The sequence below is a fragment of the Perognathus longimembris genome, chromosome 3 (genome assembly GCF_023159225.1).
Source record: "Perognathus longimembris pacificus isolate PPM17 chromosome 3, ASM2315922v1, whole genome shotgun sequence".
NCBI classification, from domain to species: domain Eukaryota; kingdom Metazoa; phylum Chordata; class Mammalia; order Rodentia; family Heteromyidae; genus Perognathus; species Perognathus longimembris.
Genome location: NC_063163.1, coordinates 45,415,792 through 45,487,880, shown reverse-complemented (window position 1 = coordinate 45,487,880; position 72,089 = coordinate 45,415,792). Strand labels below are relative to the sequence as shown.

Here is a 72,089-nt window from a genome sequence, read left to right as displayed (position 1 = left end):
ATTTAAACAGGTATGTGGAGCTGGCGGCTATCATATTGCAGAGCACAGTTTTAAAAATAAAAGCGAGAAAAATGAGGGAGGAGGTAACATGTTTGATAAGAAATGTACTCACTGCCTTACGTATGAAACTGTAACTCCACAGTACATCAGTTTGACAATAAATAAATTTAAAAAGCAAAAACAAAAGAACAACCTTTCAAAATCCTTACCTGGCCCTCTGAACTATCATGAATTGACCCTTACAGCCACTGTGCTCTTGGTCTTCTACCTATTCTTCCAGCAGGGCAGGCCCCTTCTGCCCTCAAGAGTTTACAGATTGTTTCTAGGAATGTTCTTTGTATTTGTATTCAGCATTTCTCATTCCCTTCCCCCCTCACCTGACCAATGCCTGATCAATGCCCACTCTACTTTAGATCTCTTTCTCTCACTAGCGTATTTGTTGAGTTCCAGCTCTGAGTCAGGCACTGTGCTAGGCACTGAGGAATGACTGCAAAGACAGAATATTGTAGACAGTCCCACAGTACTGTGGAGTTTGTAATTTAGTTGGGATTACAGTCTTTATAAAAGCAAATAAATATTTCAGTAGGCATGTTTTTTATTCCTTAAAATTTTTAAAAATTATCTTTAGCTGTACAAAGGAGTTTCAGTTCAACACATCAATTTTCAACATATCATTTTATGAGTACAGTACATCTTGATCAATATCACCTCTTATGGTGGACGTCTTCAAATAAGGCACAGAGCTAGACCAGAGGATGGTGGTAGGTGAGGAGATATGACATTCTCAGAGGATCTGACATTTTCAGTGAGGGAAAGGACACTCATATAACACTCAAAAAGCAAAAACTAAGCTAGCAAAGGTGGCTCACTCTTGTAATCATAGCTGAGATCTGAGGATTTTGATTTGAAGTTTGCCTGGGCAGGAAAAGTCCGTAGATTCTTACCTCCAATTATCTCCAACTAACCACCAAAAAGCTGAAAGTGGAGCTGCGGCTCAAGTGGTAGAGCACCATTCTTGTGTAAAAATGCTAAGGGAGAGTGCCTAAGCCCTGAAGGCTTGAACTGGCATATATACAAAAAAAAAAGTACTGGCATAAAAAAAAGTGAAGGAAAGATTTGTCATTTGGTTACATGAAGTATTTATGACACAATATGACTCAATATGTGTTAAACCACAGACTAGATCTGTTGTGCCAAGTCGCAAGACCACCCCCAAGAAGACCACCGAGATTCAGACACTCCGAAATGCAAAAGCAAGGCAAGGCTTTATTTAATGAGCTGCCAACTCGGGCCTCGTCCTACCCACCGAAACAGCGGAGGTTAGGAGGAAGCCTCGAGCTATGATTACACAGGGCTTATAAAGGCAAAGAACAAGGTTACAACAATCAGCTGTGCAAGCAAGATTAGAACACAGGTACAAATCTGATTGGCTCAGGGTTCGATTCTAAAATGGGGTTCACGTGGTGGGGCCAGACTTCAAAGTCTGGCACCTCATTTCCCCCTTTTACTTTTTGGTACCTTGGGAGCCAATCATGGCTCCATTCTGTCCATTTCAATGGCTTGCATGTCTAGGGGATGACATAGAGGTAAGGCATGGGCCAGTAGGGCCCAATGTAGTAACCAAAGGGCTTGTCACAATTTCTTACAAGAATAGTCTCTGTACCTCTGTTTTGCATGTCTCTAGTTTATCCTGCCTCATCTTCCCAAAAACAACTCTGGTCCCTTGATTTTAAAGGGGGGCTGATGGGTGAAGATCATCCATCTTCTGTAACTTCTTCAGGCTGACTCAGGGGCGTAGACCTTACCTAGCCAGGAACCTATAACCTTAGTCTCAGTCTAACTTTCTTTTCTTGAGGCGAAGGCAAAGCAGCTGAGTTGGGTGCTTGGAGACCTCCCATGTTCCATCACGGTAGTTGTCATCCAGGGCAAAGGGGTCAGCTGGCCTGGCGTGGAAGCAATGAACCCAAGTGGCGATGCCATCTAGGGTCCCTTCCACCATGTTTCTTAGGATTTCAGTCCCCTGGTCTGAATAAATGGGGGGTAGGGACAGAAGCAGAATCATATAATGCCTTAAGTTGGGGTCACATTCTTGTACACGAGCTGCAAATAATGGAGTTTACACAAAAATTCAGCATTATCCAAATCAGCAAGCAATTCAGTCTGAAGGCTAGGGATAATGGTCGGAGGGTACCCGTACATTATTTCAAAAGGAGTAAAGCCAAGCCAATAGGGAGAATTTCTTACTCTAAGCAGAGCAAAAGGAAGAAGTGACACCCAGTCTGCGCCAGTCTCTAAGGCCAATTTAGTTAAGGTCTCTTTTAGAGTCCGATTCATTCTCTCTACCTGTCCTGAACTCTGGGGTCTATAAGCACAATGCAATTTCCAATCCGTCCCCAGTGCTAACCTCTCATTTGACAAACTTCCAATGAGCTAAAGTCAAGTCCAGGGGAGTGGAAGGAACGTTCCCCATCATCCGTTTGTCAGTCAGGCACAGTGCAAGAAAGAAACACACAAAAATGAGCTATCTCCTTAACCTCCCTCCAGTGAGCTAGGATCAAGTCTAGGGGGCTAGATGGAGGTCCTCAAGATAATACAAAAGGAGGAAAACACACAGGCCTAAGAAAAGCTACGAGTTGGAGATCTCCCAAGCTGGCCCACAACCTCCTACAAGGGTGCAGAAGGAATGGACCCGAGTTGGCCCACAACCTCCTGCAAGAAGGAGTGGACCCGAGTTGGCCCACAACCTCCTGCAAGGGTGCAGAAGGAGTGGACCCGAGTTGGCCCACAACCTCCTGCAAGGGTGCAGAAGGAGTGGACCCGAGTACAAGGTGGGCGGGTTGAGTCTCGTTTAGGAGGCCCTCCTGGTCAGTTCCGGCCAAAAACCAAACTGACTCGCGCCCTACAAGTATAAGCAAAAGCAAAACAGACAGACAAATTACAGGACAAGACAAATGAACAGCGCTGTTTTCTTACCTTCGGAGTCTGGGATCTCGGGGTCTCTGGGGCCATCCCGGACGAGCCCCCAAATGTTGTGCCAAGTCGCAAGACCACCCCCAAGAAGACCACCGAGATTCAGACACTCCGAAATGCAAAAGCAAGGCAAGGCTTTATTTAACAAGCTGCCAACTCGGGCCTCGTCCTACCCACCGAAACAGCGGAGGTTAGGAGGAAGCCTCGAGCTATGATTACACAGGGCTTATAAAGGCAAAGAACAAGGTTACAACAATCAGCTGTGCAAGCAAGATTAGAACACAGGTACAAATCTGATTGGCTCAGGGTTCGATTCTAAAATGGGGTTCACGTGGTGGGGCCAGACTTCAAAGTCTGGCACCTCAATCAAGATATTTGTAAAGTCTACAACAGTGAGGAAGGAGAGAGAACACTGAGGCCCATGTGTCACAGATGTAGCAAAAGTATCACCCTGTGATTACACATTTACTCATGAGACAGGAATCCTGGGTATCTTGCCTATATTTTGGTATAGCCCAGTACCTGTTACTTAAATCTTGGTAAATTCTTTATAGTGGATGCACACATACATTTTTTGGAGTCTAAAAGCAATAGAAGAATTGCTGTATAAGTATACATGGAAACATATTATCAATTAATGTCTACTTAAATAGATTGAAGGATTCTAACCAATAAAGTACAACCCATGGTGTTCATGTAGCAACTTTCAACCATCAAGTGTTTGTTGCTTATCCTCACAATTTCAGAATGTCTTGGAAAAGCAATCATTTCTTTGCTCTCATCCCCATTGCCCAAGTCCCTATTAGTTATTCAACCCAGCCAGATCGAAGCCGTTCCTCCCATGTGTGCTCCAGATCCCCTCTTGGCAATGAGAAATCAGGTACATGCCAATTCAAGATTGCATTGCAAAAAAAAAAAAAGAAAAAAAGATTGCATTGCAGGTTCAGTCACCAAGCTCCCATCCACACTAGTCCAGCCAAATAACATAGGTACAATATAAAATTAAAAAGACATATCATCTTATTAGAAAGCAAGACAGGCATCTTTATGGACTATAAATAGAGAACACAAAACAATTGGGGCTGACACTGCAGAACTATGTAGCACCTGGCTCAGAAACAGCTGGAAGCTCCATTCTAGATAGGTTTTGGGACTCTTACAGGAGAGCAAATTCCAGAGAGGTCCACAAACTCTGATGTTATTTAGGCAAAGAATATGAACACTCAAAAAGGATACATAATGTATATGGGATATATATGCATATTCCTTAATATAGATGCATATGATACATGTCATATACATGTACCATATGGTATGTATATATAATATACATATAACATGTCATGTAATAGCATTATATAGTATATTTATTTAAAATATTAAAACTGTTTAGCAAGAGTATGTGCCTCACTTTAGAGTAGTCATTACCCTTCAGGAGAGTGAATAGGCAACGATATGAAGCCATATCATCTATGTCCACCGTATCTTAATTTTTGTATGTATATGTACTGCCAGTCCTGGGGCTTGAACTCAGGATCTGGGTGCTGACACTTAGCTTTTTGTTCAAAGATGGCAATAAATATCATTTGAGCTACAGCTCTAGCTCCGTTTATGACTTTGTGCTGGTTAACTGAAGGTAAGAGTCTCACGAATTTTTCTTCCCAGGCACTTCTAACAGTGATCCTCAGATCTCAGCTGCTTAAGTAGCTTGTATTATATGCATGGGCCACAGGCATCTGGCTCAGAAAAATTTTCTTGTAAAAAGTTTGACAATTGTTCTTTTAAATATAAATGCCTTAAACTGAAATTCTTAAAAATTAAGGACTATGGTTGAGAATATCACTCAGTGGTACTGTCATCCTTAGCACATGTGAGACTTTGTGTTTGATCTTCAGAAAAATAAGTAAATAAATCAGATCTCAGCCTCCTAAGAAGTTCAAGTTACTGAAATGAGCCACTGGTGCCTGGCAATATCTTAATTCTTTAAAAACAAAATACATAAAACAAATGTCACAACATTCTTCTGTTATTCTCTGTAGATTTGAACATTTGCCTCTTTATAATCTTTATGGCAGATGGCCATTTATCTTAAAACTGAGTCCAGATAGAAAACAAAACACCATGTCCTTAACTAGTAAAAAAAGATAGGCTGGCAAATACATTTTTACAAAACAGTTGTATGGTGTGGACACCGTTTTCAGCAAAGAAAGCCCTCGTTTTTGTTTTTCCCTGAGAGATGAGATAAAGGGAACAGACTTGAGCTGCAGCCAGAGAACTTCAGATTAGAGGTTCAAAATAACTTCCTATCTCTGCAAGACACTCAATACTGCCTGGGGATTTTGAGATCAAGAACTTTGCTGAAACAGCTTAGGTCCTATCCAACTTGGAAGTAGAAGCTATTATCAATGTCATGGATATCCTTTGATATTTGACATTCTGTCTGCTCTGTCTTCAGGTCTGAAGTCTCAGCTGTTCTCAGAATCTAGGACAAGGCAAGAAGGACTCCGTGGAATAGAATGGGAGGGCCTGGTGCTCAGTCTTCAAGAACGTATTCTGATGTGAGAAACAGGTAGTACCCAGCAGGACCACCAGCAGCAAAAGTTTGGGGATGGCAGGGATGCAGGGGGGAACCACCCTCCAGTTATCACTATCCATCAGCCTATAATCAACTGAAGGCAAGCTCTCATATCCCATGTCCTGCAAGGTGTTCTGTGGAATGAATATAAGAAAAGAACATCATTGATTTTTTTTATAAAGTTTGCAATCAAATCTATAGGGATACACACATATGAAGCTATTGGAAAGACCTAACAGAGCAATTGGAGACATAGTAGTAATAGCTCTACTAAAGGTAAGAAAATAGTAGTAGGGGCTAGGCCCAGAGCAACTGAGGGATCTATGAGGAGCCTCGAGGATAAGATGTCTTGAACAGTCAGGGAAGAGTGCAGAAGGCATTTCAGATGTGGGCTACTTGTGGGTGAAACTCCAAGGGAGGGAGTGATATTCATGAATATCAGAGTACAGTGGAGGCTCTGGCTTTAGTGCAGATGCTTTAAGAGAGCTCAAGAGGTGATGAAGTGTAACAGTTGAATAATTAGTGGGGTGTGGTTACAGAATGCTTTGAAAGCTAGCCAGAGATGTCTGGACTTGAAAGTGGAAGGTAAAAGGAGCCAGTGTGTGTCCCTGGGTATGGCAGAAATATATTGAAAATCACTTTTCAAAGCTTAGTCTTGCAGAAATTTTCATAATTGAGTACAGATTTTTCATAAGAATTTGTTATATGATAAAAGGTCAGCCTGATTTTCCTACTCTTTCATTTTTTTTGTAGATCAAATTCTCTTGGGAAATAACCCATTCTAAGAATTGAGCACATCCATTTTGATCTAGCACTGACAAAAAAGGGACAATATGGAGTATATTGCTCATTATTTAGAGCCTCCTTCTGGTCCATTCCCTGTGGAGTAGTGGTTGGGTTTTAGCAAAATCTCCAACATCAGATTACAACTTAAACTGAGTAGTTTCACCAGTACAGACCCAAAATCTCTGATTCCAACCAATAGAAATAATGAGACATTTATCTACACAACTGGATTCCAGAGGTAGAGTAGCACTGGCTTCATCCTAAATTTAGTTTTCCTCCTGCTTACATGTGGTTGCCCATGGTTGGAGGTGGAGGGAAAAGAGGGAATCCATGTTTTATGGTTTATACAACATATATATCTATATAGATATATATGCATAGTCTCAGATCATGTGCATACCTGTGTCCAAATCTCAGAGGATGGGAATTGGCTTTGGCTTGAACTATCTCTCATTGGTCTGATGAGGTCAGAGGACTCAGAGATGTGTGGAATAGAAGTAGGTTTCTGAACAGCATTTTGATTCTGGTAGGTACTAATGGATATTTTTCAGACAATGGACACCTTCCATGACTCTGATCTGGCATGAGGGCTGAAAAACAGGTATCTATTAGCTGAAGAAGATGTTTATCTGAGGACAATAGAGGACTGGACCATTGACGGTAACCAAGCTGGTGGTTGTCATCGGCAAGGAAGAAATAAAGCTATCCCTATTTGCAGATGACATGATCTTATATCTGAAGGACACAAAAAACTCAGTCCCCAAACTCCTACACCTGATAAACCATTTTGGCAAAGTAGCAGGATACAAAATTAATCCACAAAAGTCAGCAGCTTTTCTGTACACCAGCAATGTACAAGCAGAAAAGGAAATTATGGAAACAATTCCATTTACAGTAGCCAAAAAAAGAATAAAGTACCTAGGGATCAACTTAACCAAGGACGTGACGGACCTGTTTAATGAAAACTATAAAAATCTAATAAGGGGGGGCTGGGGATATGGCCTAGTGGCAAGAGTGCCTGCCTCGGATACACGAGGCCCTAGGTTCGATTCCCCAGCACCACATATACAGAAAACGGCCAGAAGCGGCGCTGTGGCTCAAGTGGCACAGTGCTAGCCTTGAGCGAGAAGAAGCCAGGGACAGTGCTCAGGCCCTGAGTCCAAGGCCCAGGACTGGCCAAAAAACAAAAAACAAAACAAAAAAAAAAATCTAATAAGGGAAATCAAAGAAGACACAAGGAGATGGAAAGACCTCCCATGCTCATGGGTAGGCAGAATCAATATAGTGAAAATGGCCATATTGCCCAAATTGTTATACAAATTCAATGCAATCCCCATCAAAATCCCAGTCACATTCTTCACTGAAATAGAGAAAGCAATCCATAAATTCATATGGAATAGCAAAAGACCTAGAATAGCCAAAGCAATTCTAGGCAAAAAAAGCAGGGCAGGAGGTATCACAATACCAGATTTCAAGCTCTACTACAGGGCCATCATAACAAAACATCCTGGAATTGGTATAAAAACAGACCGGAAGACCAATGGATTAGAATTGAAGACCCAGAAATAAAACCACACTCTTACAGTCAGCTGATATTCAACAAAGGAGCTAAAGACATACAATGGAATAAACAGAGCCTCTTCAACTACTGGTGGGAGAACTGGACAGCCATATGCAGAAAACTCAAAGTAGACCCAAGCTTATCACCATGCACCAAGATCAACTCAAAATGGATCAAGGACCTCAATATCAGACCGCAATCCTTGAAACTACTGAAGGACAGAGTAGGAAAGATGCTAGAACTTACAGGCACAGGAAGGAACTTCCTGAATATAGTCCCAGGGGCACAACAAATAGGGGAAAGACTCGACAAATGGGACTACTACAAATTAAAAAGCTTCTGCACAGCTAAGGACATAGCCACCAAAATAGAAAGACAGCCAACGCTATGGGAAAGGATATTACCAGCACAGCAACAGACAAAGGCCTAATATCTGTCATCTACAGAGAACTCAAAAAACTAAGCCCCTCCAAGCCCAATAAACCAATTAGGAAATGGGCAAAGGAGCTAAAGAGAGACTTCACAAGAGAAGAAATAAAAATGGCAAAGAAACATATGAGGAAATGCTCAACATCCCTGGTAGTAAAGAAAATGCAAATAAAAACAACCCTGAGATACCACCTCAACCCAGTTAGAATGGCCTATACTCTGAACTCAGGAAACAACAAATGCTGGAGGGGGTGCGGGGAAAGAGGAACCCTCCTCCATTGTTGGTGGGAGTGCAAATTAGTACAACCACTTTGGAGAACAGTATGGAGGTTTCTCAAAAAGCTCAATATAGACCTACCCTATGACCCAGCCATACCACTCCTAGGCATCTATCCTAAACAGCAAGTCCCAAGATATCAAAAAGACATTTGTACTTCCATGTTTATCGCTGCACAATTCACAATAGCCAAAATATGGAAACAACCCAGATGCCCCTCCACAAATGAATGGATCCAAAAAATATGGTACCTATACACAATGGAATACTACATAGTGATTAGGAATGGTGAAATATTGTTATTCACAGGGAAATGGTCAGAACTTGAACAAATAATGTTGAGTAAGACAAGCCTAGAACACAGAAAACAAAGGGGCATGATCTCCCTGATATATGACTGTTAAGAAAGGGAGACGGAGAGACAGTAGAGACCAAGTCTGTGAAACCAAAAACTGCTTATCAAATAGTATTTCCCACAGGATTGAGGGAGCGACCCAACAGTATGTAACTAAAACCAAACACCTACTCAACATATAAAGGTCAAAAATTGACCTCTCAGTGGAATACAATAGCTCAAAAGCTATGTATGTACGTTCATATAAGTCTACTGTCGACATGTTGTCTAATATCGACATTACATTTAAAGCCCTAGGCGAATTTTCTTGGGCCTGGCCACGTGGCTACTGTATATGTTCTTGATACATTGTATATTGCATATATGTCTACCTGACCTAGAGAAGGGAAAGAAAAACAGGGCGTAAGATATCACAAGAAATGTACACACTGCCCTACTATGTAACTGTACCCTTTTTGCACAACACCTTGTCAAAAAATTTGTGTTCAATTAATAAATAAATTAAAATTTAAAAAAAGATGGTGGTTGTAATACTTTGGATTTCTCATTCACTGCTTTAGTTTTTACTGAAATTTGTATTCCAAGCAGCTAGAAGAAAGTCATCTAAGAAAAGTTCTGAAATACACATGGTGTTGGAGACTTACAGCAAATGTACAGATGATGAATACCTTCAGGCTGGCATTTGGGATGAATGAAAACTCAAGAAATGCTTTTTGACAGATCTATGGAGATTTAGGCAAAAGTGTTTTGTTTTGTTTTTCTCTTTGATTTGTTGCAGCATAATACTTCAATTCATAAATCTAACCAATTTTTTGATAGGTGGGTTTGAACTGCAGAAATTCTAGTTCAACCTTTGTACCTGCTGTGGAATGATTTTCATATTAATTCCATGTACATATGGCTCCTTTCTTTGAGAATACAACCTGCTTGACCCAAGTAGTGGTTGTGCCACCTGTGGAAACCCAGCCTTTGTCAAAGCACTTGCTTTGCATGTCAACAGCAAGCATGGCTGCGGCCTAACTGAATTTCTCTGCACTTGAGTGTGGTTTTCTGATGAAGCAAATGAAACCATGTCTTCATGTCATTATGAGCTTAACATGAAAACTAACATTTTGTTTAGCTGTGTATTTGAGTCATATTGAACAACCCTATTTGTACTCCAAAAGTGGGGACCAGGGGTGGAGGTGGGTGGGGCTTATATTTATATTAGATGCCTATAAGGTACTTTTAAAGCAAATCCAAACGTTTGGGTCTAATTTGATTTGTGTAAGATTACTGTTGGGGAAGAGGATAGCTATCTGAAACTTTTGTTAACAATCTGTTTTATGGACTTAAGGGAAGTCCTCTAAAAACTGGCTGTTCACTTTCTCTTGTCAAATTCTTTGAAGATATTGGGTAGGTGTCAGTATGAAAAGGAAACTAGAACCCAAGTAAAATCAGAAGTGCACACCTAACTGCAAGTGTTGAGCTTTTCTTAGAAACATCTGTCACCTTGCCTGGTACTGGTGGCTCACACCTGTAATCCCAGCCTTGCACAGGAGATCAGTGAGACTGGTATCTCCAATTAATCAGCAAAAATCTGGAAGTGGTAGAGTGGCTCAAGTGGCAGAGCACACTAGCTTTGAGTGGGAAAAGTAAAGGGACAGCACTCAGAACCTGAGCTCAAGTCCTAGTATTAGCAAACAAACAAACAAACAAACAAAACAAAAACCTGTCACATAACATCAAGTGTTCAGATTTATAGCCTCACATAATTGTCCTTCTCCTGTCTTTGGTGTGTGCATCATGTTTTGTTATTGCTCTCATAAATTGTTCTTTCTGAACATCACTGATTGTGTTACATGAACCATACAAGGGAGGCAGTGGTGCTCATCTAGCAAGCCAGGGAGCCCAGGCAGAGCTGGGAGTCTACTGCTCTCTAGAATGTGAAAAGTCGACAGGTCTCAGCCATCTTAATGCAGTAAATGCACCGAACTTATAGTAGTCAATAGGTCAAACTCACTGGTGGGTTCCTCAGAGGAGGAGGAGGAGGAAGTGGAGGTGGGGAGGGAGGAAGAGGAGGAGGAAGAAAAAGATGAATAGGAAAAGGAGGAGGAGGAGAATAAGAAGGAGGCAGGTACGGGGGCTTCAACACAGCTTCATGCTCACACTTTTCACTCTACTATTTGAGCCACACCTCACTATTCCTGGCTTTTTTCTGGTTAATTGGAAATGAGTCTCTCAGATTGTCTGCCAAGGCTGACTTTGAACTACAATCCTCAGATCTCAACCTCCTTAGATGCCAGGATCACAGACCTAGCAAAATTATTTTTTATTGTACATTTTACAGCTATCATCATCATTTCTCAGGTGTCAGTGACCAAGAATTTCATAGGCTAGGCTTCGCTGCTATGACCAAGAAGATTTCAGGAGATTCTTGAGTTATTCTTTTCTTATTAGTCACAGATCACATCCTTTTTTATTAGATTTGAGATTTTATTTCTCTCATTACTTCACTTCATAGCTTTTTAAAGTGTTACTCCTTTATTCTGTTTTCATTTTGTTTCTAGGCTATGCATTTCAAAACCACAGTCTTTCTGTTTCCTGGCTCTGTTTTTCCCTCTTTTATTTGTGTTCCTTCTGTCTTCCTCGATTTCCTTTCCCCTTACTTGCTTTCCATTCTCTTAGATTGTAGTGATTTTTTCAGATGGCATTTCAACTATATTTTAACTCCAATCCAAGGCCCAGGAGACAAAGAAGCACCTCTTCCTCTGCCCCTTGCTTCCTGTCCAGAGAACAGAACCTGTTTCAGTGGCGAGTGAAGAAGCAGCAACAGATGCTAGGATTGTAGGCAACTCTTTTGAAAACTATTTTTTTAGCCTTCGTCACATAAGTGGGGTGTGGGATTTAGGTTGAATCCCTTCTTTAATTTAGAAAATAAATCTTAAAATTTCCCATGCTTTCAGCCATGAGTAACTGACATAAGGAAAGAGGTTTAAAAGAAAACTAATGGAAAAGTTTGTGGATCACCTTGCCTGGTTCATTCTTTGCTCACCCCCCAGCTGTCACCACAACCTCTTGCTTCTTCATGCTGTCATTTGAACGATGATGAAATTGTACCAGCTCACACTTCCTCTTGATTTAAAACAAGATCTCTTTTTACACAAAATGAGAAAAAATATTGCACTGTCACGAATGCTGAGACTCCAATACAAACGCCCTGCAGTTACATTTCCCCTAGGTTGACCTCAACCTCAAGATCCTTTTGCCTCAGCCTTCTCAGTGCTGGGATTACAGATGTACACTACAATATCCAGATTCTATTACCTTTTTAATATTTCTGATGAAAACTGCATGAGATCATGTCGAATAAAGTAGAAAGATCTGACCCCTTTTCTCATATTTACTTAGACTGTGGAGGCCTCATTTGCTTACAGACAGCCTTTGTGAGGTGCTATCGACACTCCTACACAGAGCTTATATTGGGTGCAACATCTGTTTTAGGAACAATTTTCTGCCTTAGTATATAGGGTGCTTTGTGTAGTCTTTGCCCATCTCAGTAGTGTAAATACTCCCACCAACAGGGTACTAGCATAGTATATCCAATGGATAGTACAAGACAAATAATTACACTTGGGCATGATAAATCCAACACCACTCTAAACATTCGCACAGTGAAAGCAAAGGAGGATATTCTTAGGGCTCAATAGCTATGTGCATATGATCATATGATACTTACTGAAATGTACTCAAAGAAATGGAAACAAGAGGGTTTCTTTATTGTACTATTTGCATTTTTCCTTTATTCCCTTTTGTCACAGTTTTTGATCGCTGTACCTTTGGTCTTGTATATAAGTTTATCTCATTTGGAGAGGAGAAGGGGAAGCACAGAAACAGTGGAACAAAGGGTGAACCAATTCAGCAGTGATACTCATTAGACAGTATATTGGAAATGAAGTGTACAACTTGGGAAGGAGGGGAAATGGGATAAAATGAGGGAGGGGGTGATACTGTTAAAATTGTACTCATTACTGACTTACGTAACTTAATGCCTCTGTACATCACTGTACAATAAAATTTTTAAAATAAAATAAATATTTTAAAATTTTTCTCTTTTTTTTTCCTCTTTGTCCTTTTCAAGTTTACGATTGATCCTCCTGCAAATGCTAGGATTTCAACCCTGTACCACTATGCCCATAGTTGTGCATAATATTGCATCATCTAATTTATGACAAATCACAGTTTTCTGTTTAGCTATTCACATGTGGATTTAAGTGATCAGTGCTTCTATGCAATTACAAAAGTGTGGTGATGAATTATTATGAATGTATTCATAATTCACACAGTGAGAGGTTTTCTATGTTCTGTACATAGAAGTAGAACCACTTCAGCTATAGGTTATATGTGCCACTAACCTTACTTAGTACTAAATTAATTTCCCAAGTGAACACAATTTGCTCTTTAACTAAGGAGTTATTGTTGTCAGAAGACAATGAAGAATAATTCCTAGAATTGTTTTTAAAATTTATTATGGCCTAGCAAAGTAAACAGTCTTTACACAGAGTCAATAAGAATGTCACCAAGTTTTTCTTAATATCTTCAGGCAAAGTTGAGAGCATATCTTCCCCTGAACCAGAGTGTCTTGTTCTTCCATGGTTTTATTATGGAATTTATTAAGTTTATTGAAGTCATTCAACTGTGATTCTTTAGGAACAGATTTTTTTTTATTCTTCTCTGTATTCCCAGCTCCTAGCACCATGTAGAAACATCAGTGGTGACTGAATGGCATTGAAAGTATGTGTAGCTTTAAAGTGATCTTAATCTAATCAGTTCTCCAACCAAAGAATTCCTCCTTACAGCAGCATATTGAGACTTTCTCTCCTTGGCCACATACAGGTACAGGGCTATGATGCCTTGTTTTGATGCCCCTTATAAGCCCTATCATCTAGGTCTGGAAAGGCATGTATAATAGGGTCATATTTTATAATAACACACAGGCAAAATATGCCAATTCCATGAATAGCCTAGGCCTAGGTCAATTCATTTTGTGCATGACTTGTAATTTCTTTGGAAAGTCTAATTACCAATCCTTTGTTGGAGCTTGACCAACAATGGTCCACCAGCTGAAGTCAGTTTGTTGCTTATTTTTGTAAATAAAGTTTATGCTTATCTGCTTATCTTTCTATTGTCTATGGCTGCTTTCTCTCTACTACAACGTGGTTGAATAGTTGCCACAGAGACTGTATAGTTTGAAAAGGTTAAATTACATATAATCTACTCTTTTGAGAATGTTTTCTGACCTCTGCTTTTGCTGCAAAAACTAAAATAGTGTTAGTAAACCTGATTTTGTGTCTTATGTTAAGCATATGGGACAGTTCCTTGGTTTAAGCTCTTACTATGATTCCTAAATGATAACTAATATGAAATGTGTTTTTTCTATTTTTCATAGTCCTAGTTGATTCAGTAGAAATGAGTGCTATATGTCACTTGGGATGGACTGTTCTTGGGTTAGCTCTTCACCAGTGGTTTTCCTCTGTCACAAACGTGACCCTGTCAAGATCACAGATGAAAACAAATTTTGAACTTACATTAGTAACTTCTGTTAAATATTACTGGACTGCTTACTAAGAGAGCATCACCAGTGGAAAAAAGTTATGCAGAGAGAAGAGTATAATCCCTTATTAGCTGAAGGCTCCAAGCACAGAGGATCCCAGATTCTTGGTTTTCCATATGGAGCTCTGATTTTTCTGAAAGAAACTAATGGAGTCAGGCAGCTCCCTGCTGGCTGTGCATCTGTATAGAACTCAGAAGCATTGTTTATTTCAGCAGAGATCTGGAATAAATTATCCTTAATAATTTGGCTCCTGAAATGACTATGGCAAATGTTAGACTGTGGTGAACTTACATATTGTGTGAGCACTAAGTTCTTTTCAGAAGTCTGCTAGAATGTAGATCCATGGGACTCTTAGCTTTATCCCTACATCCTGCAACAATCCCCAGAACATAGTAGGTATACAGTGGTTGGAAAGCTTACGTAAATTTATGTGTATCTTTTTTTTTTTTTAAAGATATGGAGGGCTTGAGGGAAATTTTGAGCCCCTCAAAAAGTTTAAGCTCTGTCACATTTGGTTTGGATGTTAAACATACAGGCTTTGAAGCATTCCTTGGCCATTTAAAAAGAGAGATGTTATGTTGTATATTTGCGAGTGCACATAAGGTAACTTAATGATCGATATACAACCTATAGCCTGAGGAAATTGCATAAAAACAGAGACAATAAGGTTTTACTTTTGTATACGATGCAGAGTTGTACGAGCATGCTATTCTTTCTCTAACAATGAGAACAGGCCAGAAACACCACAAAAATCATACTATTTTATTTTACTTTTATTTATCCATGTTGCACTCATAAAACCACCCAGGAGACACAAAGAAAAAAAGAGATTATATGAATAACATTTCAGAAAGGATCAAGTCTTCTTAGAAGACAAGTGCCCCACAGTGGCTTTTATGCCTAGGGACACACTGGAAAGATCACAGAAAGGAAAGAGAGAACCAAGTCTATCTTTAGACTAATCTGGAGTGGTTATGTGTGGCCTGGTGTAATAGGCTAGAATCACAAGATGTCATAGCGATCGTCTGTACCTACTAGTCACTATTAAGCACAGTGGAGGAATATACTGCATATTTGGACTAAGAAGAGCCCCTCAATGTACATTGTTACCTTCCCAAAGCACAAGCCATAGATTAGGAGAAAATACATGAAAAACATGTATCTGGTAAAGGATTTGTGTCTATAGCTAGGCACTAGCAGTTCATATCTGTAATCCTAGCTACTGAAAAGTTTCAAATCCAAATGATTGTGGTTCAAAGCCAAACAAGACAGAAAAATCCAGTGAAAAACCTGGTTGGAGGCTTGGCTCAAGTGATACAGTGCTAGCTAGGAAAGCAAACCAAGCAAGCCCAAGGCCCTAAATTCAAACCCTGTTACTGAACAACAAAAAAAGGACTTGTACTCAAAATATGTACAAAGATCTTTTCAAAGTTCAACAGTAAAAGTAACAATTTAATTAAAAACAAGACAAAATTCTGAATAATTTCTGAAAGAGCATACTCAGAGCTAGGTGCCCCCATGGCTCATGCTTGTAATCCTAGCTACAAAGAAAGCTGAAATCTGAAGATAGCAGTTCAGAACCAGCCCAAGCAGGAAAGTCTGTGACGCTTTTATCTATCTATCTATCTATCTATCTATCTATCTATCTATCTATCTATAAAAAACAAGAAAATAAATGCAGATGTGGAGCTGTGGTTCAAATAGTAGAACACTAGCCTTGAACTAAAAAGCTAAGTGATAAGGCCCAGTCCCTGAGTTCAAGCCCCAGTACTGTCACAAGAAAAAAAAAAAGGCATAGACAGATAACAAGTAAGTTTAGACGGGCTGGGGATATGGCCTAGTGGCAAGAGTGCTTGTCTCATATATATGAAGCCCTGGGTTCAATTTCCTACCACCACATATGCAGAAAACGGCCAGAAGTGGTGCTGTGGCTCACGTGGTAGAGTGCTAGCCTTGAGCAAAAAGAAGCCAGGGACAGTGCTCAGGCCTTGAGTCCAAGTCCCAGGACTGGCAAAAAAAAAAATAATAATAATAAAGATAAAAAAATAAGTTTAGGATAGACACTCAACACTATTATCAGGAAAATTCAAGTTCAAATTTCCATGAGAAAATACTCAAAACAACTTAAAATATCTAAAATTAAAACTTTGATTGTTAGGTTTTTAAAGTCGGTAGCTGAACAGACCTTACAAAAATCGGGTCTCAGGGAAGAATAAGAAGTACATATATTTCTCATATGCTGCTGCTGGGAATGTAAGATGGTTTAACCTCAGGATAAATTTTTGATCATTTGTTAGAGAGGTAAACACACAGTTACACTATAAAAACATTACTTAAGTCATTCTACTCTGTGATTGTTAATCTTATGTGTCATCTTGATTAAATCAGGAGTTGCTGGACATATTGTAAAACATTGTTTTGGGTATGTCTACAAGGGTGTTTCAGGATAAAGTTCACATTCAAATTGTGATAGACTGAGTAAAGTAACTGACCCTCCTCAGAGTGATGCACACTATTCAATGACTTAGGAGTTTCAGTGAAGTTAAACATTGACTGAAAAAGAATTCTCTTCCTCTGACAGCTTTAAATTGGGACAACAGCTCTATCTAGTTTGAGGACATGAATTCAGACTACAATTTACACCATTGGCTCTCCAAGGTCTCTTAGCTTTGTGGACATGTCAACTTCTATAATCACATGAGCCAATTCCTTACAATCCAATCCATCCATCCTATTGTTTCTGTTCCTCTCAAGAGCCTGGACTATGAGTGTATATTCATAGGTGCTTACCCCCCAAAATGAAAATGTATGTCTACATAAATATTTGTACACAAATGGTGCACAGATCAGTTTATAACAGTAACAAATTAGAAATAACTCAAATGTTTCAACAGGTAAATGCACAATATAGTATATCCATATAATTAAATACCTTCCACAATGAAATGAAGGAAACTATTTATATATACAACCATATGGATGAATCTCAAAGCAATCATGATGCACAAGAGGAGTTAGCTACTGTAAATTCATTTGTATAAACTTACATACCATAATTTCCATTTGTATAAAGGTCTAGGAAAAGCAGATTAAGCTGAAGTAACAGAAACCGATTAGTGGAAGGAACACTGGGACTGCAAGGTGCATAAATTATCTTTTTGGGGTGATGGCAATGTTCTATGTCTGAATCAGGGTGGTGGTTTAATAGGAATATGAATCCATCAAACATTACATTGTGCATTTTAAGTGGATGCAGAATTTTGCATGTAGGTTGTATGTCAATGAAAAAATGAATATGAGGCTGGGAATATGGCCTAGTGGTAGAGTGCTTGGCCTGGTACACATGAAGCCCTGGGTTCGATTCCTCAGCACCAGGTACATAGAAAAAGCCAGAAGGGTCGCTATGGCTCAATTGGTAGAGTGCTAGCCTTGAGCCAAAGGAAGCCAGGAACAGTGCTCAGGCCCTGAGTTCAAGCCTGGCAAAAAAAAAAGTGAATATGCCTTTCTACATATGCAAATACATAGAAAATGGTGTGGTCAGTCACTTATTTTCAGGGAAATAAAATGAGAACTTAACTGTTTTGATTTTTATAGCTCCAGATTTGTCAAGTATGCTATAAATGATATTAACATATTTATTAAAATCAGATTAACAAATTTATTAAAAATTAAAATTGAAACAGCAACAATCCAGTTTATAACTAAGATTGGAGACATTGACATTGATTCTTTGCTTGGTCAAACTTTAACAAGGCTCCCAAATCTTCTCATCTGAGCACTTTTTAAAAAGTTTAGTTTAAGCAAAACAAAAACAAAAAAACAACAACAAAACTTACAAAGTCAGTTTGGTGAGAACTTTCACTTCTGATACCAGTCAAGACTTCAATATCAGATAGAGTTCCTTGTCCATCATCTCCCAAAAGATGTCTGCTCTGACCATCCAGCTTGTGTTCAGCAAAAATTCTATAGTCCTGTTTTGTCAGAATTCTCTGCTGGTAATGTTTCCACTTGATAGCTTTCTATCTACTGGCCCCTACTCTGCTTCTTGGCTACAAGTTCCCATTTCCCCATGTTATATTTTGAGCTTAGTCTAATCTCTCTCCCTGCCAGCAAGACTCAGTGCAATGGTCTGTCCCCTTACATGATGGCCTCCCCTCACACATTATGACTCCAAAAGTATTACTGATTTTTTTAAAGAAAGTACAGAAACCCTGCAGTACAATTACAAATTTTTCTATAATGTTATCACTCAAAAAGGACCTTCTTAACATTTTAGTTCAACTTAAACTAGGATCATGTGTGGATATGCTTGACTGCCCACAGCCACATAAAAATGAGGTCATTCTGTTGTAATTGTTTTGTATCCTGCTTTTTATAAAATTGAATATTGTATCATGAGCATTTCCAAATATCTATACTTATGTTTAAAAATGATTTTTATGGGAGCAAAGCATTACACTATATAGAAACATCATAATCTACCTAACCAATTCCTTATGGTTGGGTCTGTAGGTTCTTTTCTGCCATTTTTAGATTAAAATAATGTCCTAATAAATATATTTACATATGAATCTTTTCTGTGCATGCTTATTTATTATCTGAAATAGATTCCTATATGTGAAATTTCTGAATGTAAAGTATTACAAATGTTCTCATTTTCCATGATTCTGATAGTTCTCCTTTTCTACTTAACACAGCACCATGTAAAGAAAAGGTTGCCTGCATTTAAGGGCTACTAATGTGTTTGACCACAAAACTTCCAGGGCTTCCAAAAACTGTGCTCATTTACATTTCCACTAGCAATCTATGTTATGTCCAAGCCAAACCTGGATAATGTCACTTGTAAAACATTTGAGAGACAAAAATCATAGTGTTTAACTTTTAATTGCCTTTCCTTTTATTATAATGACTTAACTTCTGTCATATGCTTGTTGGCCATTGGTATTTATCCCTTAGTGAACTGTAAACTGCTTTAAATTTTGAAGCAAAATGCTGTGCATAGGCGAAATGGAATTTTAATATGAGCCTTATTTCTCTATGGCAATCCCACTGCTCTCCATAAAACTTTCAGATCTTTACAATTACCACGCTGTAATTCTGAAGAATGAATCCTGGGTAATATCAGTAAGGAGAGAAGCATGAGTTCACATGTCCAGTAAACAAAAGCTGCCAGAATAGAAATAAATAATAATAACCGATATCTTCCTTTAGTGTAACTCAAAGCTTTCAAACCCACAAAGTTTCAACTGTACAAAAAATCTAGTAAAAATATTATAAATGTTTTATTGTCTCTAAGTAGTACAAAAAGGTTTCAATTCAACATGAGTACAATGCATCTTGATTAATGTCACCTCTACCCTAATTCTTCCCACATCTATCCTATCCCTCACAATCACTCAAGTTCCATTTTTACATAAGTACATGGAGTCTTATCACTACTTTTTAATGAAAAGAAGCTATAGTTTGTTGGAAATAGAAATACTTCAGGTTAGTAAATGTATTGATAGTAGATAAGTTTCCACTGTCAATTTAACAAAGTCCGATTTGTAATGATGAACTTGAAGAAAGAGAATAATATGAATGGTTTGAAACACATCTATTAAAATACAGGACAGCTGAAGGACTACTCTCTGGGTTAGGCAAGGGATTAGGCTCTCAGTAATGAACTTACCAACTACAGTAAATAATAACTAATAAATATGCCACCTATTGCTTAAAATTCTTGTTTTCATTTTTTAAAATTGAGATGTGGTTTACAGACATCATTCACAGGACTCTAGTTTTCAGTCTGAGCCTTGGCAGTTATTTATTCCTGTGTCATTACCACTCAAAAGAAAACATAGAACACTTTCATCAGTCTATAAAGTTCCCATGTGCCCTTTTCCAATTAATTACCCATCCCTGAAACCTGGAGGCAGCTATTCTCTGACTTCAATCAGTATAAATTATCTGTGGATAAATGTGATGTTTTGTGAAGAGCATTTTGCTCAAAATAAAAACTTTAAGGTCCATCCATGTTGATGTGTGTATGATCCATTTTTATCAAAGATAATTTCACTGTATGTATATTCTGCAATTTGTTTATCTGTCTTCCTGCTGAAGTATCTGAGGTTATTTTCCACTGAAGTCCATTACAAACAAGGCTGTTATGAGTATTGTTGTTCAAGTCTTTTTGTGGACCTAAGTATTAATTTTTTACATAAATTCCTGAGAATGGCAATGCTGACTTATGGGGACAGTGTCTACTAGCATTATGAGAAATTGCCAGACTATTCTTCAAACTGGTTATACCATTTTATACTTGCTCTGGCAATGCATGTGGCTTCTAGACTCTTCTAATCCCTAGCAATATGTATCTGTCTTTTAAAAAACGTTCACCATTGTAATGAAGACAGAGTCGTGTTTCTGTATATGTGTGTGTTTTACTGAAGATATAAAGTTTAATGAGTTTTGACAATTTTATAAAAACAAGTAATCACCATGTAAAATGACATACAGAACTTTTCTATTGTCTCAGAAATTTCCCTTGTGCCTCTTTTCCGCTGTTTTCTCCTTTTCTGACTTAGATCATCATGGAATTTTGCCTTTTCTAACAAATAAAACCGTACAGTATGTTACTTATATATTTCTGTATAATCAATTGCTACACAGTTAGTGGCTTAAAACTACAACCATTGATCATGTATAGTTTCTATAGACAGGAGTCTGGCAAAGCATGGGTGAATTATCTGTTCAGGGTCTTGCAAGACCAAAGTAAAGGTGTTAGCTGATCTGAAATCCTGATTGGGAATCAGAGACTTTTTCTCTGAACTGGTTGTAAACATTATCTCTTTCCTTCTAGAATTTTCCATTTGTAACCTCCTGTCTTCAAGTTAGTCTGTTCTTCCCAAGTTTTAAATTCTTTAGGCTTTCCATTCCATTTCCACTTTTGATAGTTCATATGATTATCTGGGTTTACAAAAGAATCCTGAAAATTCTATGTCTTAAAGTTAATTGGTAAGAAACATTAATTACATCTGCAAAGTTCTTTTTCCTACATGTATAGCATATTCACAGGCATTATATGACTGAGGAAATAAGACCAGATTTGAAATCTATAGTAAGTATGCTTTGTTTTTCTAGTGTGATCAGATTAATATCTATAAGATTCAGTCAGATTTTTGAAGGAGAAAAATAATTATCTGTAATTTTTAAGTTTTTCTCCTTCAGAAGTACACCATTTTGTGAAAATATCCTACTATGTTTATTTACTCTTCTAGTAGATAGATGTGTGTTTTCTAGTTTGGGGATACTGTACATAAGAATGCTATGATTATTTATTTATAAGTCCTCTTTCTCTCTCTCTCTCTCTGTATATATATACATGTATATACATACATATATATATTTTTTTTCCCTTGGGTTTGTCCCTAGGAATGTAATTACTTAGTCAGAAGGGACATGTATGTTTGATTTTATTACAAACATTTTTCCAAGTTGCTTGTTTGTACCATTGTTTTTGTATTCCCACCAGCAATGTAGGAGATTCAGCAATTTCAGTCAGTACGCACACACTCCTTTTAGTCATTCTAGTGGGTGTGAATTTATATCATGTTGTGTTTTTAATTTTCATTTTCCAAATGACTAGTATGGCATTCAGCCACTTTTCTTGTGGTTGTCAGGTGTTCACAATGTCTTTTTTTCCTTTTGGTGAACTTTTCAGGGTTCTTTTTTCCCCCATTAAAAAAAATGAATTTTTAAATGATCAACTTGTAACTAGCAGGCTACAAGTGATTTGCCACCTTAAAACTCTGCATCTATGATTGTTGTCTGTAGTCTTTGCTACAGTCCAACATTGGGATCCACATGGAGTGGCTTCTTTGGGTTATCTTCACTTCCTCAGAATGGCTAAGCTTTGAATGGCCATGCTTTCATGTCTATGAGTGTCTAGTACTTTATGGTCACTTGATTTGGTACATTGTAGTCACTCTGAATTTCAAAGATATTCTTCTGAGTATGGCTGGCTTTTATTCTCTTAGGCAGCTACATCTTTTGAATGTACAGTAAACACTATACTTTCCCCCGATGGTACAGCAGCTGGTATCTTGCTTCATTCTTAGGCTTGTCCACATCTGCTTTCTAACCTGGCCTCTTTTGCACCATTTGCCAGTAAGTCAAGTCTTTGGGTATTGACAGGGTCATCCAACCTCTACCCTGGATGGTTTCTTTGTTTTTAGGGATCCTTCTGATTTTCAGCTGTTCTCTTGACTATGAAATTTTTGTCCCCCATATTTCAGGCATAGAAGGGCTTTCTTTTTCTGTTGCCCAAATTGTTGTATGTTAAGACATGTGTTTTCAGGTTTTTCTTTTTGTCAAAGTGATGTTCAGAAGGGTTACAGTTACATACATAAGGCAGTGAGTACATTTCTAATAAAACTTGTTACCCCCTCCATTTTTCTTCCATTTTCCCCCTTCTCTAGTTCCCTCCCCACCTTCACCCAAGTTGCACAGTTGGATTACATTATATTGTCTTATAAGTATTTCAGTTGCATTGGCTCACCTTTTGCCCTTTGTCTCTCCATTTTGGTGTTCCCCTTCCCTAGTTCCAATAAATGAAATGTACATATGATGCCCAGTGTACCAAAGTCAGTTACAGTGACAACAGGGGTAAACCATGGGGAAGAAAGACAAAAGGGAAAGGCATACTTTCAAATGGTAAGTTGGAAATAAAAACAACAAATATAAACCACTAATTTCCAAATCTTGTAGTTCATTTCCCTTAGGATCATCTTATGTGATATGTACATTGCTATCGAGCTATTGTGCTCCCCTGCTAGGCCTATCTTAGACAAGTACTAATTGTTTCCAATGAGTGAAACCATAGACTTTTTTTATATGACAGATTCAAAAATCTGGCCTTAAGTGACATTGTCAAGAGTAGATTTCCCATTGTGCATTTATTTTTTGAACCCCTTGCATCTCCTCTAAGTTCTTGGAGTTTAGCTTTTATGTTTGGACTGAATTTATGTTCAGAATTTGTGTTTTCCTTTCCCTCTTGATTTCTCACTGCCAGGATTTTTTTCCTTTAAAATTTCAGCTGTGTTTCCATCTCTTAACCCTTATCTTTTGCACCTTTAACTAATAAAGATGTGGTTTCTCTACAATTTTCCACAGTCATAGCCACAGGCATTGGGCACTGCCCTTGGGCCAGAAAGCCACAACGTATAATTCATACTCTTTCTAATTGCAGTGTTTTGAGCTTAATTCTCCTGCAGCTTTAGTCACACACACTTTGAATACAGACCAACTGTCTTAAAATGTTTTTATTCTGTTTCCCACTTTTTATACATGCTGAGTAAAGTGAGGGTTCTTATGATAAGTATTTCTTTGCCATTATCAGAAGGAGCAATCAGTACCTGTCTTCTGTGTAATTTAAACAATATAATTGGAATCATTGTATACCAGCTATCTGACCTGATAAAAGTTCTGTGACTTTTTCAAGAGTACAGAATGATTTGGCTATTTTTTTATGTCAGCACTAATATTTTTAATGTACTTCTTAAGAATAGTATACTATATTTATCCATCTTCCTAATTACGTAGATGAGGTTAAGCAGAATAGAATTTACAAAGAAATTGCCAGTTAGATATGGTGGTGTAGGCCTATAATCCCAGTACTTTGGAGATAAAGGAATGAAAATGCTGAGTTCAAGACTAGCCTGTTCTACACAGTGACACTCAGTCTCAGAAACAAAAAAATAAGCTGGCACCAGTGGCTCAGGCCTGTAACCTTGCTACTTAGGGGGCTGAGAGCCAGAGGATTTCAGTTTGTGGATACACCAGAGAGAAAAGTTTAAAAGATTCCATCTTCAATTAATCTGCAAAGAGCAGGGCTGAAGAAGTAGCTCAAGTAATAGAGCAAGCAAGAGTGTAGTTCAAACCCTGATACCAGCAGTAATAAACAACTAAAAATTGTCATATCACCAGGACTTTGCACAATTAATAATTTGGCAATTATGTAAGAACACAGTTATTATATTATTACTATTATGCAACCGATATAACCACCAAGATATATTATAGTATGCTTATGTGTACCCATGATGTGTCTGTATATGAAGAGGATGGGTGTCTTTGTACCTGAATCAATTGACTCTCCATGGCTTCACTATCTTTCTTTATCCAAGGACTATACCTAAGCAAAGAGGAGTGAGGTCAATGCCTCCATCAGGCCTCTGCATATTGGCCATTCATTATACCTCGTAGACAACGGTGGCTTAGGGGACATAGATCTACTGTATTCTCCTTTGCTCTTTGCATATCCTGTATGTCTTTTCTTAACAAAGAGTTTAACTTTTGTTTTTCTCTTGCCCTGGGGCTTGAACTCAGGGTCTGGGCACTGTTCCTGAGCTTTTTTGCTCAAGGCTAGTGCTCTACCACTTTGAGCCACATGGGTGCCACTTCCTATTTTCTGGTGATTAATGGGAGATAAGAGTCTCATGGACTTTCCTACCTGGGCTGGCTTCGAACTGTGATCCTCAGATCTCAGCCTCCTGTGTAGCTAAGATTATAAGTGTGAGCCACCAGTGTAGGGCTGGCTTTAACTTTTGTCTGACTGATAACCTCTTTATACCATACAATGCTTACATTTTGTTTTAAACAAAATATCTAGCTACATATCCAAACCCATAAAGAAGTATTAAATTTTAAATTGCATCTAAAATTTTGTAACTGAAAACTCATATCTCTATAGAATACACATACCATAATGTCATAATGCCCATGTCCTTGATAATTTAAATTTTGCATTTTCCACAGTATTTTCAAAGATATGAGGATATTCCTTGACTTCATAATAGTGCCTTTTCACTGGCACCTGAGGTGTAGGGTAGGTAATATTTTGATACTTGTAAATCATTAATGCCTCAAAACAGCTCCAAACAAAAAATTAAAGGACAGCATGTTTGTATTTATCTTATTAGTTTTTAGATATTATATGTAATATCGATTTTTTTATGATGAAGACTATGCTTTCATGGATGGAAATAGAAACCATTATAAAACAACTGAATGGGACATTTGTTCCCCCCCACCCCCGCCTGCTTTTCCATTCTGCTATGTGAGAGCAGTGATGCTTGGAATCAGAGAGAATAGCTTTCAAAAGACCTCAGACTCACCAGCATGTTGTCCTACTCCTGGCCTCTAGACTACTAACATAAATCACCCAGTCTGTGGTATGACGTCACAGCAGAACCAACAGACTAAGATAATACCCAATGATCACACCATTGGTTATTACAAATAAAACCACAGACATATATAGACTAATTCTGGCTAATGGTTGGTTGTAGTCCATCTGGATGGTGTGTCAGAGCAGCTCACCTCACAGGGGTCAGGGGCAGGGAGGATGCATGAGCTTTCTCTTTTTCCTCTTTTATTCCACAAAGCTTATTGAAAAGTCCTGTTGACACTGAATGTGGGCTCCATGCTTAGTTAATCCTTTCTGAAAAATGCTGTCACAGACACACCTAGAAATTGTTTTTCTAATCTCAGCATCTCTCAACTCACCCAGCTAACAAGCAATAACAACCATCAGAAGTCAGGCTAGTTGTGGTGGTTAATGTCTAATCCCAGCAACTCAGGAAGAGGAGATTGGGAGAATTGTGGAGATCAGTTTGGGTAAAAGGTTAGCAAGACTCTATTTCAGTCAATAGGCATGGTGACACATGTCTGTAACCCAGCTATGTGGAACACCATGGGTAGAAAGATCATAGTCTGAAGACAACTCAAGGCAAAAATATTTGTTGGTTTTTGGTTTTGTTTTTTATTTAGTGGGTGGGGGGAGGTCCTAGGACTTGAACTCAGGGCCAAGGTGCTATCCGTAAGCATTTTTTTCTTTTGTTCCTCAAGGCTAGCACCCTACCACTTGAAGCAAAGATCTCCATCTGTTTTATTTTTTGGGTAGTTAATTGGAGATCAGAGTCTCATGGACCTTGTTGCCTCAGCTGCCTTTCAACCATGATCCTCAGATCTCAGCCTCCTGGATAGCTTGGATTATAGGCATGTGTCTCCAGTGCCCAGCAAAAGACCTTACCTGAAAGATAACTAAAGCAAAAAGAGCTGGAACATGGCTTAAGCAGTACACCCCTGGGCAGGAGAAAAGGGGGAGAGAAAGAGAGGAGAAAGGGAAGTAGAAATCACACTCAAACACATCTCCTTAAACATTAACCTTCTGCTTCTTGCCTTCAAAGACTCACATTTACCTCATAATGCACAATTCATTCTATTTCCAAAAATCCCCAGTCTTAACACTTTAACCTTGTTCCAAAGTCAAAATTCAAAGTGGCCTCTGAGACTCAAGTGCAACACAGCCCCTGTGATAGAAAAACCAAATAAAATCCAATAATATACTACCAAAATATAATGCCACATAGTTATAATTCCCATTTCAAAAGGGAGTAATAGGAGCCCAGAAAAGAGGAATTACACCAAATCAAAACTGAAACTCACCAGTGCAAACATTAAAATCTTGTTGCTCCATGTCTTACATCTATCCCAAGGGTTTGGGGAGTCTTGTCTCTATACCATTGCTCGTTTCTGTTCATATTGCTTCACTCTAGGCCTGGCATTGTTCATCTTCTATGCCTTTGCTCAGTAGATGTTCCATGTAGATGAACTCTTCCGAGGATTGCCTTCACTCTGACAGCTTCATGCATTTCCCTTGTAGGGATACCTACAGGGAACGCATCACTGACTGGCTTTCTAGGTTTTCCTTTGAAATCTGGGTGTAGGTCTCTGTGACCATACAACTCTTGTATCCTGCATACCTGAAAAACCAGCATCGTATATATAATAGCAAGGCTCATCACTAACTCTAACACTGTCCAGAAAGCACTTAGGCATGGTCGAGTGCCTGAATACTACAGAATGAATCCTAGAGAAATAACTTCTTAACAGGCCTAGTACAAAGAGATGATCTTTCTCAAATGATGCTCTCTCCTCAAAATACAATGAAAGGTTTTGATATGAATTTATACCTTTATCTGCTTTTGTTTGTGGTGTCTGGGAGTTGGCCAACTCATGAGATGTTCTCAAGAAATTTTTCCTCTTGTCCCTTTGCAAAAGGCTTCTAGTCCTAATCCCAATAGAACCCTTAATTCCATCTGAAACCTCATGCGTGTAATCCTTGTTGTCTGCATTCTGGTCTTCTGAGTTCTGCTGGATCTGTCCCTTAACCTCCATTTATACCTTTATAATGTTTCTCTAGTCTATTTCTCTAAAGTCTTCCAAATTTCTTCCCACAAATTAGTTCAAATGCTTCTGAACCACAAATGGTGATGGCCTTACATCTCTGGTACCAGTTTTCTTTCCTATGAAACTTTTTTGTCACAGTGACCAAATATCTATGAGAAACAATGTAATAGATACTTAATGTATATTTTGGCTCATAGTTTCAGAAGTTTCAGTCCAGTATAGAGGAGAGGGTATGGGAGATCAGTGAAGCTCACCTCATGGAGACCAAGAAGGAGGAAGGGAGAGAGGAAGAGAGAAGAAGAAATTCTATCTTCTTCCTCTTTTTCAGGGGCCTCCATTCTATTGGCTAGGGCTATCCACATTCAGCAGCACTTAGTTAATCCTCTCTAGAAATATCCAGATACAACCAGACTGTTTGTTACTAATCAATCCAATTAGTCTAGCAAATGAAATTAACTATCACAAACTGGGTTGCTGGTGATTCACACCTGTAATTCTAGCTACTCAGGAGGCTGAGATCTGAGGATCACAGTTGGAAGCCAGCCACGGCAAGAAAATCCATGAGACTCTTACCTCCAGTTAGCACCAGAAAAACTGGAAGTAGAATTGTGGCTCAAAGTAGTAGAAGTGCTAGCCTTGAGTGAGAAAAGCTCAGGGACAGTGGCCAGGCCCTGAGTTCAAGCCTTAAGGTCAATAACAACAACAAAAAAACCCCTATTACAGCACAGTTTTATTTATGGTAGTGACCATTCTAATTTCAAAATTTCCCTAGCACTTTAATTCTAAATGAACTTAGGAAAGAGTTTACATATAATTACATAAAACTTTAATTGGGGTTTCATTGGAACTGCACTGATTTTCTAGTTTAATTTGGAGAACTCTAATAGCTTTATAATATTCTATTCAACAAGAAAGATGATGTTTTCCTCATTTATTTATGTCTTTGCTTATAGTGTTTAGAAATTTGTATGTGCATAGCTTTAAATTGTAGGCCATGAAAATGTTTTATTAGTTTATTTCCAGCTTGTTATTATCATAAATTAATTAGATCATTTTCTTCTCATATTTTATTGGTGATTATGGTATATAGGAAAGCTATTCAGAATAATGATTCTATATATCTGGACTAAATATTCCCTTGTTTTTCAGTTGATTCTCTTTAATTTTTCAGACAGAGATTTCTAGCATAGGCAGTAGCAAAACCTGTTAGCTTCTATCACTATGTTGCAAAACAGTTATGGTTAAAATTGGGAACCGAAAACATTAGCTAGAAATTTAGGGAAGCTAGAGAAAAGTAATTTGGAGAGTAGTGTAAGTTGTATTAAATAAGTAAAAGATTTCAAAGGAGACTTTTACTCTTTATCTATGTTATACATTGTATTCAGATACTAGAATAGCAGTTACTCAAAATTCTTTAAAAAACAAATGACTGATAAATAAATTTGGCAGAAATACTAGATATTGTTCTTAGGTAAAATAAATTTGAAAATAATAGCTCCCTTAATGCTCCTTTGACAAATTATCTACCATTATCTGGGAATGATCATCAAATCCTATGATTACACTTTTGAGAAAGCTTAAATATTTGAATGGAAGCATAAAAAGTCTCTTTGAGTGTGGTTTCAATTTTTTGAATGAGATGTATAGCCCAAATACAATTTGCATATGACTTCTTGAACAAATTAAAATCTGGCCACTTCTATAGACCATTTACGCTTTATGGTTAAATCAGCTTTTCTGAGGCTCCACTGACTAACAATAAATGAACAGCAGAGAGACAGATAAAGAGATTCACAAAAAGATATACTTTATGTGAAAGTATACAATAATGTATTTACATAAACATAAATTCAAGAATATTTTAAAGTTTTTCCTCTAATAAGAGACAGAGAAACTTCAGTTATATGCAACAAAATATGTATTTTTAAGTACTTTTTACCTTATTTCAACTCTTCAGGCCATTCTCAACAATATTTTGAAACAAAAATGATTAAAATGACCAAAAAATAAAGCAAATCTGTTGACTTCTTTTATTTTCTGAGCACAGAGGGCCCAAGGAGGAAGGAAGTGATCTAGTTCTCAAAACTGGTTTAGTTCTTGGCTGCACTCGGGTTATAAAGGAAGGAAAATCAGTTGAAGATCCTTCTTCCTTCTTCACTACAATTACCATAAGGAAGAGAGCTCTGGAGAAACAGAAGGGAAAGGGAATAAGTGAGAAATGAATAAAAGTGTTTATCCACTCAATGATTGTTGATCTACCCCCAATGATGTGGAACACTAAAACTTGAGAGAAGATACTGGTGAATGGGTAGAAAACTCTTAAGGGAAAAATACATTCATAAGAATGAAGGTAAGGAAGATTAAAAAAAAAAGACTTTAACATGTTAACCCCAACTCAAGCATTTATTCTTTCACATTAAAATGGTACCTCCAGGAACTTCAAAATACAAGGTGATCACTAAAATTAAAGATCCTTGAATCTAGTTGCTTAAGTACTTAAACACATCTATATTGTTCCTTACCTTCCCCTTACCCACACACTTCTTTTCTTAGACAGGGTGTCACAATGTACCCTTCAACTGGCTGGCTTCAAACTGTCAATTCTTCTGTCTCAACCTCCTGAGTTCTGGCAGTATAAGCAGGTGCAATTCCTCTATTTTTCATGACTTTAAAACTACCTTTATCATTTCAATAGTATAAGACCTATCTACACAGATAACCAAAATGTTTGATCTGCTTTTAATAAAACGATCTTGAATTTTTCCTTCCAAGGGAAAGATAATCTTCAAGTTTGACATTTTGTGTCTACAATGTAGAAGCAAGACCAGCAAGGCTGGTCATGTAGACAGCATGAAAATCCAGGGCTACTGTCTTGTTCTTAAAAACTAAATCATCTTCTGTTTCTTGGAATGGTCCTGAGGTAACCTATGAAAATGGTTTGTTACTTTCTAGATCCAGAAATCCCTACAGAACTCTGCAATTCAAGTCGTTCTGAACTTTATGCCCAAGAAATTATTCAGACAATTAAGGTATACATATCTAAAAGGCTACCAAACATCTGAAAGACGTCAATTTAGAGAAGCAATGTGTGCCATTACTGTGTTACAATGATGTGTGCCCTGGACATAAGTGGTAGCCAAAAAAGACTGCCAACTTTTTGCTTAAGAACACAGATAGTAGCAATGAACTTAAGGGTTTAGATAGGGATACCCAGGTCATTAAATAAATCTAGGTTAATATAGCATGCACTATGTATAACAGTACATACAAAGCATATAGTCTGTTTAACTCATGCATGGGCTTTAGTCACCTGAGAGGATCACAACTGAAAAAGGAGCAAATTACTTCTGAATCAGAAGAGGAAGTTGGGTTGGGGATATGGCCTGGTGGCAAGAATACTTGCCTCATATACATGAAGCCCTGGGTTCAATTCCCCAGCACCATATACACAAAAAATAGCCAGAAGTGGCACTGTGGCTCAAGTGGCAGAGTGCTAGCTTTGAGCAAAAAGAAGCCAGGGACAGTGCTCAGGCCCTGAGTCCAAGGCCCAGGACTGGCAATAAATAAATAAATAAATACAATAACAGAAGAGGAAGTTGCCTAGAAGAAAAGGCTAAAAAAAAAAGCTGAAGAAACAAGAACAGTCTTAGCGTAAGGTAAATGCAAAGATTTTTAAAAACTCGTCTATCAAAGTGGCAATAATTAGAAAAAATGTACTTGTACTGTTAAAATTCATCTCTGATTGTTTTTCTTCCAATGCCAAGAATCTTCCTAGAAATAAACTATTAACATGGAAACAAATAAAATTACTTATATGTCCAGAAAGAACTGCATTTTTGTGTGGAAGAGGCCAGTGTCTGTGGGATAAAAACACATCAGATTATGTCCAGAAAGCAAGTGGTTCAACATTCCCAAATTCTTTTTTTAACTATAGTAGTGGCAAGGTAAGATGTTCTAGAAGCAATGTAACAAATGAAGAATTCATCTTGGCTGTTCTTTAACCCATGATCATTTGGGTCTGTACTTCTGAGCCTGTGATAAAGTAGAACATTATGGTGGAAGGGGGCATGGTGGACCAAAATGTCCCAAATCATTGGAGACAGGAAGCAGAGACAGAGACACAGAGGCAGGTAAAGGGGATACGATCTAACCTCCAAGAACATACCCCAGTGACCCACTTCCTGCAAACAAACCCCACCTTCTACAATTTCACCACCTCTCAATAGTCCATCAATTATAAATACATCATTTGATCAATCCATTGATTATGTCAGAGAACTAAAGGTCCAATAACTTCCATGACTGGATCCACCAGTTGTGGACCAAGCTGGCAACACATTAGCTTTATGGGGAACATCTCACATCCAAACTGGAGCACCTGTCTTTACCCACTTGATCTTATTTTCATTACTAGTTTCACAAAGCTTCACTTAGCTTCATCAGCTTAATAGTATCTGGGAAGGCAGGAAATACATTATATCCCCCAAACATACTGTCCTATGCCAGCAATTGTTTTGGGTAATTCAGAAGTCTCACGCTACTCATGGTAGGATTGTATTTTTTCTTCTGAAAAATCAGAAGTTTAGGCCAAAGTTAGACCTTCATGTGCATTTTTATGACTTAGTATATCCAGACATTGCAATTGTATGTTTGAAAAGGGGAATAGGATCTTTTTGTTTGTTTTTTGTTTTCTTCTTTGGACTTATACCTTTTCCTAGTTTGATTGCTTTCTGTTTTATAGTTCATTTTCCTATCTTGGTATATCTCTTCAACATCTGTTTCTCCTCAATAATTTTTATTCAAGAATAATAACTCTTTGGTCTCTTTGGACATGTTTTGTGTTGCCCTCATCCCACCCCCTGTAATGAACTTCACTGGGGCAAGTTGAAGGTTAACAGCTCAGTTTCTGCAATTCTCTTGGATCCTTTTTGCAGGAAAGTGCCAAAGAATATAAGCAGGCCTCAAATGCACCTGGGCTCTGCCAAGTCCGTTGAGGAGGGCGCCACATAGCTGCACCTTCTGCCAGTTCCCTCTGGTCTTGCTGCACCCATCTTCTCCACCCTCCCATCTTTTGCTCATGTGAGGAAGGAACTTTTGTACTTACAGAAGTGACAGAACACTCGTTTATCTAGCAACACTCTATTTTGTTTGTTAACAGGTGGAAAACTGTTTCTCAGTTCACTGAGTTTTCCACTCTGTCTTGGTCCCATCCCTCACTACACAGAAAACTGGATGTTTCTGATGATCATTTTCAAATATTCCCCTCAACTGTCAGAAATGACAAGAGTTGTTTCAAAAGCTTTGCCCCCAGCTGGTAAAACAGTAGAAAGGTCCAGGTGAATGGCAAGGGCATTCCTGGACGTAGTTGGTTAGAGGGTCTTAGCCATGCTTGTCTAAAGAGCATAGGGTCAGAGGGTCACTCCATTAACACTGCCTTTCCTGTGACAGATGCCTCCTCAAAATTGGATTTTCTATGAATCTGGAAAATGAAGCGACTCTGGAGATCTTAAGTGTTCATTATCCAAATCCTTTGCAAAAGGCTCATGGTGTTCTGTTGCCATTGCTGTTGCTTGGTAACACAATCTTGATTCATATCAAGTCTTTTCTACCTTCGCTGCAACCATGTTTTATGGGAAGCTGGCCCTAGATCCAGCTCCTGGCCATAGGTAAACTAGTCCAAGGACCAATGAAGGACTAAGTTGACAGAAAGAACCAAGGCCTTTAAGGACACTGTTGAGCTTCAAAATTTAGACTTTTTGTAACTTGGAACAGTAAAATATTGTCATGAATTACAGTATTTTATGTTGACTTTTCTAATCAAATGGGAATTTGATTTTTTCTTGCTGTGCTATCACGCTTTAGTCGCGTATTTCTTTATTACAGTACATGCAGCTGAAGGCATCTTATATGATGCAATCTCATTGGCTCTAGTTGGGCCATATGGCCATTTCTGACCATTCGTTTTGGTGATGTGATGTGTGATGGGCTTCAGATGGGATGACCCAGTACCCTTTTGCAGTGGGATGGATTCGATCTATCTGACCTCATGGGCTAGGCATGGAAGATAAGGAATATCCAGTGGAAAATGAGGATGTGGGTTCCCTGAAATAGTGAGGTAGATGCTGTGAATAAAAAATGTCAGATGTTCAATACGGTGTCCTTCTGTAAGAGCCTTTTATTGCAAAGTAATTGTGAATGTGATAAGTAGGAGGAGTATAATTTCTTACTTGGTCAGATAGCCCAGCATCTGTAACTTTGAAGGAATTTTAGATCAAAGGCAGATCTGCTATGTTATTGAAACCTATCAATACCCTGTGAAATCTTTCCCACACTTTGAGGCTCATATGGGCCTAAAGCTGTTTTGGGATCACAGCAAATGAGAACGTGATTTATGGCCAAGAGAGACAAAACACTGAGTTGCATGCTAGGTGATCCAATGCTTCCTAAGGATACCAAGCAACCATCTCTCCAGCTCCATTGTTTCCTGGCCCACAGCTCTCAACCCCCCTGAAGTTCAGTTGGTCTTGTTATTCTCCAGACTGAGTGTGTTATGTAGAAGAGGGGGGTGGCCTCAGGTCAGGCTCTGTCTAGTGATTTCAGCTCTCTTGTTGGCTGGAATTCCATCTGTCAAGAAGGTTTTGCACTCAGCTATTTGATAGTGGAAGGGTTAGCCCATGAAACTGGATTTCCTGTGTATCTGGAAAGAGGAGCAGCCCTGGAGATCTGACCTGCTCTGGGAAAATTAGGGGTTAGTTTGTGCTATTCTCAGTCTCTGCTGAATTGAACGTACTTCAACATTTGAAGGTTTAAAAAAGCAAATAAATAAGGAAGGCAGAATCACTGTATTTTTTTTATTATGAACTTTAGTAATGTTATGGCAAGAGAACCTAATCAACATTAAACTATTTACTTCCCTCCAAAGCAATTTCCTCTGTCAATGCACAGACATGCATTTTTACTCAGCTATAATTAGTGTGAACATAATAGTTTTTGCTTGAGAAAGGTTTTCTTTACCTTGGCATCCTGATTTGTTTTCATAAGCGAAGAAAACAAGAGAATGAGAAGGAACCTCTGCCGATGGGGAGGGTTCTATGGGGTCACAATCTTCCAGAGTGAAAGAAAGAAACCTTCAATAAAGAACCTGTGCTCCTCCTGTAACTTCACCCATCAGCTTTCTGGACCCAGATCTGACACCACAGGATCTTAACTCTAAGGGAAGAATGAAACCCAGCTCTGTAATCTGCTTATTTGGCTGTCATGGGTTCATGCCCTGGTCCTTTCACCCTCTCTGGTTTGCTGAGCTGTGATGGTTGTCTAAATGGTTTTCCTCAAAGGAAGAAAGCAGGAGAGATTACCCTCTCAGGGGGCTCTCCATGATGCCTTCCAAATGACTATGGTTAGTGTGTGTGAGGGCAATACTGGGATTTGAATTCAGGTCTCACTTGCTAGTCAAGCACTCTTTAACACTGAATTATGCCCCAGACTTTAAAAAGGTTTACTTTACTTATTTTTCTGGTGGGACCTTTGCCCCCTTCACCGTCCCCCTTCCCCCCCACACCGCCCATTTTTAACCCTGGTCAGTTTCTATCCAGATCTTCTTACCTTTGCCTTCCCCCCAAAGTGGGCTTAAAAGAGTGAATAACTATCTGACCCTTCTTTTTGAAGTATGATCATACACTAATGCTTTCCAATCTATCAAGCATAACATTTATTGCCAGTCCCTTTTCCTAATTTAAGGAAGTAGACGAGTTAAGTTTAATTAGAAGCAGCAACTATTTGTACAGCTGCCCTCCGGTTCATGACTCAGAAAAGAATTTAGCTGCAACCTTGCTAAATGGTTTTCCCTCTCAGAAAGCAAGCAGATGTCTTAAGGAGCCTATTGAGGCCGAAGCTTTGGGGGAAGGCTGTGCCTGCGGCGGGCTGATGGCATCAGGATGCACCATCTCTGTCAGCGGTGCCAGTCCCGCGTGGAGCAAAGCCAAGAAGGGCAGAGCTTTGCCACCCACTGGTTTATTTCTCTTGTTCGGATAGACGCGAACCCTTGAAGGCTACTCTAAAGTTTTCCCAAAAAATGTTGCTACATTTGGGAAGTGTAGGGAATTCCTTCTGGCTTTTGTATGATAAAACCAGCATCCTTCTTTCGAGAGTTTCCCTGGGGTCTTACTCGCTTGCGCCGCTCACCCGGAGGCCTACGGGGTCCTTGGCCAGCCAGGCTCCAAGGCGGAGAGGGCGTGGAATCGGCGGGTGGATGCCTCTGCACAGAGCAGCACCTGTTCCATCAAAGCCCAGGGGAGGAGAAGAATCAGAGCTCAGCATCTGGCTCACGCTCAGGCTCAGCAGCGCAGCGCTTCGGACAGCTCAGGGTCAGGAACAAACCTATTCGGATTGGAAGCAAATGCAGGGGCCAGCGGGGGTCACCGCCTGCGGGCCGGGGGCGGGGCCGGCCACCCAAGCCGAGAGAGGCCGAGGGCCCGGAGCTGAGATTCAGCAACTGTGACCCCGGCGACCCTAAACTCCCCCGCCTCCCGGCTCCAGCTCCACCTGCTTGCGGAGCGCGCTGAGCCCACGGAGGCGATGGCCAGCCCCGCGCCTTTAGTGGCCTCCATCAGCCACCAAATGGTAGCTTTGCAGACCCTGCAGCTGCTGCAGCAGGAGTGGGGGTGGGGAGAGGGTCCCGGTGCCCCCGGGAGCTCGCGCGGCCCGGACCACGTGGCTGCCACCCCGGCCCATCGCCCAGGCCCGATACGGTCCCGGCTGGGTCCTGGGCGCCGCGCGGGGGAGGAGTGCGGGGGTGGGGGAACAAAGAATGGGGGCGCTGGGGTGCTGCCCGTCTCCACGGAGGTGGAGGTGATGCGGGGCGCCGAGGGAGGCGCCGAGCTGCTGCCCTTCCCCCGGGACCGCAGGCCCTGCACGCTGGCGCGGATGGCCATGCGCAGTGCGCTGGCCCGAGTGGTGGACTCGACCTCGGAGCTGGTTAGCGTGGAGCAGACGCTGCTGGGGCCCCTGCAGCAGGAGCGGTCCTTCCCCGTCCACCTGAAGGTGAGTCCCACCTGGTCTTTCATCGTCGTTGCGGGAGTGGGTCCTTGGGGTGGAGAACCTGAGGGGCCGTGATGGCTGCGGGCAGGAGGAGGGTAGGAGAGGTTTCCCTGGGGGGGGGGGGGGGGCTTCCCTGGGTGGTCCAGCCCCTTGGGAGAAGGGAGAGAAGGCGGGAGGTGGCACTCTGGGGATAGGGCAGCAGGAGCAGGAAGCTGGAGATCCACTTGCAGCCAGTCAGGAGGCCTTGCCCAAATCCTGTCTCTCTGTCACTGTCTGTCCCTGTCTGTCTCTCTCTCTCTGTGTCTGTCTCTGTCTCTGTCTCTCTGTCTGTCTCTGTCTCTGTCTCTCTGTCTCTCTCTCTGGCCTCTGGCCTCCCTTCAGCTTCTTGCTAGATGCAACGTCCTTTCCACAGATGCAGCCTCTAGGGATGAAGGACAGGCATCCCTGCCCTCCCCTCCAAACTAATAACCCCTCCTTGGGAGCTTTAAGTACACTTCGGAAGTCCCTTATGCTTTTTATATGACAAACACAGCTACTTTTATTTAAAGTTCTGTCACCCTCCAGAATCATAGTTATTTTTGCATAAATCCACATTCTGACAGGGTCCAGAGGTCTTATGAGTCAACTTAAATTCTCATAAGGTGGGGTGAGAACTGGTAGGGCCCAGGTGTTGGTGCATGAATCTTAATAGGAGCTCTTGCTAAATCACCCAGGCCTTCATTGAAGAATAGATTCCTCCTAAGACAAGGAACTGTGTTAGCCAGGGAACAGAGCTGCATGGGGTCTGGATTCCAGTCCTGCTTCTGCCATAAGATTAAGCCCTCAATCTCTTTGAGACCTTCTCGTTTTCAAGTTTTGACTGGCTTTCAAGTTTTGATAAATGAAGCATGTTATACATCCAAATATATATTGTTTCTTTCTAACAGCACTTCTCCACCTCAGCACCACTGACAGGGTTGGGTGATTTTCATGTTGGGGGTTGCCCTGTGTATTGTACAGTATCCCTGGCCTTTGACCACTGAATGCCACCCCAAGTTGGTACAGCCAAAATGTCTCCAGACATTGCCAAACAAGGATGAGGGTGGAGTGAGACGTTAAGACTACCTGAAGTTGAGAAGCACATCTATGCTTACCTTAGGAAGGGAAAAAATGGGCAGCATTTCACCCAGTACAAGATGAAGGTTTTTGTTTTGATACCAAGAAAATTTAAAATCTTGTCAATTAAATATGATACGTTATTGATTGGAGGTTACACCGTCACACACACATGCTAGAGTTGTTGCTTGAAGTCAGGGTACTTGAGATAAAGCTTAATTTATGAATTAGGCACAGGAAGATATAAAACAATAACCACAAAGCAGCATGATGGTAATAATGTATTGTAATAAAAGTTAGGTGAAGGGCTGGGAATATGTCTTAGTGACAGAGTGCTTGCCTAACAAGCATGAAGCCCTAGGTTCAATTCCTCAGCACCGCATACACAGAAAAAGCTGGAAGTGGCACTGTAGCTCAAGTGGTAGAGTGTTAGCCTTGAGCAAAAAGAAGCCAGGGACAGTGTTCAGGCCCTGAGTTCAAGCCTCAGTTCTGGCAAAAAAGAAAAGAACAGTTATGTGAAAATGAATTTTTTCTTTCCCAAAATAGCATACTGTGCTGTATGCCCCCATCTTGTGATGTACGATGATATAGTACTCATATGAAAAAATGAAGTGAATGGTAGCATAGGGTGCTACATAAAGGTGTTTGAGCACATGCTGTGTCTCATGGTGACAGCTCATCTGAAAGCCTAGATGGCCACTATATATCTAATGGGTGGTTAGTATATACAGCATGAAGCACTGGACCAAGGGATAATACACATTTTGGGCAGAGTAGGGCAAGAGAGTGTTCAGAACATCATTATACTAGAAATGTCCACAATTAAAAACTTTTGGATGGAGTTCTCCATTTAATATTATTGGACTATGGTTGACAATAGGTAACTAACCAGAAAATGTCTAACACTGGATAAGTGCATGCTACTGTATTTTCTACTGCCTCCTCCCTGCCTTTTCTTCTAAATCCATAAACAAGCATAAATCATCCTTTTCCTGCCTAGTCTCTTGAGTCACAGTACTTTCTTTGTCTCTAGAAAACTTTACCAGCTCCTAGATGTATTGCTGCCACTTTCTAAAAGTATCCAGAGTGCTTATTAGAAAAATGCAGATATCTCGAGCATTTCCATAGCTGGAGCCTGCTTCTTACCTGCAAGAGAGAGACCCATTTCAGGGCACCTGAGGACAGCCAGTGCTTTTGAAAGGAAGAGGAATAGGAACAGCCAGTGCCTAGGAATTTTGGTTGGCTTGTGGTTTGGAGAAAAGGTGGTATCCCCATTTGGCTTCTAGATTAATTAGACTTAAGGAGGCAGTGTTCTGTCTTTCCAAGAAGCTGGCCACGCAAGCTTGGCTTCATTAGTATAGTGTTGATTCAAATGATTTGGAAGGGTATATTGTCTACTTTTACATTAAGAATGTGCATATTGGTTTTCTACAACAGTGTGGTTTCAGGCGGGATTTTGTTCATGGAAATAACACTTGGATATCACTTAGAAGTATGTAGAACCCTCCCCAACATAGGACCTCTTTGGCCATATTACTTGCCATAAAGGGCAGGAGGAAGACTCACCTGAGCTAACCATGGTCTAGATAACAGGCATTAGGGACTTTAAGGTGAAGACAACACAGCAGAGACATATACTCCCATGATATATTTCAAATCTACTACTCTATGCCCTCCTTCCCCAAGCCCTCTAAATTACTGAAACTACTCCTGTTTTCTGGAAGGTGGCATAGTAATTATCTGACCCTGAGATAACACACAGAAAGTTTTAGTCAGTTGCTACCCACAGTGAGTCTTCAGATATTTATGCCATTATATCATTAATAGTATTATTAATACATTAATGCCTCACAAATTCTTATTGACTTATTCTAGCATGTGTTATTTGTACTTAGCCACACCTCCAATCCATGACAGTTTTTAAACCTCTTTTCTTGATAATTACTGTCCTAAAGTCTCTGTCTCTTGACATAGTCACATTGGGAGTTTATACTTCAACATCCAAATTTGGTAGGGGGGAGGGCGTGTGCATAATTGTGGGTGATCTGTGTGTTTCCTGTGAAGAGCGCCAACCATAGTGACAAAAGACATCAGATAACCTCAGAAAATCATTATCAAACTCAAAGTACAAGTGAGAGTGCCCGAGCCATTTGTGACCCCAAGGGGTACACAAAAATAGTGTCCAGGAAGAAGTATGTAGCACTTTTGAGCTATTAAAAATGATCAATTCATATTGGGACCATTAGCCACACCAATTATGAGGTTACTTTGATCGTTTTGTCTTTCTTCCTTTGAGAACTCAGAACACAAGCCTGTCCATTCTGTTCCATAGCAAGTTACATGGCAAGTCTATGGCTAATTCCAACTTCTGGAGGCAGAACTTCTGTTACTGAAGAAATTTGCCTGTGAGCTCATTCACTGCAATTCATTCATCCTGGTACCAATTGTTCTACCACATTCAGTAGGTCTTGCTGGCTTGCCCTTTCTACAGACCAATGGAGAACAGCCATGAAATTGTTGGCTTTGGCCTTACAGTCATAGCTAATGCTGTTGACAAGCTAGAGTTATAGTTCATAGGATGACATTGACGACCAGGGCTTCTCACTCCTCCACCCCCCACAACTCCTCAAACATTAGTTAGTGAAGTCAGATTCTGTAAATTTGGAAATTTGGCCCATAAAACTTACTCCACCACCATTGAAGAGACAGATGCTTGTGGATATCTTATCCAGTAGCCATATCTGGGGGTTGCTTGTTGTTTGGGACAAAGTTATACTTCCAAGGTCTGGTGATGCATCATAGAACTTCACTTCTGTTGTTTCCTCCATTCCAACTCCCCCACTATCCATGGATATGGTGGTGACTGCTCTGGAAGTAGTTTATTTATAACTTTATAATGTCCTATAAGGGGGCTAACATGCAAATCAGGACATGACGGCTTTCTGGAATAAAAATTTGGAAAGCAATTCCAAAAAGGCTCAAAAACAAAACTACATATATCTGCCAGCTTGGAGGAAATGCTGCAGTGTTTTACTTTACCATTTTGGGGTTTGCCTTGTGAACATCCCTGAATCAAGAGGTTGTACTCATCACAAAAGTACTTTTCACGAAACTTTTTGACTGAAAATGGTGCCATACCCAAAGGATAAACCTAAGGAGCCTTAGTTATTTGTGAGCATTTCCACTGGGTCTACCACAAGTAAAAATGTTTAATTTCCTGTGGACGATAGACTTTTTATGGTGACTGGCACATACTTTGGTTCTTCATTGGGTGTTTTATTAATACACAGTTCTATACCTATTCTAGACTGACCTTGAGCTCAGGTAATGGATAACTGCTCTGGGCTTTGTAAATTCCTAGTTCACAGCCAGATGTGGATCTGCCAGATGTGGCAGGGCCAGATGAAGTTGGGGTAATTGCTAGTTCATGAGAGTATTTTGTTCACAACATCCCTCTAAAACAAATAGTCACCACACCCATTTTAAGGACACAGAGTGGAGGATACTGACATCTGTGGACAAGGTTCATGTTTCCTTGTTGGGCCTTACACTGGGTTGCTGAGGGAGAAATCTATGGAAGTTTAAGGTCAGACCTCATCTCAGAAAATCTGGAGAAAAGATTGCCCTCACTCCTCATCCTTCCTTCTTTCTACTCTTTTCACCTCCCTTCCTTCTTCTCTCCCTTCTTTAACCTCCTTCCCTTTCCTACTCCCTCCCTTCTTCTTTTTTCCCTCTATTTCCTCAATCTCTCTCAAAGTCTTTTCTTCTTCATTCTCATTTCCCTCCTTCTCTCCTTTTTTCTCTTCATCCCACTCTGCTCCTTCTCTTGTGCCCTCCCTCCTTCTCTTCCTGTCTATATACAACTCTAGAGAGAGAAAAATGTAAGAAGAAACAGGCTTGTGATATTTTTGTGAAAGATGTGAATCATAATGTGACTGGTTTGAAAAGAGCAAACTTGCCTTAAAGCCGGCTAGTGGTTAAGTGAGTATGAACTGATTTATGGTTTATGCAGATCTAGAGGCGATTTTGAAAGTGACACAATAGGAGTAGAAATACCACCTTGAGGGTTGTTTAAACACGATCTGCATTTTAGAGCCTGTAAAGTCATGCTGTATTTATGATTTTATTATCCATTTGGTGCTTCTTTCAAAAAATCAAGCTCGAAACCAACTCCTGCTGCCAGCTTCCTTTTGTCCTAAGCCTTCATGTCTGATGGGGGTGTTTATTTTCAGTAAGAAGCTAAAAGGGCTCTTAAATTTCCCTCTCTTTTTTTGGACATTGCACATGCAAAGAACTTAAACTTCCTTTTTAAAGTCTTTTTAATGTTTCTTAAGAATATAGTTTGAGGATTCCAGATGTAAGTATTCCTAATAAACAACAATTCATAATGTGTAAAAGTACAGTGGTACTGGTTTTCCTAAGACCTCCCTAGTCCCGATTAGGAGAGAATAGAGCTAAGACAGAGCTCCCTTATGGAGCTAGGCAATGGCTTTAAATGGGGTGTGGAAGGTTCCATACCCTGAATAGCTATAAAGTAGTACCTAGGCCTCTGGATTATGCTGGGATGGGAGACAGCACACCTGTCTTCAGTGTGGATTCAATCATGACTAATTTGAGCTTTGCAATTCTCATAACACTCAAGAAGAACAGTGATGATAGTAAAAGAAGAAAACAGGCAATGATTGCCTGGGAGCAATGTTAGTGTCATCCTTGAAGCTAGCTTTCTCCTTCTTTTCTTTTCTTTTTTTTGGCCAGTCCTGGGCCCTGGACTCAGGGCCTGAGCACCATCCCTGGCTTCTTCCTGCTCAAGGCTAGCACTCTGCCACCTGAGCCACAGCGCCCCTTCTGGCCATTTTCCATATATGTGGTGCTGGGGAATCGAACCCAGGGCTTCATTCTCCTTCTTTTAATTGCTCTGCAGAACCTCTGTTCATCTACAGACCTACTTCCTATGTGCAGGTCTTGCCCCCCACTTTGGATGGTGAGCAGACCCTCTGAGATTGTGTAGTACCTGGTCCAATCATAGGGGAAAGCTTTAGCTGAACTGCCAAGTACTGGAACAGAGGTCATATCAGCTCTGATTCTCACTATGCAACTGAGATCCATCATTCCCTGTCTCCAGGCATGTTTCTTTTCATGTCTGTTGTGGATTGTTGTGGGCATTGACTGAGAAAGGTGCATGAGGAGCCTGGCTTGCAGTCCAACTCCTAATAGATACTCAGATTCACAGGCTGGTGCTCTTAGTGCTGGTTTTCCATGTTACTCCCTGGTTGGAAGGGTCCAGGGCCTTCATCCCCGCATTCAGGATTTTTTCACATAACCTCATATCCTGGTTTGAAACATCAAACTGTGTTTTTTTGTTTGTTTGTTTTGACTGATCCCTCCCAATCAGTTCAAATCTCTTGTTGACTCTAGATTTGTGCTTGTTTTATTCATTCTCAATACAAGGGCCATCTCTTTTCTTTGTGAGTCAAATATTACTTTCCCCAACGCACACTGTCTACAACATCTACTGCAGTCTTGGCCTCACTGCTTCTCTGAAGCATCATTTATCCCTCTATTCCCTTCTGCAAAAGCCAGGAATAGCGTCTGTGGGCTTTATCCACTCTTTTTAAACTTCAGTCTTTTTCTGTGTGATATCACTAACAAATAATCAGATATGTTTCACTTCACCAATTAGATTCTTAATCTTTACAGAATATATCTCCTTTCCCTTTCTTTCCCTTTCCTTCTTTTCTTTACCTTCATCCCCTTGTTAACTGAGCTCCAAGTGTCTGGCAGAGTGCTTGATTCATAATCTGAGATCAGTGGAGTGAATTACCAGTATAAAGAACTTTCCTATCTATGAGCTAATGTGACTTTTGCATGTGGCAGTTATTGGTTATGTTTCACAGATGTGAAATCTGAGTTCTCCATAGATAAAACAGGCTTGTCCAAGAATTGAAACAGTTTACCAGGTGCCAATGGCAGGTACATTGTTCTTGAGGGACTGAACTCTTCCTGGCTCCTCTTAGGGCCCATTCCAACTAATACACACACACACACACACACACACACACACACACACACACACACACACACACACAGAGTTTTCTATGCATGGTAATGAATTCAGAGATTCTTGGAATTAAGGTGGTCATCTTTGGGCAGCTGTTTTTTTTTCTGCCTACCAAAGAATTTGGTAGGCAGATTTCATCTAAAAATAGGGGGAAAATGTAAAAAAAAAAAAAAAAAAGTAGAGCAAGCTCCTTACACAAATTTCCTTCTAAGCACATTGCATTTCTCTACTATATCCAAATTAATTTAGAGAGAAACGTATCTAGAACATTAAAGAAAGGACTGACACATCAGAATATGCTTTGTAGGGCCCCTGTGCTGAGCTTAGATGAGGGATGTGCAAGAGTCCATTCCTCCATTAGGATAAGATTTGTGATTTTAGCATGGGAAATAGAGTCTCTTTAGATTCTCTTTACTGTGTTATAACTTCTGTAGAGAGATCAGGTACCATATATTATTGCTTTTTCTTCAATGTAGTACCTGTGTGATGTATATTTTACTAATTCGTCGAGTTAAATAGGATGAGGCCATTATCCCAGTAGATAAGCTTGAGATATAAGGAGAGACTCTCATACTTACTTGAAAAGGAAAATGCCAGCCATCCATTTGGACTCCTTTAGAAATCAATACATTTCATATCCACAGTCGGAAATTACACAAAGCTTTAGAGGCTCCAAAACCTGGTTTAGATTGCCCAGCCATACAGTTCTAATTCTGGCAAAGGGCTCAAAATTCTGTGTAGGATATTGCATCATTTATGGAAGCATCTGGGACTTAGTAAATAACAGTCACTGGGAAAATACATTCTGTCATTGAATGGAAAGCATCATAACTGAAATATTCACCAGTATTGATTATGTGATATTCTACTGAAAGCCAGAAGCCATTTAAGAGACTTCTGCCTGGTCCTGTGATTTCTGACCCCCACCCTGGCAGCAGAAGCAAGTAGAGGTTTGGTTGGGGATAATGACTATTGGATTCCTAGTTGGCCTTCAGATCTTCTAGAAAGGAAGAGAGGCAATCACTGGCTTTTTTCCTTCCCTCCTTTGGCTTAAGAGTCCCATGGAAAGTCTATTGCTATTAATTTGTTTTCTTTGACTGTTAATATATTTGAGAAAGGATTAAAAGGAAATACTGTACTAGAATAGTAAAATAAAGAGACTTTGCAGAACATGCCAGAGATCTGAAGTTTGCCCAGGACCTCAGGGACCAGTATAGCTCAGCAGTCAAGTTTTATTGTATGTGTAATTTCCCCAAATGATGCCTTCTTTGATTCTTTACAGTAAATGTGAAATTGACTTCAGATTTTAGGCCAATGAATGTATTTTTAAAGGCATTTTAATCTTTGTTGGGTGATAAAGGCCTTTGCAGACTGACTAATAGACACATGTCAGCACATGTTTCAGTGGTTCCTTCTATTTTGAATTTCCCTGAATGTATTTTCTTTGATCTTTCCACTTTGTACTTAAGAGTTGAATTCCTTCTATAAAGCAAGCAAACAATTTCTCTTGATGTGGATTTGGACAAAGGTAATTCAGGGTGATCTTTTTTCCCTATTTTTTTTCATATTTTCAACCAACATGCTTCAGTAATGCAGGTCACCCATAAACTATGGGAAAGATTGTCTAAGGAGCCCCCTGTTACTTTTTGAACAGAAATGAGCAACACATAAATGTAGGGGAATAAGACTGCTGTTTTTCTTTTCTTCCCTTAAAAAAATAGGACACCAGGGTTTGGTCTAAAGTCCTTACACTTGTTAGGGAAGTGCTTTAATGAGAAGCCATGCCTCCAGCCTTATTTGTCCCTGATTATTTTTGAGATAGGGTATCATTGCCTCCTGCAGCACACACCTAGATCACAATCCACATGTTTTAGGCTTCTTATTATAGCTGAATGGCAGGTGCACATAGTTAAGTTCTTAGCTCCTGAGATGAAGTTTCATGGGCTTCTGTTTTCTGCCTGAGCTTTTGTGGAAACTTGATCCTCCCTATCCCACTCTTTCATGTAGTTAGCATGACAGGTGTGAGCCACAAGTACCTGGCTAAGAATGTTTTAAAAGGAAAACAATACAGAACAAGTACCATGTCTAGAAATACTAAACTATGTCATGATTCTCCTACCTCAGCACCTGGCTTACCCTTGATTCTGGGCCATTGTTTGGTCAACTAAAATAAATTGAATTTTTTTTGAGGGACATTGTTAAATATGCACATATTTTCTTTTTTGTCTTTTTGCACCACATTCTCATTTCTAAGTTGCATTTCTTTTTTTGAAATTATCTTTAGAAAGACCTAAAGTCGATTGTCCATTGGTAGTAAGCTCTTCTTTAAAGAGAGATTTTGAGTACAATTCATATCCTCATAAACTGCTTTGTTAAATGGCAACTCCTTTGTACAACTACTTAAAGATAATAAAAAAGACTTGATTAAGCAATCATTGCTAATAAAAAGAGAAAGATTATATTTGTTTTAAATTCTAGTTTAGTGGCTTATCAACAAAATGAGTTTGAAGATACCTTGTATTATCTTCAGTTGGTATGGTGAAACGTTGGCTCTCTGTCTTGCCACTCTTGAAACTTATCTTGTCTTTTTTGTTTCCTGGTTGCTTTTAAGAGTAACTTGGCTTCAGTGAGTTTTGGTTTGGATCCATTTAGCTTATTCTGCACAAAGCTCATCTTACTTCCTGAATCTAAGGACTTATGGTTTGAATAAATTTGGTATAATATATGTCTGTTACTTTTTTGAACATTGGCTTTCCCCCATTCTCTTTCTGGTCTCTCCTGGAAATGTATTTGTTCAACTTCCTCATCTTCTTATCTGTGTTGCTTAACTTCTCATTCATAACTCCCAGGCCTTTAACTTTTTGTCTTGCATTCTGTATATTTTTTTCATATTTGTCATCCACATTAACCTTTACTCCAAATACATTTACTCCGTGGTTATGTTGTATATTGAGCCTTTAACTTGTTGAGATTTTTAAAAGTGGTGTTTAGAATTTCCCCCCTTACAACTTAATTTTTTTTCTTCTTTGATGCCTCAAATCATTTTAAACTTAAGTGATAGTTTTTAATCAGAAATTCTTAGAATTGTTTCTGACATTTCATTTTCTTCTCATGATGGATCACACTTTAAATTTCATCTTTTGAGCTCATCTTTGACTGAACTTATGAGAATACTATTACAGGGCATGGATTTTTGGACATGTTTCCCCTAGAACAGACTTTTTTTTCCTGATTTTTCCATGTATCTGGATATTTCATCCTAGTTCCAACTGCTAAGTTAATATCTTAGCATGAGTGTTCCCAGAACATGAGTATAGACTAGGAGGAGACTTGAATTACTGTGCAATACAAGCTCAGATCTACATATTCTCAAGGACAACTTTACTTTCCATCTCAAACCCATATCCAAAGTCAGCACAAGAGGAATGGAAATTTGCTTCCTTTTCTTTATGGTACTGGTAGGCAACCAAAATAATCTCCTTCACATTATTTCTGAGCCTCAGAAGAGTTCTCTTCCTCTCTTGTGATCTCAGAAAGAATGTTCATTCTCTTTTATTTAAAATTCAGTAGTAAGGACTTTTGAGTAAACTAAAGATTCTATGTTGCCAGAAGCCAAAATCACTGTTCTGTATTTGAAATGATCAAATATTTTCTAATGCAGAAAGCTGTCAGTGTACCATTTATTGCAAGGGATTTTAAGTCTGATCCATTTGAGGATGAACAAGTCTATTGCCTAATCTAAGTTGCTTCATTCTTTTAAGCTGTCTGGATGCTATTCTTTCTAGGTTTGTATTGGGAATTTCTTTAGATCATGTCTATTAAATAAGGAATACTGTATGGAAATCTGGAATGCCAGGAGGCTGGAATGTTAGTAGGAGTGGGTATTTGTGTGTTCATCACAGCTTTTAGAAACCAGTAACAGAAACTCAACTTCAATTGGACTTAAAATTAAAAAGGGATATTCATTAACCCAGAGAATGGAAAAATCATGGGGTTTATCACTCAAGTATAGCTAATGCTTAGGAAAGGTATTAGAGTCTGTCTCTTAACCTCTAGCTTCTTCTTTCTTCTGGTTAGCTTCATCCTTGCATTCTCTCTTTCTGGTGGCAAGATGTTATCCAACATCCCCAGTGAAAGAGGGCTTCTCTTTGCCAGTCTAGTAGCTGTGGGGCTGTGGCCTGTGGTTTCTGCCACCTCTCCATCCCTGATCAACCACTTGGCTGGGAGGAGGCAAGGAGGTCCTGATCCCTGGAGGTGTAAGTAGGGTCAGCTATGGTCAAAACTGTGTAGGCTGAGGTGGAGGAGGGTAATTCTGTGAAAAAACAATCTGGTCTCTGGGTAGGCAAAGCACAACAAATGTTCCAGTCATTTTTCTAATTTTCTGTTTCTGTTTGCCATTCATTTCAGGATAGCGTTGAGTTTAGAAACATCTGCAGTCATTTGGCTCTACAAATTGAAGGGCAACAGTTTGACAGAGACTTGAATGCTGCCCACCAGTGTTTGAAGACCATAGTCAAGAAGCTTATTCAGTCGCTTGCGAATCTCCCTTCCGATGCTCACATGGTTGCCTGTGCTTCCTTGAGACAGATCTTACAAAATCTCCCAGACACATGAATGCGAAAGACATCAGGATTAAAGCGACACCTGGAACTGCTAAGGGAACTAGATACCCTACCTTCCTAATCTAATTGAATTGGCAGATGTTTTTATTCTCCACAAGGAGACGTTGAGAGCATGTGTAGCAGTCCAACCAGTGACACTTGTAGCCTCCAGAACTATAGCATGCTAGTGAAAATATTTTAAAGCTGTAGTTCACATTTTTAAGTATGTTTATCTCTGTTTGCTGACTTTTTGATCAAAACATAGTTCATTTTTTGGAACGGATTGGATGATAGATAGATATATACATATGTACTTATTAATTCATAGTATTGGTTTGATTGAATGATTCCTTCATCTACATTCATATCAATGTAGGCTATAAAGTTTAATCTGGATATTCATATGATTGAAGCCCCCAGGGTTCTTTAAATGATTTGAGTACATGAGGCATCTGATAAATGACATGTTTTATTTTTTGGACACTCTAGGCTATGAAAATGATTTCTGGTTGTAGGATCATGTGTCAGTAATTATGAGATTCAGACTTGGCAGTAATAAATTTACTGCTGAAACAGAAGCATTGCTTCTAAATTTTGCTTTCATATATTTATAAATTTAAAATAATAATGAACTATGAAATGCCAAGGCTGTGTGATATGTAAATACAAAGCACCATATTATTAAAGTCTTGTGTGGAATGTTTTAGTTCTTCTGTTTCTAAATAACCCAATTGAAGTAGCAAAGGGTGATGACAAAAAGCTGTGAGTGGGGGCCTAGGAATGTGGCTTAGTGGTAGAGTGCTTGCCTTGTATGCACAAAGCCCTGAGTTCGATTCTTCAGCACCACATAAACAGAAAAAGCTGGAAGTGGCACAGTAGCTCAAGAGGTAGAGTGCTAGCCTTGAGCAAAAAGAAGCCAGGGACAGTGCTCAGGCTCTGAGTCCAAGCCCCAGGTCTGGCAAAAACAAAACAAAACAAAACAAGCTGTGAGCGGCTATATTGCCACATTTCCTTGAACATTTTAGATATTTAGAAATGGAAAAGGGCAATTTTACTTTTATTGTTATTTTCAATATGATTACATATTCTTAGGGAAAGTTATATTCTGTTGTTCCATAATGACTGTTTTGAGGACCAAAATAAAGTGAAAAGTTAGTTCGCCCTTAAAAGTTTATAATAGAGCCAGTGTTGGTGGCTTATACTTGTAAACCTAGCTAGTCAGGAGGCTTGATCCTGGAGGATCACAGTTTGAAGGCAGTACAAACAGAAAAGTCCAAGAAACACTGTATCTGAAAGTAATCATAAAAATTAGGGCAGGAGGCATGGCTTAACTGGTAGAGTGCCAGTTCAGTGAGCATGAGTCTCTGAGTTCAAGCATATGTATGTATATATTTTTTCTAATGTGTTGTATATTAGAACCAATATCATAGTTAGGGTGGCAGGAGGAGGGAGATTAAGGTTCTATGGGCATCTTATTCTCTAGAAGAATTATAAACTGGGATTGTGTGGTAGGGCTAGATCTTCTAGCTTAAAAAAAAGTGCTAGTAGTAACCAAGGGTTTTAAATCCCACATATTGTGATTTAGTAATTTCCAAATAGTTTCTTCCAGAATCTGAGAAAGGTAAATAGAGTTTTCTTTTTATATAATGGATCATTTCCACAGAAGAGATTGTCTGTGAGATGGAAGTGTGTGTGTGTGTGTGTGTGTGTGTGTGTGTGTGTGTGTGTGTGTGTGTGTGTGTTGGCAGAAGAGTTTTGGGAGGCAGGAAAAAAAGAATTTATTTCTTGAGAACAGTCTTTGGCACTTATTTTTCCATTTCATTGTATTCTGGGTGTGGGGGGGGGGAAATTTACTTTATAATCAGACCTCCCCACATTCAGGAAATGATTCCAAAACTCTTCCTTAAAGACCTGCCATAATTTATAGGCATCCCACTCACCATTCTCTCAATGACTATGAAGTTGTTTTATTCTTGCCCTGAGAAATATTGAAGATTTTGCTTTTACTTGTGCTTTTTTTCTCATTGTGTACCCTGTTTTTCACTTCATTTCCATAGATAACTTAAAATCCTTTAAGACCTGATTTACACTCTATCTGTCTACTCTCTCCCAACTAGAAATGGGTTCTAATTTGCACAGTGAACATGTGGTGCTACTGCCTGGCATTTATCACATACAATCATCATAGGACAACTATTGTCCTAACTGCCACCAAGATCAGCTTGCTGAAGGCAGACATTATTTTCTGGATCTCTTAATATGTTGTATAGCATCTACATTTTTGGATGTTCTTTGACCCTACTCAAATTTTCATTGTCCCTACCATCATTTTACACTTGCTATCTGATTCTAACTCCTGTGTATTTTATCCTATTCAACCTGCATGAGCTTTTGCTTGTGCGTACCACCAATTCCCTTTGCCCTTTTCACAAGGGCCCTCTGTATTCTATATTATCCCAATTCCATTTCCTAGACCTGGAACACCCACTACAGTAGTTGTGGACACATATGTTTTTTAAGCACTTGGAATGCGGCTTGTCCGAACTGACATGTACTGAAAGTGAAACATGCACACTGGTTTTTGCAAACGGAGTACTGAAAGAATAAAATAACTTAAAATACTCCAGTGTTTGTAATATTTAAAGCGACATCTTGAATAAGTTGGCCTAAATAAAAGATAGTCTTTTGAAATTAATTGTACAAGTCTTTTTATCTTCAATGGGGCTACTGGGAAACTAGAAATTCCACAAGTAGCTTGTATTATATCTCTGTGGAGTAGTGCTAGTTCTAAAAAAATTCAGTAGACAATCCATTGCTGTCTTTGACAATTCATTCTCTAAGGCTGTTCCAAACTTTCTCAAACTTTACATTTGCCACCTTTGCTTACTCTCAGCTGATGACTTGACTGCGGATTGCACAGAGAGAATAACAGCCATTAGAAGTGCATGTTATTCATCTCCTAGTCTGAATTAAAAATCCCGAATCTGCCCTAGACCTTTATTCTTGCATTTCAAATACCTAAATTCCAAATACCTAAAAGGTATTTAGAATAGAAGTGTAATAAATAGCATATAGGTCAGGGAGGCAGAATATGAATTTATTTTAAATGGGGTAGCCATTGGTGAGTAGGATGGTCAAACTCAACTTGAAAGGCCTTGAAGTTAAGTAACATATTTCTGAGTGTGTCTGTGATGTAACAATTAATTATGGGGATAAGATACTCCCTGAATGTGGGTAGTACCATCCAACAGCCATTTCAATAGAAATTCCAAAATGGAATTCTTTCCTTTTCTTTATCATTTCATGCATTTTTATTGTTTTTATAAATGTGTTGTACAGAGAGGTTACAGTTATATGTCAGATAAAGAGTACATTTCTTTTTCAATAGTGTCACTCCTTCCCTTGCTCTCTCCCAGTTTTTCCCTCATGTCCCCACCCACAAGTTGATTCCCCAAACTGCTTCTACATCATCTTCCAGATCTCAAAGGACTGTGACTCTTATTTTTCTGGGCACATGGGGCAAAATGTTGTCAAATTTGTCCAACTCTTCTGTCACTCTCACCTACATGTCCTCCTCCTGATGTCTCAGCTTTCAAAATGTATGGTCAAGTCAGATCACATTTCACATTTCCCTGCCCCTGCCCAAGTCCTAGGTGCTTGGAGTAGGGTAGCAACTCTCTAAGTGGTCATGCTATCCATTACTCTCTCCTTATCATTATCCACTCTTCCCACATAGGCCACAATGGCAGAAGTCTCATCAATGACTCTTAGGCTAGAAGCTCACTGAGTTTGTGAGCTTTTTGTTGATATGGCAAATACCTTAGAAAGACAATTTAAAGAAAGTAAGATTTATTTGGGCTCAGGGCTTTAGAAGTTTTAGTCCATTGTAGGTCAGCTAGGTTATGTCTTGGCTATAGAAACTCGGGATATGGCAGTAGGGCATGGAAGAGCCAAGTTGCTCACCTCATCATTGCAAGGAAGCTTCATTAGTGGGCTTCCTCCTTCTTTCCCTTTTATTCTGTAGGGTGGCCAGGCTGTTGGATGGTACTTCCCACATTCAGGGAAGATCTTATCCCCATAATTAATTGCTACCTCACAGACACACCCAGAAATATATGTTACTTAACATCAAGGTCTTTCTCAGTCCTGCTGAGTTACAATTGAGTTTAACCATCCTACTTGCCAATGGCTACCCCCTTTAAAATAAATTCATATTCTGCCTCACTGATCTACATGCTACTTATTACACTTCTATTCTAATGTGCCACCTTCATCCCTCAAATACAAGTAGTCTTAGGGCTTTTACACTTACTCTTCCCTTTGCCTGAAAGGTTTGTCTCTCATCTTCTTTACCCAGGTCTTTGCCATAAGGCCACCTCAGTAAAAAGGCCTTCTCTAATAGCATGCCTGGATACTCTCTAATCCCATCCCTGCCTCACCATTAGTTTTTCATTGTTGTAATGGTTTGAGTTTACATAGAAGATGTAGATGTATTACATATTGTTTGTGGCCCTTCAGAACATATATCCTTAATCAAGGGAAACTCTGAATGCTACCTATGGCTAAAAAAGTGAGTGTTCCCTTAGATAGGTGACAGATGTAATTACCTGAAGGCTATTGTGGGGTAAAACTATTTGGGATTACTTGGGCAGGACAATAAATGCTACCACAAATGTCCTCATAAGAATGAGGTAAAGGAGACAGCCCAGGTGGAAGAGGAAGAAGTACTGTGCTTGTGGAAGGACAGCTTAGACAGTTGGGCCCACAAGTCAAGGAATGCTGGCAGTTCTTAGAAGATGGAAGAAAGAGTCTTCAGAAGGAATGCTACACTGAGGACATCTTAACTTTGGACTTCTGGCCCAGAATGGTAAGATAATCCATTTCTGGTTTTTGTTTTGTTTTGTTTTAATCAGTCATGGGCTTTGAACTCAGTACCTGGGTGCTGTCCCTGAGCTCTTTTGTGCTCAAGGCTAGTTCTCTACCGCTTTGAGTCACTTCTGGTTTTATGGTGGTTATTTGGAGATAAGAATCTCACGGGGACTTTTCAACCTGGCTGGCTTTGAATTATAATCCTCAGATCTCAGCCTCCTGAGTAGCTAGGATTACAAATGTGAGCCACTGGTACCTGGCCATTTCTGTTGTTTTAAGCCATCCAGTTCATGGTAATTTGTTACAGCAGCCACATGGAATGATTATACCCAGGGTCTTCCTTACTAGAGGTAATTACCAGTTCCCAGTAAAGCAGTAATAATGCTTGGCATAGAGTAGCAGCTCAGTAGATATGTGAAGAATGAAAATATATGTTATGTGATTAGCCCATTTTTTAAAACAAAAGATAAGGAGTGCCCTAAATTTTATGCATTCAGTGAATACTTAAACGCAAAGTAAAAGTGAAAAGGATGATCTTAAGGATTAAGTTGATGAGGCCCTTTTACTCAGGTGTTGAATTACAAACCAACAGCTATGTAGCAAGCACTTGGTAAGTGATGAATAGTCACCGTGACCTTCCTAACCTGGACCAGTGTAGGCCACTTTGAAGAATGCACCCTTCCTCTTCAACTTCCCTTTCAAGTTTTTTCTCTGTATTTCAAACCCAGCCTGTTGGTTTTTAAATGTACACCATGTTAAACAACTAATGACACTTTCATGAGGACAGGTTATGAATGTCTTTTCAAAATTCTGAAAAAAAAATACTGAATCATTTAATGGCTTTTCCATTGAATTTCCTTGGATATTTTCCTCTATAATTGGGTGAAATCTCTGAATGGGAGTCTTAATTTTTTTTTTTTTAGCATCAGTGATTTTAATTAAAAAAACAAAACTTCTGAATGAAAATAATCTCACTGGCCTCCTTCAGCAAGGCTGAACAGTTCCCAGTGGAAGGTGAAGTATTGCAATTGCTGAAGGCACCTGGTCTTCGACGCAGCTCTGCCACTCTCCATCCCAGACAAAGATGAACCTTTCCCGTCTCACTTTAGGTGGGATGTATCCACTGAGACGAGATGCCAAGCTCCGTTTTTCACGAGATTGTTTTACTTTTATTTTCTTCTTGTCAGGATCATGTACCACAGCATGCCTGGTGAGACTTTGTTTCATGGCAAACGTCTTGCCACAGCCAGAATGTTCACACACAAATGGGCCCTTCTCCTCATGGAAAGAGAGAATATGGCTCCAGAGACTGAACACAGTTGTGGAGGTCCTAACACGGCCTGCTCTTGGACACCAGCACACATCCCTTTCTGGGCCAAGGGTTTTCATGTGTTGCTTAAGGTGATCTTTGTGTTTAAATCTTCTCTGGCATACCTCACATGTTATTTCCTTCTTTATGGGTTTCTCTCACATGTTTTAGAAGTTCGGTGCCACAAAAGAACATCTCTTTTGACATATGTGGACCTTCTCATGTCGTTTTAGCCTGCTAGGCGAGGCCAAGTGCTTCCCACATCCTTCCTGAAGGCACCTGGACAGGGGGCTCATTGGTATGCTGGCACTGATGGCTTTTCAGCTGCTTGTGTTTCTTGAAGGCTTTCTCACAACCTTTGCAACTGCATACATATTGTTTTTGCTGGTTTTCGTGTTTGTGTTCAATGTGTTTCTTCAAGTCGGATTTTGTGTTGAACCTCTGCTTACAGCCACTAGCTGTACAAACAAACAACTTTCCTCCAGTGTGGATCAGAATGGGGCGACTCAGGTGGTAGTCTCTGATGGGGGCCTTGCCACAACCTTCATAGTCACAAACAAATGGCCTCTCCCCTGTGTGTTTGCACAGGTGCGCGTCTAGCTTCCAGGCCTTGTTGTAGTTCGAGCTGTAGTTCTGGATGGAGCAGATGAACCTTCCAGAGAACGCGGGATGCGGTGGGGGCGGGGCCGATGGTCAGCAGCAGGTGGCTCCAGGGCGCCCGGTATACCCCTCACCTCCAGCTCGGTGTGCGGGGATGGCCCACATGCCGCATCCTCCATCCTCGGTGGGAGCTGTCGCACTTCCGGGAGCTTGGCTTGGCGGGCTTGAGGCCCCGCCCCTTCAGGAAGTCTTTTTTTTTTTTTTTTTTTTTGGCTAGTCCTGGGCCTTGGACTCAGGGCCTGAGCACTGTCTCTGGCTTCTTCCCGCTCAAGGCTAGCACTCTGCCACTTGAGCCACAGCGCCGCTTCTGGCCGTTTTCTGTATATGTGGTGCTGGGGAATCGAACCTAGGGCCTCGTGTATCCGAGGCAAGCACTCTTGCCACTAGGCCATATCCCCAGCCCCCTTAATTTTTTTTTTTTAAGTAGTCATAGTAATGAACAGATTTCCCTGTGGCTAAAGCACATTTGCTATTAGAGTGAAATAGGACTCAGTATACTGAGGATTTTCTAAGCAGAACTGTTAGGCAAGGAACAAAGTGGTAACCACGCCCCTTCCAGGTAGCCTGATTCTACATCCTGTCTACTGAATTCCATGCATGGAGTCAAGAGCTATCTTCAAGTTTCCTTGGCCTTGTTCCATTTTCTTTGGCATCTTTAGAATCAACTTGCTTTCTCCATTTAAATATTCTGTTATTCTCCAGATTTACACAGTTTCTCCCCAATGTAGATTTCATTTCTCAATTTAGATGATGGCCTTTTGAGGGTAGGAAGCCATTCAGATACTTGTGTCAGACAGAATATTGGCCTGCAAGAATCAAGTCTCTCATGTCTTAAAATCCCCTTAAACAGTTGGCCTGCTTTTCCATTTGTATTCATGCTCTGGTGCCAGATTCTTGGGCAGTAAATCTGTCTGGGATGACTATAAATCCCCAGGATCCATGAGTTTCAAGACACATTTAATTTGGCAGAACTTTAACTAAGAAGTGTTCCGTATCATCTGGGTCTCCTCATCAGGGATCCCAGTGTTCCATCCTACAGCCAAAAAATTTACCACAGTCCTGGTTTCACTTAGCTGCACGTCAGAACCCCAGGTCTGAGCTGTTGAAGTCCTTGGTGTGTGTTACCAGTGAGCTTCGGCTTCATCTGATATGACTTGTTTAGTGCTATGCTCTGTAGCAGTGATGTTTAAGTCGGAACTACAGTTTACAATTTTCTTCTTATGGACAAATTCATTTCCTCCTTGCTTACAATTATACACCAGGAGTCACTTCCATGGGTGGCATAAAGCTTTTCTAGCACAGAAGTATCACTCAGTATTTTTTTCCTGGACTTGATGAAGACTTTGATGCATTAGGAAATGTCTGTGGAATGTAAGAATATTTTGCCAGCCTCCACCCCCACCCCCACCTCCAAATTCTCACTTACCCTAGAAATGACTTACAGAAAACAGTGTTGGCTTAAGTTGATAACAAAGGGGACTTTCTGCAAACATCATTCCCTCTATACATGTCACTGTGTACATAACAAGTATACTGTGTGTGTGCACGCCTGTACAAACATGTACATGCACTGGGCAAAGTGAAATGGGCAATAGGGAACACACAGAAAGGAAGTATAGGGAACACACAGAAAGGAAGTATAGTGAACTTGAAGCTGTCATCCCAAACATGAAGAAAACAATGGCATCACTTAGGAAATCAATGGCCTTGTAGCTCTCCAGTCTTGCTTTATAGAGTTCATCAAATAGTTGGATTGATTGTTGATATTTTCAGATGAAAAATGAGTATTCCTTGTACATGAGCCTTGTCATGCCATTTCCTAATGGTTTGGCTGCATTATGACAGTTCTTTGATAAGCAATCACATCAAACCTACAAGTTTATTTTTAGTTCTCATTGTCTCTTAATCTTCAATATTTTATATGCCCCCTCTGTCTCTGTCCCAGGGAAAGATATGCAATTCTACTGACTACCCAGAGTAATGGTCTTGGCTTTTCCTGAACCGAGATTGGATCAAGTTGTAGAAGAACACAAAGGATTCATAGAAGCAATTTCATTTTCATTAATTTTTTGTCTTCTGTTCAAAGTCCATTTCCTAAATAAAATTTTTTGTAAAACTTGTTGGTGATATTCGTATTTGGATAATTCTACAGTTGTATAATTTAAAAGAAAGGAATGACGACAATTAACATTGTCAACAAAACCAAAGTGGAAGCATTCTTCCTCAAACGGAGACATCATGAGCTATCATTCCCAAGTGTGACACTACCCTATTATTTCCACATTTTCACTTCACAGGAGACCTCTCAGAATACACTGTGAGGTGAGGTCTCTCAAGTATATACAGAGCTAGTCGTTGCTCTTACCTCTTCATATTTTGGGGGTTTAAACTGGAGTAAAATTTTACATATAATCTATCAGATGTGACTGGTATTCTTTTGCTAATTAGAAAGTTTATCATGTTGAAATTCAAAAAAAATTTACAAATTATATGTTACTTAAAACTTCATTTTTGTGTTTTCTGTTAATCTAAACATGAAAGATGGGATTTGGGGACCTCTAGTATAAAATAGAATTTATTTCAAGGTTCAAAATACAACATTTGTTATTTCATTTTGAAGTAAGTAATAATGCATTTGTGGAATTAAACATCTGCTAGAAGTACTACTATAATCAAACCTGGGAAATTTGGTATAATTTGTGTGAAATAAATATATTGTGAAAAATAAACTGAACTTATGAAAACTAATACATAATGTTTCAAGATGGCTGAGCCATAAAACATAACACTTGTTTATTTATCATATAATTCTAAGGTCTTTAGCTTTTTGACCAAGATAGCTCTATCATTTTACTTAAACGTTTCCATGATGAACACCAAATCGCAAACAAATTACAAACGTTTTTTTTTTTAGCTATTCAAAGCATAATATTCAAACCCCTGTAACTCTTCTTCTAAAAGTTTTAGGCTTTTTTTGGTAAAACTCAGATATATCTATTTAAGTGTATATTTAACACTACACAGCTCTCAAACCATAATTCTGGTATTCATTGTAGATTACTCAGAGAACAGAGGAAGAATTATTTTGTCTTTAATTCAAGTGATTTGGCTTTACAGAGGCAGCAACTCAAACCAAGGCCTACAAAGAGGTTTTTAAATTAAGATGTGTGACTCACACCTGTGAGCCTAGCTACTCAGGAGGCTGAGATCTGAGCCATTCCAAGCAGGAAAGTCTGTGAGACTCTTGTCTTCAATAAATTACAAAAAAAAGTTGGAAGCAGGACTGCTAGAGCACTAGCCTTGAGCAAAAGAAATGTAGGGACAGCGTTCAGGCCCTGAGTTCAAACCTCAGGACTGGGGGGAAAAAACTAAGCTGTGTATTTTTCCCCATAGTTCTACAACTTTTGCAACATCCATGTGAAGATTTTCAGATTTTCTTCTATTGATTTAAGTATCTATTTAATGTATCAATGTACTAAACATATATATGTACATATATATATAATCTATTACCATTATCTAGCACTATATTATTAGCCAAGTATGGCAACAAGTTATATCCCAAATCTCAATTGCAATTGACTGAAAGCCATTTCATTTTGTTTGTTAGACTTAAGTTTACACCTTTCTGCTGACATGGCTATGGTATCACTCTTTGCTGTGTGGGATGCAAGTATTCAGGGCATTGCAACAGCTTTGCCATTATGCTTACTTATGAAAAAAAAAAACCTATCGATCTTGTTACAGACTTTCTTGCCTTTATGTCTACAATACAGACCAAAATTTCTTTAAAAATACCCACTGTATATGTGTCCCTAGTGGATTTTATAGTGTTGGCCCAGAGTAAGCAGATGTGAGGACTAGAAGTACATTTATCGAGTCCCATCATTTCCTGAGGTCTTGAAAGGAGTCTTTGGGAGAAGACAGGCCTAGTAAAGTCCACAGAGGTACCCCGGGTCTGTGCTCAGGCTCCTCTCATAGTTTCCCTAGTTCCTCCTTCTCTGCACCATCAGACCAACTCAAGTTTACTATATAAACTGATTTTCAAGTAGCATTTGTAAAAAGAGTTCTGTTCCTGAAGAAAAGGGAAGAAAATAAGAACTGTCAAAAAATGCATAAAATCAAAACAGAAATATCAATATTCACTCATTGCCTTTCATCTTACAGATTTTTCAAATGTGAAGTTGGAGACAGGCTCCTTTTCCTTAACTCCCTATCCAACCTTCCCTCTTTGAAATCCTACAAGAAAGCACACGGATTTTGCTGTAGCTCATCTTTCCATGATTAGCACAGCACCCCTGGGCCACGCAGCCAGGGTTGGAAGCAACTCATGCTGGGAAGTAGCACTGATGTGAGTGCTATACCCATGTCCTGGACCTGTATTTCCCCAGGGCTAAACCACTTCAAGCCCTTGCCAGGACGGTTTTACAGGTGAGTACATTTCTTTCTGAGAAATGCAAGCCATCAAAATCCTTTAGGAACAGAAAGTTCCAGGAAAATATAAGCATTTCTTTTAAGCAGATAAGAATGTTCTATATAAGAGAGCACTCATTCTAGTCCTTTGTCTGTGCAGACCTGAGGACTCATTTGGGGTCTATGGGGAATACATCTTCCTCATGCCTATCTTCCTCTCACCAATCTGGCTCATTCTAAACACTTTCTCTGAGTTGGTAACTTTCACTCTGCCTAAATGCTCAGTCTTTATTTGCCTCTTATGAAGGACCAAAGCAGTGAGCTACTGGGACCCTAACAAAAGTAGAGGTCTCTGTACTTCCAGCTCATACACACATAGACACACACAGAGCATTTCCACACAAACACAACATATGCACGAAACATACACACCCAAGCATACATACAGACACGCAAATGCATCTACAAGCCTACGTACCTGTGCACATGCTTTCTGGTGTGAACCATCGGATAAACTTCTGTGCCTTCACTGGCACCACAAGTTATTGTGAAATACTTGCAATCCTTCTTGTAGTAATATTACTTTTAAAAATTAATTTCTAGGGTCAAGGTCATTAAAAGAAAATCATCATTAAGCTCTTTAAAATTCCATAGGGTTTAAAGATTTAAGACTCTTGGGATATTTAATGTAAAGTTTGCCATACTTTTAAATAAGCTAAAATAATTACAGTATTTGAATTCCTCCTGAGGTTTCTCTGAAACCCTTTGCTGAGGTATGAGTGATGACAGACGACCATTGGACAGGAAACTACAAAATACCTCCTTTAAACATTGCTTGGGACCAAAAGTTGTTTTTGTCCATTGTGGGACTTGAACTCTGGGCCTGGGCACAGTCCCTGGGCTCTTCAACTCAAGGCTAGTGCTCTACCACTTGAGCCACAGTGCCACTTACAGTTTTCTGGTGGTTAATTGGAGATAAGAGTCTCTCAGAGGTTCCTGTCTAGGCTGGCTTTGAACCGCAGTCCTCAGATCTCAGCCTCCTGAGTAGCTAGGATTACAGGCATGAGCCAGCCATGCCCGGCTGCACAGGAAGTTCTCTATGGCCTTTCCCCTAAATGCCAGTGAACAAGTTATTTTCAATTTTCAAGAGTGAATGTCAGGGGCTATCGTCTCAATTCCCGAGTTGCTTTCAGTAGAAGGCTCTGTCCTTTCTGGAGATTTTTGTGCTAACTTTTCTTGTTAAATATTGGTTTCTTTTTAGAAAACAAGGGCAATATTAAGTGGTAGATATAGTTTAGTTGTGTGTGTGTGTGTGTGTGTGTGTGTGTGTGTGTGTGTGTGTGTGTGTGCTAATCCTGGGGCTTGAACTCAGGGCCTGGGCACTGTCCCCGAGCTGCTTTTGCTCAAGGCTAGTGCTCTACCATTTGAGTCATAGTGCCACTTCTGCCTTTATTCGAGTAGTTTATTGGAGATAAGAATCTTACAGACTTTCTAACCTGGGCTAGCCTTGAGCTGTGATCCTCAGATCTCAGCCTCCTGAGTAGCCAGGATTATAGATGTGAGCCACCTGTGCCCTGCACACCAAAGAGATGGGAATTCTGGGTTGTTTTTAGAACCAGTTTTCGCTCTGCATGGAATTTGACATTTAGATGCCATTGCTGGAAGCAGTGCCCAGTCTCTAGACCTGGTTGTGATGGGGAGGGGGAGGTGAGGACAGCTTCTGGAGGAAATGCACAGCATTATAGGAACTCTCCAGAAAAGTCAGGCTTTTATTCTTAAAGGGAACTTCTCTTCCAAAGAATATAGAGAAAAAGATGATGGATCTATCTGTCTGGCTTTCTCCCTTTCCCCCAACCATCCACACAAGTCTAGAAGGAACACAGTTAAGTTACTCTTGAAATGTGAAATAAAACAATATGACTTAAAAAAAAGACAACTGCAGTGACATTGATCAAGATGCGTTGTACTCATTAACTAACATGTTCAATTGAAATGCCTTTGTACAACTAAAGATAATAAAAAAAACCCAGAAAAGAAATTAAAAGTTGAAAAATGTAACCCTCAAACGTCATGGCCAATTTGCTTCTTTTGTTGATCTGTTCTTTTGTGTTGCTGGCTCAAAGTATTAGGAAGCGTGGCACTGTGTCACAAACAGCCAACAGGTGTGTACTTTTTCCCTGACAAATGCTATATATTTTCTTTTTCCAACAAGCAAACTTTGTTTGTGCAGCTGTGATTTCTTCAATGAACACGGACTTTCTGCCCCAGTATCTATGTTTCAAAGACACTTAAGGAGAATTTTCAGCTGATGCCTAGGGAGGACTTTGTGAGTAAAGCTGCCTCATTAGGAAGAACAATCACTATGCATTAGATCTGCTTTTTTTTTTTTTTTTTTTTTTTTGGCTTCATTAAGTGTTTCCATCTTGAATTGAAAGCTGCTTCTCCCTTGGCCCGAATGGCCTTTCCCGAGGAGACTGAAGGTAAGATTGAATGTTGGCTGCCCTGTCAGAGATCTAGAGCAAATTCTTAGGAAATCTCAGCCCCTCCGGCAGTTGAATTCTCACTCCTCAGAGACCAGCTGCGATTATTTTCTTACTTCATTTAACCAGCCAGATGATAGGTTGACTGATGGGGTCATTATGTCCTGTGTAAAGTAATTTTAGAATGAAAATTATGCAATGGGTTAGACCACAGATCAGTTTTTATCATCCCCAATGCCTACAATGTTTCTAATGTGATCGCCTTTGGGCTAAGACAGAAAGAAATGTTCAGTCCCCAGGCACCTATACATTTTTTAAATAACATATTGAGAGAAACCTTTCTATTCTGTCTCTGTCTCTCTGACACATGAAAATTAATTTCTTAGGTTTTAAATTTCTAAATATCTGGTACGAGGTAAATATAGCATGAAGAATATTTCCTAGGGGCCTGGTGTTTGATGAGGGAAAAGTGGCAAAGCTTTATGTGACTATCCATCAAGTTAGTATTGTCATTGTCATGCTTACAACAGTCAAGCAAGTAGACAAATGTCTTGACCTGCAGAATTAAGTGAGAATCTGGAAGTTGATTGTTTCCATTAAACAAGTCTTCAACACAATCAATTTGTTTACATGCCTCCTAATTTAGAATGCATTCCCAGACACCATATTTGTTTCGCTTTGTGGTTTTTTCCTTTCCCTTTTAATTCTTATTGGCTTTTTTTGTTTGGTTTTGAGACTTGCACTTTCAAAAGTTAATTAAAATGTTAAAATATATTTTAAAGAGCATTAAAGCAACCAACATATATAGCAAAGCCATTTTAATAATTTTTTCTATGTATGACAAATGTATAATTTTCAATTTTTTCTTAAAATACATAACATGACTACTGATATAGATAATGTGTATTTTCAAATTCAAACATGAAGAGCACGGGGGTGCTCTCTGAGAGTCTTGTTTGGGGCTCCAGTTTTCTTCATAGTCAGGAAGATCTGTTGAATTTGTTGTTGTTTTGTTTTGTTTTGTACTGAGGCTTGAATTCAGGGCCTCTTGCTTTTGCTTGTCTTGTTTGTTCACAGCTGGCTCTCTACCTGTTGAACCATGCCTCCAATCAGACATTTTGCTGGTTAATTGGAGATGGTGTCTCATAGAGTTTTTCTGCTCCTGCTAGCTTTGAATCAAGGTCCTCTAGCTGGGAATATGGCCTAGTGGCAAGAGTCCTTGCCTGGTATACATGAAGCCCTGGGTTCAGTTCCCCAGTACCACATATATAGGAAATGGCCAGAAGTGGTGCTGTGGCTCAAGTGGCAGAGTGCTAGCCTTGAGCAAAAAAGAAGCCAGGGACAGTGCTCAGGCCCTGAGCCCAAGTCCCAGGTCTGGCAAAAGCAAAAAAATTAAAGTGAATCAAGGTCCTCTAATCTCAGCCTTTTGAATAGCTAGGATTTTGGGTGTTTCATTAGCTTTTTGACCTACTGTGTTTACTAGGATCAAATGGCAAATATTTCCAAATAATGTTTTCTACCAACCCAATTAATCCTTCCTTCTTCCTTTTTTCCTTTCCTTTCCCCCCTCCTTCTTTCTTCTTTCACCCTTGCTTCCTTTTTCCTTTCTTCTTTCTTTCCTTTTCTTCTTTCCCTCCTTCCCTCCCTCCCCCTTCCTTCCTTCTCTCTCCCTTCCTTCCTGCCTTTCTTCCTTGCTTCTCTCTCTTCCTTTCTTCTCCGTTCCCTTCCCTTCCTTTTCCTTCCCCCTCTCCCTCCCTCTCTTTCTTTCTCTTTCTCTTTCTTTCTCTCCCTCCCTCCCTCTTTCTTTCTTTCTTTCTTTCTTTCTTTCTTTCTTTTCCTTCTCCCTATTGAAACAAGGCCTCAAATCTTAGTCTAGGCTGTGCTCCAACTAACCATGTAACCCCAGGCTGGCCTTAAACTCACGATTCTGTCTTCATTTTCTGAGCATTGGGATCCCAGGCTTTTACCACCACACCTTGCTTCTATCAGTTGCTTTTTTACTTTAACGTACACTTCTGGCTAGAGAGGCCTTAGCTATGCTTCTTTCTAAATCAATAAGTATCTGATTCCTAGGGGCTACTCTGGATTGAAATGTAGTAAACATATTCCAGAAAAAGTAATGGGCTTGCTTTTGTTTGTTTGTGTTTTTGTTTCCCAAGGTACAATGACACACTTGTTAACTCTGCCTTGCATTGCTGCAAGAAACTCTGACTGGTTCCAGATCCTGACTCCTTGTGGGAGAAGCTCTGCAGACCCTTGGTGGATACTGATGCAGGTGGTCTTTCTTTGCTGGCACAAGAAAGCCAATGCCACAATGAGCAGAGTGAGCATGTAGATAAGGTCCAGTCAATGAAACCTGGGATTACAATGGCCGATTAGAGTTTGAAGCATTTAGAAGGAAACAGTAAATCCTTTTGCAATTGAGTTGCCATTACTAACACTACCATGTGTGAAACAGTCACCCACATTTCTCATATTCTCATGAATTTAACCATGGGCTTCCAAACCTGCTGTTAGCACAGTGGTGCTGAGTTATGCTGTGATTTGAGGAAGTACCAAGAGTTCATGGGTACTTATTCAGAGCTAAATAGTGGAGCAGAATTTGGCTGAGTCTACATACATATATCCATTGGCAAGTGGATCAAGAATCACTTTCAATTTCAATCAGCAGTTCATGCTAATTAATGTGCCTGGGACAACTCTCTCACCTTGAGAAAATGGCCAAGGTTTGGAGAGAAAAGGATTCGGTGTTTCTGCGCCAACCAGTGGAGGGCAGTGTTGAGTCACTGATGATGCCTTACGTTTGAACCGATGCTTTAAGTTACCACAGTAGACAGGTCCCTCATCCTAAAGCAGACAGAAAAAGGACAGACACTCCACAATGAAAAAATAATAAGGTTTATGCATGCTTCCAGCTGTAAGCAGAAACTCCATGCTTCGGAATGGACCAGTGGACTAAAATGGACAAGTGGAGAGATGATGGTGTTTACATAGAATCTTAGCTTCAGGCAGGCCCTGAGAATATCCAAATTTCCCTCCATGGAAAGGAATCAGAACTCCTCACAAGTTATGTAAGTTTTTAAAGGCAAGAGTGAATATGGGCTCTTCTTACAGGCAATAACTTTTTCAGGGCCACAGTCACTGTTTCTAACATGTTTAAACAGTGTCTTGAAACATTCGGTCCAAATTGAGAGTCAGCCCTATTGCTGGCCTAGTGGTCTGGTCCTCTCCCTCCCCCTTCTGCTTCCCCTCTACTGGTCCCTCTTCCTCCTCTTCTCCCTCCCCCAACATGGACCCACCCTCCTTGTTAATCTCTTACAAGTGGAGAAATTAAAAGCCTAGGGCTTTATAATGCAAAATTAACCATTAGAAATTGGGAGAACCACAGAAAATAGACAACACCAAGATCTCAATCTCCATGTCATTGAGCCATGTCTTAAAAGCCACAAGCTTTCTCTCCATAGTTTGAGGATTTGAGGGCATAAAGGACTAGGCAGAATATTTGTCTAAATCAAATGCTTAAACTCTAGGAGGCTCATTCAGTTCTGCTAGCTTGGTGTTCATTACTAACGTGATTTGGCGAGAGTGGAGGATGCCAGGAAGGTCCCAGCTGCCCCAAATGTCTATGGAATCACAAAATGCCTAGGTTTCAGATTATGTCCCACTTGCCAAAGAGAACTTAATTTATAAATTCTAGTAAATAGTCCCAAACACCACAAATTTAATTTTTGCAGTTAGGTTTGTGACTACCCATTATATAATACACATATGCATTGTTCATTTTGAATGAGCTATACATGTATACTTAGTTTAATGTGAGTTAGATCATTTTTATGGTTTTTCTTCATTATCATTCTATTAACATTGGCATGAGGTTCCAGGTCTGGGTAGACTCCAAAAATGCTATTGTCAAGACAATGCTGCTCAAGATGGCGCAACATGGAAGGATGACACAGAAACTGGCCCTATTTGGTGTCACCTATCAAAAACATACTTGGAAATTTGCTTTTTGTATACTTTCTTATTTCTTCAGCTGCCCATCAGTTAGTCTGTAAAATCCTTATTCATACAAAACAGTATGACCCAGGAAGGGGCTCAATGAATACTTGTTAAATGCAATAAAGTTTTCTAGTAGTAGGGACAGTAATTTATTCTTACCATTTTTTGGTATACTATTTTCTTAAGAGCCTGCAATATGTGGGAACACAGAAGCAGAACTCAGTACTAGTTGGGTGAATGAACAATAATTTTACAAAAAGCAGATAAAATATGTGATATCAAGTCCAGTGTCCAAGAAATATGGATCTGTATCTATCTCTTTTCCTTAAGACGTGTGAAGAACTGAGTGGGAAAATTCTCTACTTCTTCTCTAGTCTTTCCTGCCTTGGGAAGAAATGGTTACTATTGAACACCTAACAACAACAACAACAACAACAACAACAACAACAATAACACACACACACACACATACACACAAATTCTTTTTAAAATATGATAAAGAAACTAAAATTTACTCTTTCTCCATTTCCACTTCAAAAATGTTTTGTTTCCCTCCCTCCCTCCCTGCCTCCCTCCCTCCCTCCCTCCCTCCCTCCCTCCCTCCCTCCCTCCCTCCCTTCCTTTCTCTCTTTCTTTCTTCCTTTCTTAAAATATACAACTTATGAAGAAAAGCTAGTTCTGTATGTGTTGCTCAGTGACCAAAGTTTGAAGGTGTGATAGGAGGCCTGCTGCCTGGAAACCTTGTTACGTTAGCCTGTTCCAGAAAAGGATTAGATTTCTCTCAGGATTGATTTTGGCTGAGTTTCCTCCCTTAAGTTCTATTTCCCTAATGACTGTGCTTCCTGCCTCAGGCTCCAGGCTGGGATTTATACCACTGGGACTCCATTTCCTGAACTACGAAGACCAGCACCTTTTCTCATGCCAGCTACTTCCTTGAGTTGAATTCAGGTTCTAGACTGACCTTCTGAATTCACATTCCTGCCTTCTTTGGGCCAGAACAACCCACCTTATCCAATGTGCCCCACATACACATTACATCCTGTCAAGTTTACTCATGTCATCAAGCCTGTTTCAAAACCTTTAATGGATCTCCATTTGTAATTGCATGATTTTCCTTCCATTTGTCTACAGCACATCTCATTCAGTATATTAGGCAGTTGCTTTAACAAACAACTCCAGCTAGGAGACCAGTAGCTCATGTCTGTAATCCTAGCTACTCAAGAGGCTGAGATCTGAGGATCATGGGTTGAAGGCAGCCCTGGCAGGAAAGTCCACAAGACTCTTATCTCCAAAAATACTCAGTAAAAGCTGCAAGTGGCACTGTGGCTCAAGTGGTAGAGTGCTAGTCTTGAGCACAAAGAGGCTCAGGGGCAGTGCCTAGGCTCTGAGTTCAAGCCCCAGGACCTGCAAAAACAAAACAAAACAAAGCAAACAAACCCCATATTTGTAGAATTTTATCATAACATTTTATCTTGGCCACAATGTGCAGAATGAACTCGCACAATGTCAGAAGAACTTGCCCATTGAAATCTGTTCCAGGTGGCCCCTCACAAATCCATTTCCCTTCTATTTCATGCCTCTGCCCTATCCTAGGTTTGCACAAACCTCTCTATTCATCAGAATGGAGTAGAAGCAATAATTAGAGGTAGGTTTCCCTGAGCAGGCCTACAAAATGGTACATCTTACTCACATTCTATTGGCTAGAACCCAGTCACATGGTGGATGAGGCATAGCAAGGCCATTCCCAACTGGAGCACATAACCTGAGGAACAGTAGTAAATGGAGTCACAATTGTGTAACTTTCACTCTTAGTAGAACATAGTCCTTAGAATGTTGAAGACCAAAGTGTCTATTGATATGTAAGAGAAATGATATCCTAATGGGCTATGACTGGTGATCCACCAAACTTATTTGCAGTCATGCTTTCTGTAAACTGCAAAGATGGAAAAATAAGTGGATAGAGATCATTGATAATAAATCATATGTCTTCCTAATTTCCATTTCAGTTGTTCATCCCAATTGTGTAGATTTTTTAAAAAATAATTTTACCATTAACTAACACATTAGATGACCCATAAAAGGGAATAGCATTTGCTGTTTGTTGATGAGTTTAATAGAAACACAGTATGAGTAATGTACTACTTCTGAAGGTTTCAAAAGAGAAAAGCTCCAGAGCCTCCTAGACTTTTCCTCTGTGTCCTTGCTCCTCTCCTCTCTCCAACTCCATCCTCCATTCACAGGCCACTATCCAGAGTCACCTCATTCAGCTATGGAAGTTGCCAAGCCTTCTCACCTCTACCTTCCTGCTTTCCTTGGGCATAATCTGGGTAAGTTTACTTAGTTTGACTAATAATGTTCTAAACAATTTTTGAAACTTTGTTCCCTAATGAACACAAAGGCTCCATACTAGCTGTTCTTTCAGGAATGCAGGAGAACCTAGAAGTCCTAACCATGGCTCAAAATGCTGAAGATGTTTCTCTGTCTACAATGTCCTGTCCATGAAGTGGGTTTGATGGAGTATAGACATCACTAGGCTGGATAGCTGGGGCAGAGTCCTCCTTCTACCCCAACTAGCAGAGATCTGTCTCTACTCCAGTCTAACCACCACCATTGACTGCTTACATTTCCTGCCATTCTGAATTTCCCCCAGATCACTTCCTTCCTACCAGTGTGGGGGAGGGACCAGAGCTTTTTCAGAACTGTCTCTGAACAAAGATGACGGTCAGACTCCATGGTGAATCCTGAAAGATAAAAAGGAAAGCAGCAGGGGTCTCCTGAAGTAGAGAACATTATTCCGGTTCACATGAGATTCTTGTGGATCTAGAAGGCACCTCAAAGTCTACTTTGTGTCATATGAAAAGAATATGAAAGGATCTGAGAGAAGAAAAACAAACTTCTCTCCCACACAACTCCTACTTCTTTCTCCTTCAGATCTTTTTTTTTTTTTCAACAAAATGAGAGATTAACTGTGATGACTACACAAATAGACACACTAAATCGATGATTTGGGGAAACCAAGACTTGTAGAAGTACTTGCTCATTCTGAGATTTTTCTATTTCTTTGATCAGTACCCTATCTAACATTATACTATACAGGCAATGTACTTTGAAGGATTAGAAATAGGTACAATTTACTTCGCTGAGTGTTAGTTTAGTTTCAATGTGAAGAGTTAGAATAAAATGATCTCAAAGTTCCTCTTATGGCTATTATTCTATGATTCAGTAATAATGGTGTGTTCTGCATAGGCAACATTTTGTTGTTGTTCTATATTAAAATTGCTTTGCAAACAAGTCTGCAGATTTTATTGGTTAAGTACTAACTGGGCATGTAACTCAGAAAAGCACTCTCTGAAGGACACAATAGTATTTCTTAAAATGTGTGTGTGTGAAATATAACACATGTGTATAATATATAATATTAGATATAGCATATACTATAATATAGTAAGCATTATACCATAAATATTCTATATATACTACATATTACATTATACTATATAACATAGTATATACATATATTATACATTACATATATAATAATATAATATATAATGAATCAACATCTATTTTGTATATGCTGTTAAGTTTTCTGCTTTTAAGAATTTTATAAGGAGGGAGGGAAATGAGGACGGGGAAAGGTGGGGGAAAATGAGGGAGGAGGTAACAAGTTGGATAAGAAATGTATTATTCCCTGAATTGTAACCTTCATGAAGTTTAGGAGAAGCACAAGAGGATTCTGATACTTTTTTTACTTACTGAAGTTGGTTTAAGAAAATATACCTTTGGGAACATCAAGAAAGCAAGCATCAGTGGGCAAGAGGAGATAACACTAGGACAGAACCTACTCCCCTTCTAAGTCCTTGTTCTTAATTCCAAGAATAATCTTAGTGACAGCTCCCAGTGCAAAAATGGTTATGGAGTTGATATCAGACCTTCTTGATAAGTATTCTGCCTTTTTCCTTAGGATCTCATGGGGCTTAGCTAGCACTAGGACTGACTCTGCATGTTTATTTTGTTCATTATGGATTCTATTGCATTCGTGTTTTAAGCACTCTATGAAAAAAACCTACCTGCAGGAAATTATCTATTTAATTAAAATTAAAAGAAAAAAAAGCAAAAAAAAAAACACCCCAAGAAATGTATGCACTGCTTTATGTATGAAACTGTAACTCCTTTGTACCTCACTTTGACAATAATGAAATGAAAAAAAAAATAAACGTGGGGGGGGGAAGAATTTTGTAATGAGGAGATGAGGGAGTTATGGTTTGAGCCCAGCCCTCAGCATACAAGTTATGGAGAGTCCATCTGGCCCGTGCCCCTCATCCTAGCAACAAAAAGAAGCACAAACAGGAACAAACATAGTCCAGGCCAGCCTGGGCAGAAAACAAAACCCTATTTCAAAATTAACCAATATTAAAAGGGGCTGCAAGGATGGCTCAAGTGGTAGAGTGCCTGCTTAACAAGCACAAGGCCCTGAGTTCAAACCTCAGTACTGACTAAAAGAATCCTACAATGAAGCATTTCACAGAACTTGTTTAACAAATATGTCATGTTCAATTTCCTAAAGAAAAGAGGAATGCTAAGTAGTAGATGCTTACACACATCCTTGTCTAGTCCTAGCCTTAAAACGAATGTGTTTACACACTCATCATACTATACAGGCACTGAACACACACTGTTCAGAACCACCAGGCACATCCTAAGCAACATTTCACACAAAAAGACAGACAACCTTCTGGAAGCTGTTGTCATATTGTGACGAGGCGCTGTCTGTTTGGCAATACAACCATGCTCCAGATGTATGTTTTCCAAAATTGAAGCCATTTATTTACAGACATACAAAGGAAAAATAAACTTCACTTGGCTGCAGGCTTCTCAGTAGCTTCCCCTTTTCTGTGATATAATCCAGGACCTATTCTCTAGGTTTATGCCTAACAATCAGGGGTAGTTGGTAGATGGTATGGCTATTGCCATAGTCCTGGGCCGGGGATTAGGGAGAAAAGGAGCCTGTGAGGACCTGGGACCTCTGATCTCATGTATTTGATCCCTCATGTTCTTCCCCATGTTCTTAGTGAGGACATTCCCTATATCCCTTGAACTAGGGGCATTATTGGAACTCTTAAGCCAACATCATGTGTATATCATTTCCACATCTGAAAATCTCAGGCTTTGATGCTGTGTTCCTCTCAAGAAATATTTCTTGCATATATATATAATATATATATATATTATTTCTTGGCTTCTTGGAAAGTGATATCATTCCACTTTGATTTTCACTCTAGGAAACAGAACATGGTTGGTTCTTCATAAGGGTTTGAAGTTGGAGATGTAGAAAGATACTCGGTGGAGCCAAAATATGTAAGAGTGGCTAACTGAGATTTCTTCTATTAGATATACATAGAAGGATAGACTAGTGACATGTTGGAAAAATGTCATAGGCCAGTCAGAAGTTGGTGTTTATTTTTATACCCTCATTCCAAAGAGGTTGAGTAATGCACTCTAGGCCAATAGCCTAAGAGATAGAGAGGTCAATTTGCTAAGTCTTAACCAGGGTCCTCTCAGTAGCACCAAGCTGGGTATCAAAGCTCTAACACACGGGCCTTTAGGGGAACATTGAAGATCAAAACCATAGCCGTGAGCTGGAGGGTAATTGTGAGAAGTGGACAGTGAGTATGCCCAGAAAGATACTCCTGAGGTGGTCCTGTGTGAATGGAAGGGAAGGCAGCAGGATGCACCAGGAAGATGAGTAGAAAGGATTTGTTGGGATTAAATGGTCTTGGGTGCTGATAT

At 39.6% G+C, this 72,089-nt stretch overlaps 1 protein-coding gene and 1 pseudogene across 1 annotated transcript; one reads left to right on the top strand and one right to left on the bottom strand.

Annotated features, from left to right (window-relative positions):
- The first annotated feature begins 36,353 nt into the window (after positions 1 to 36,353).
- On the top strand, positions 36,354 to 48,705 carry Dleu7 (deleted in lymphocytic leukemia 7). The gene is made up of 2 exons (XM_048340820.1): positions 36,354 to 36,818; positions 48,376 to 48,705. Exons 1-2 carry the CDS (start codon positions 36,354 to 36,356, stop codon positions 48,580 to 48,582), a joined length of 672 nt encoding a protein of 223 aa, XP_048196777.1. The 3' UTR covers positions 48,583 to 48,705.
- Positions 48,706 to 54,386: 5,681 nt separating this feature from the next.
- LOC125347591 lies at positions 54,387 to 55,440 on the bottom strand (annotated as a pseudogene).
- Positions 55,441 to 72,089: the final 16,649 nt, after the last annotated feature.

Bases quoted from the DNA above. Each gene is read 5' to 3' on its own strand.
- Dleu7 (XM_048340820.1), top strand. From the start codon at position 36,354: ATGGCCAGCCCCGCGCCTTTAGTGGCCTCCATCAGCCACCAAATGGTA. The intron at 36,819-48,375 runs GTGAGTCCCACC...CATTCATTTCAG, and splicing joins CCTTCCCCGTCCACCTGAAG to GATAGCGTTGAGTTTAGAAA.